The sequence below is a fragment of the Protomyctophum parallelum genome (genome assembly GCF_964188405.1).
Source record: "Protomyctophum parallelum genome assembly, chromosome: 4".
Lineage (NCBI taxonomy): Eukaryota > Metazoa > Chordata > Actinopteri > Myctophiformes > Myctophidae > Protomyctophum > Protomyctophum parallelum.
Window position 1 is genome coordinate 49,134,805 of NC_139700.1, and position 72,089 is coordinate 49,206,893.

General features: G+C 44.2%; 3 protein-coding genes across 4 annotated transcripts in view; 2 read left to right on the forward strand and 1 right to left on the reverse strand.

Moving 5' to 3' along the window:
• cecr2 (CECR2 histone acetyl-lysine reader) overlaps positions 1-9,501 on the forward strand; it is a 104,824-nt gene extending 95,323 nt beyond the window's left edge. The window contains exons 17-19 of the mRNA XM_083763388.1: positions 1,863-3,948; positions 6,725-6,794; positions 7,660-9,501. Coding sequence (XP_083619514.1) covers positions 1,863-3,948; positions 6,725-6,776 — 2,138 coding nt within the window. The 3' untranslated portion in view covers positions 6,777-6,794; positions 7,660-9,501. The remainder of the gene's footprint in view (positions 1-1,862; positions 3,949-6,724; positions 6,795-7,659) is intronic.
• Positions 9,502-17,986: 8,485 nt separating this feature from the next.
• ribc2 (RIB43A domain with coiled-coils 2) lies at positions 17,987-23,774 on the forward strand (the record flags this gene model as incomplete). Its single annotated transcript, XM_083762860.1, has 5 exons — positions 17,987-18,296; positions 19,086-19,204; positions 20,153-20,383; positions 21,207-21,373; positions 23,696-23,774. The coding sequence occupies 5 exons, from the start codon at positions 17,987-17,989 to the stop codon at positions 23,772-23,774; spliced, it is 906 nt and encodes a 301-aa protein (XP_083618986.1).
• A 257-nt stretch (positions 23,775-24,031) lies between these two features.
• Positions 24,032-36,614, reverse strand: ada2a (adenosine deaminase 2a). 2 transcript variants are annotated; one of them, XM_083762423.1, is made up of 11 exons: positions 36,511-36,614; positions 35,716-35,837; positions 34,635-34,849; positions 33,573-33,816; positions 30,538-30,751; positions 29,945-30,072; positions 28,464-28,554; positions 27,862-27,970; positions 27,124-27,281; positions 26,248-26,450; positions 24,032-25,557 (listed from the first exon to the last, which is right to left on the reverse strand). In XM_083762423.1, the coding sequence occupies exons 2-11, from the start codon at positions 35,820-35,822 to the stop codon at positions 25,467-25,469; spliced, it is 1,560 nt and encodes a 519-aa protein (XP_083618549.1). In that variant the 5' UTR covers positions 35,823-35,837; positions 36,511-36,614; the 3' UTR covers positions 24,032-25,466. The 2 variants fall into 2 exon arrangements, with proteins under 2 accessions (XP_083618549.1, XP_083618550.1); XM_083762424.1 differs by lacking the exon at positions 36,511-36,614 and having other exon boundaries at positions 35,716-35,842.
• Between the last annotated feature and the right edge of the window lie 35,475 nt (positions 36,615-72,089).

Here is a 72,089-nt window from a genome sequence, read left to right on the forward strand (position 1 = left end):
CTCTCCTTCAAGTCCTGCCTGTGATGTTACTCTGGTCTCTCATCTGCCTTAATGACTATCAGCTGTTTGACGGTCATCCTTTTGTTGGGGAGTTATTTTAGAGCAGAGGGTCATTCATTCTGACCTCAGTGTAGGAAAGGAAAGGTACTATGTTTACCCAGGGTAACTGGACTAAGGAAAGGAAAGGTACTATGTTTACCCAGGGTAACTGGACTAAGGAAAGGAAAGGTACTATGTTTACCCAGGGTAACTGGACTAAGGAAAGGAAAGGTACTATGTTTACCCAGGGTAACTGGACTAAGGAAAGGAAAGGTACCATGTTTACCCAGGGTAACTGGACTAAGGAAAGGAAAGGTACCATGTTTACCCAGGGTAACTGGACTAAGGAAAGGAAAGGTACCATGTTTACCCAGGGTAACTGGACTAAGGAAAGGAAAGGTACCATGTTTACCCAGGGTAACTGGACTAAGGAAAGGAAAGGTACTATGTTTACCCAGGGTAACTGGACTAAGGAAAGGAAAGGTACTATGTTTACCCAGGGTAACTGGACTAAGGAAAGGAAAGGTACTATGTTTACCCAGGGTAACTGGACTAAGGAAAGGAAATGTACTATGTTTACCCAGGGTAACTGGACTAAGCTCAAGAACTTGTTTACAGCCAGGCCCTGCTCATAGAACATTTCATGGTAGAGGTTCAATGCCTTGCTCAAGGGCACTTCAGCGGTGGTAATTTTAACGTGCCGGTCCGGGGATACGAACTATAGCGACCTTCCGATATCAAGACCGCTCATCAAACCGTTGGGCCACCGCTGCCTGAGTTGATTTCGTTGACAAAACTAAACTAAGACAAAAAATGTTCATCGACTGCCTTTTTTCACTGACAAAAACTAAATGAAAACTAAGCTATGATGACTAAGACTAAATATACTGACAATTTCGTCAACGAATAAACACTAGACTAAAATGTTAGTAAGGGACTAGTGGACAAGAGATCCAGTATAAGTCATTTTACACTTGGGTGCATGCTGAAAATAGCCGATCTACAAGCCCACAACTCGTCGTGGTGCGACGCGTTGTGAACTTGTAGATCGGCTATTTTCAGCAAGTGAAAAAACAGTCATTAAGGCCCCGCCAAAATACATGTTAGTCGACTAAATCAACTGTAGATTTAGTCGACTAAAATCGTATGACTCTCAGTCAAATCTGGTCACATATATTGTATATTGCTGTACATACAGAACACAAATATTATGTGTAGTGATGCAATTTTCATTCAGAACGAATAGCTTTGCTGCGAAATACTCTGCATGGGGGTATGGGTTTACTCACTGTCTGGTACCACTGTCTGGTACCACTGTCTGGTACCACTGTCTGGTACCACTGTCTGGTACCACTGGCTGGTACCACTGGCTGGTACCACTGGCTGGTACCACTGGCTGGTACCACTGGCTGGTACCATGGTGGGGGTATGGGTTTACTCACTGTCTGGTACCACTGTCTGGTACCACTGTCTGGTACCACTGTCTGGTACCACTGGCTGGTACCACTGTCTGGTACCGCTGGCTGGTACCACTGTCTGGTACCACTGGCTGGTACCACTGGCTGGTACCACTGTCTGGTACCACTGGCTGGTACCACTGGCTGGTACCACTGTCTGGTACCACGGTGGGGGTATGGGTTTACTCACTGTCTGCGCCCCCAGTATGTAAAGACCTTAACCACTTAAACGCCTCTAGTCTAGCCCATTTTGGGGCGGGAACCCCTTTTTAAACAGGCAAACACTGGTTAATCATTCTAATTGTGGCCAGTAAATACGTTCAATACTGACAAAGTAACAACTTTCTTCTGTGTGTTTTTTAACAGATTCGATGCCAGAGCCCAAAATGGCCGCCAAAAACAATGATCACTCCGCAGCGGCGTCACAAATAACCTCCATTCCGTCCAACCACGAGCGGCGGTCTGTCCTCCTCAACGCCGCGGCAGCGCCCCCTGGTGGTGGTGGTGGTCTCGCAGGTGGCATGCAGAGCCCCCCTGTAGGTCCCATGAACTGGGGCAGATCGCAGGAGGAGGCGGAGCCGCCGCCGTCGTCCGGCGGACTCCTCCCACTCGCACAACAGGGCCCGACAGCGGCGGAGAGCCGTGGGCGGGGCCCGCCGGGGCCTCACGCTGGCCCCGCCCCCACGCCCACGCCCACGGCCGCGGCCCCTCTACAGCCACAGAACAACAACAACAGCCCGTTGCACCAAAACCTTCATCAGAGCCCTCCGCACCACGGCGCCATGTCGACGCACGCGCCTCAGAACGCTCTTCAGCAGCAGGGGGGGGGAGTCCACGCTGAGCCCCGACAGAAGCTCCCCAAGCGACCGCCGCAGCATCACACCACCCCCCCACCACTGCAGAACCCCTCCTCCCAGCAACAGACCACGTCCCCCAATTCTTCTGCTGCTCCTCCTCCTCCTCCTCATCACTTCCTCCCTCACAACCTCCTGCAGGGAGCCGCGGCCGCCCAGCCCCCCCCCGGCGGTCCCTCCCAGCCGGCGCCTCTCACCTCCTCGCTGCAACCCCCCAGCCACCCCCCGCCTACTCCCCAGCCCCCCCCTCCTCAGCCGAGCCCGGCGGCGGACCGAGGAGATACCCAGAGACCCCCCAGTGAGCCGACGAACAGGCTGGACTCACTGGGAGGAGGAGGAGGAGGAGCCGACGGTCCCTTCTTCAACCCCAAGAGCCACCAGACGCCGCCACTAGGGGGCGCCAGCGGCCAAAGCAGGCAGGGCGCCAGGCCGCCGCCATCGGGCCAAAACCCGGAGAACGGAGCGGCGGCGAGTCAGTACGGGATGAGGAGTCCGCCGCCACATCCCTACTACAGCCAGCAGAACATGGGCCGGCCCTCTGTCGTGCTCCCCTCCGGCCACCACCACCCGTACCCCACCATGCAGGGCATGGGGAACCACCCCCACCCCCAGCACAACCCCGCGCACTTCCCCGCCTACCACCAGCAGGGCGGCGCCACCGCCTACCCCTTCCACCACATGGTGGCGCCGACGAGCGGCCAGCAGCAGCATCCCCAACACGCCCACCCCCACAACATGTACCCTCCTCCGCAGTTCCCTCAGCAGCAGCAGCACTACTACCCCCCGCATCCCCACCCCCCGCATCCCCAGGCCCAAGCCCAGGCCAGCGGCCGAGGCGGCGGGTACCCCTCCTCCTCGGAGGAGGAGTGGCACCACCGCTCTCAGTTCCACCCTCGCCACCCCATGCCGCCCGTCGCCTACCTGCCCGCGGCCAGCGCCAACGTGAACGGCCGAGGGCCGCCGAGGGAGAGCGACATGTCGCCGCTGGACTCCGAGGGTGGCGGCGGCGCCGGTCTGGTGTCTCCTCCTCCTCCTCCTATTGGCCCCGTGGTGGTGGTGGAGGCGGGGCCTCAGTCCGAGGCCGGCGCGAACGGCGGCGGCCCGGCCGTGGCGAAGCGGGCCCGGATGGAGGAGAGCTCCTCCTCCTCCTCCTCGGACCGACCCGAGAGCCCCAAAGAGATCCTGGACCTGGACAGCCACAACGCCGCGGCGCGGCGCCACCACATGGCGCCCTCCGGCGGCTTCCTGTACGACCCGCGGGCCGCCGTGCACCCCGGCATGCAGCAGGGCGGCGGCGGCGGCGGTGGCGTCCCCCCTCCGCCGCACCACATGATGTCTCGGGGGGGCGGGGGCGGGGGGTCCGCCCCCCCCTACCCGGGCCAGCCTTACCCCAGTCCGGGTCACTACGCCGCCGCCCAGAGGCCACACCCACACCTGATGGAGGCCCTGCAGAGACCCCAGCAGCTGCCTTACTCCCCGGGCCAGACGACGCGCATGGCCATGTACCGACACCCCCAGGCCACCGGGGGGCACTTTCAGGGCATGATGATCCCGCAGCAGAGGGGCCCTCTGGTCCCTGAGCACTTCCTGCACCCAGGGTAAACAAACATCCTTCACTCTGCACAGCTTTCTTTCACTGTTGTTTTTTTATTTTATTTTTTAGTCATTAGTCTCTTCAATAGTTTTCATTTAGTTTTAGTCACATTTTACTGATTTTAGTCACCTCGAATGTCTTAGTGTTAGTCTAGTTTCAGTCGACTAAATGTCATAGGATTTCAGTCGACTAAATCTACAGTTGATTTAGTCGACTGAAATGTATTTTGGCCGGCCTTGATGCCGTCGTAATTACTGTTTTTACACTTAAAACTGAAAAAATTATATTTTCAGGATGCAACCAAGTGTAAAATTAGTCGACTTATACTGGATCTCTTGTCCACTAGTCCCTTCCTAACATTTTAGTCTAGGTTTTATTTGTTGTCAAAATTGTCAGTATATTTAGTTTTAGTCGTCATAGCTTAGTTTTCATTTAGTTTCCATTTAGTATTCGTTAGTGAAAAAAGGTAGTCGACGAGCATTTTTCGTCTACAAAATCAACACTGCTTTCTTTCATTCATTGTATTAGTGTGGTTGGCCACAGGGCAACCACACTATTGTTATTGCCAGTTTGTTGTATGTTTCTCACTTTTTTGTTTTTCTTGAGCACTGAAGCTCTTTTGATCTAAAGCAGATCTGAAGCCTCCTCCCCACTTCCGTTTCGTCTTTACTAATAACTAACCTAATATAAATCTAAATAATCTAAGCATATATAGCTTGCTGCTTAACAGAAATAAAGAAACAAAAAACATCTAACGATATTTTAATATATATTTATTATTTTAGTGAACGGAAAATGACAAACTGATGACAGCTTCATGCCTCGGGTTTCGGGAGCTACAGTTAAGGCACGGCCATGCACATGTTTCAAACAGAAGTGCCCGCCTGGCCTACCGTTCACCTCCACTCTGTGGTGGTTTGCGTTTTGACAAGACGCTTCCAGCGAGTCTGAAGCGTGGAGCTGAACATTGGTGCACTTTGACCCGGCATCAAACCGTAGGGAAGAAACACTGTGGCGTCTAGTTTTCTTTGACCAGGCATCAAACCGTAGGGAAGAAACACTGTGGCGTCTAGTTTTCTCTCAGTGAGTAATGTCCCTAACCTGAGTCCGCCAAATTGCGGCAGTATTTAGTTGTTCCCTCCTCCTCCTGGCTGCATCTGGGCTCTCTCAAGCAGAAACGATAAACCGGAAGCAGCGGGACTAAAATGATTATATCGCCGTAATCAATTTGAGTTGTAGTCCTGTTAGGTTGTGTTTACATTAGAACTGTAGTCTTGTTAGGTTGTGTTTACATTAGAATTGTAGTCTTGTTAGGTTGTGTTTACATTAGAGTTGTAGTCTTGTTAGGTTGTGTTTACATTAGAGTTGTAGTCTTGTTAGGTTGTGTTTACATTAGAGTTGTAGTCCTGTTAGGTTGTGTTTACATTAGAGTTGTAGTCCTGTTAGGTTGTGTTTACATTAGAGTTGTAGTCCTGTTAGGTTGTGTTTACATTAGAGTTGTAGTCCTGTTAGGTTGTGTTTACATTAGAGTTGTAGTCCTGTTAGGTTGTGTTTACATTAGAGTTGTAGTCCTGTTAGGTTGTGTTTACATTAGAGTTGTAGTCCTGTTAGGTTGTGTTTACATTAGAGTTGTAGTCTTGTTAGGTTGTGTTTACATTAGAGTTGTAGTCCTGTTAGGTTGTGTTTACATTAGAGTTGTAGTCCTGTTAGGTTGTGTTTACATTAGAGTTGTAGTCCTGTTAGGTTGTGTTTACATTAGAGTTGTAGTCCTGTTAGGTTGTGTTTACATTAGAGTTGTAGTCTTGTTAGGTTGTGTTTACATTAGAGTTGTAGTCTTGTTAGGTTGTGTTTACATTAGAGTTGTAGTCTTGTTAGGTTGTGTTTACATTAGAGTTGTAGTCCTGTTAGGTTGTGTTTACATTAGAGTTGTAGTCCTGTTAGGTTGTGTTTACATTAGAGTTGTAGTCCTGTTAGGTTGTGTTTACATTAGAGTTGTAGTCCTGTTAGGTTGTGTTTACATTAGAGTTGTAGTCCTGTTAGGTTGTGTTTACATTAGAGTTGTAGTCCTGTTAGGTTGTGTTTACATTAGAGTTGTAGTCTTGTTAGGTTGTGTTTACAATTGCACTGTGGCAGCGCTTCAATATGTCATCAGTCTCGCGTTGATCCCGCCTCTAGTGGCCGCATACGGCCACATATCGCTCCGGTCAGCATTTGTAACTAAATCTGACTGAGGGACTGCCATTGGATTAGTTTGAATTTTTATTTTTTCATGTCATATGAAAGCAGGGAATCATAGCATCAAATTGACATTGGTTGTTCAGTTTGACCCACCAGTTTTGGAGATATGGCTTATAGAGTAATGTCTGGCAGAGAAACAGCGAGTTGAGAAAACAGGCTTGGAAGGTTCACTTCTGTGGACTCTTAACATTACACCTAGCTACATGTTTGGGCATTTATTTCATATTTACATGTCGATTTCAGCTCTGACACTTTCTCCTCTGGTGAAAAGCTGTAATTTGCGCGATGGCAGTCTCTCAGTCAAATATGTTCACATTTGTTCGGAGTGCATCGTCTGAGAGGGACCAGATGGGAGCAGCAGGAGGAGGAACTCACTGCTGCCGCCATCTGGCGGAGTCAGGTTATATACTGTCCCCAGCCTGTTGTCCCAAGACAACATGGGACACTGACATGTCTGATGCTTTGGGACGCGTTGTTGGCTGCAAAGCTTCTGATGATGTCTGCATTGGGAAGCAGTGGTTGACGTTGTGATTGTCCCCCAGGCAGCAGATGATGGCAGCTCCCAGTGGTCCCAGCAGCAAACAGGGAGTGTGACCAACCCATGTGAGCAAAGTAAGTCAACTTACTCTTTTGTTGTGGCATTCTGTTCCTGTTTTTTATCGGCCTATAAATGTAGGTTAGATGTCAGATAAAACAAGTTATGCCTTGGCCACAGAGAATATACTCTTTTTTTCTGATTAGTCTGATTTCAGTGCTAACAATAAAACATCAAAATAACAATGTATTGTATACCAAAACTTAACTAAATCATCTGTCAAGAAATGGGGACAAGAAGGGGCGGCGGTGGCTCAGCGGTAGAGTGGCCGGATGGTAACCACAAGGTTGCCAGTTCGAAACCCTGTGGTCTCCCCCAGAGTTAGTGTCGAAGTGTCCTTGAGCAAGACACTGAACCCCTAATTGCTCCTGATGTGCTGGTTGGTGCCTTGCATGGTTTCCGCCACCATTGGTGTATGAATGTGTGCATGAATGGGTGAATGTAATGCACAATCTATGTAAAGCGCCTTGGATAAAGGCGCTATATAAATGCACCATTTACCATTTTAATATTTACCATTTAAGAAGGAATACAGAGAAGTGCTGGGGGTTGAGGTGGAGTCTGAAGAGGTGAATCTTCAGACTGCTGCGGAACATTGTTAGTCTGTCTGTAGTTGTAACTGCTGTTGGGAGTTTATTCCACAGTTTGGGAACCAGGGGAAGGGGGGGAGAGCCGGGCAAATTCAGGGGAGAGGGAAATCATACTCGGGGAACGATTCTAATCATTCGGTCCCGGTGAGAATCCGCCCTCAGGCATGTGTTAGTGTTGTCCAACTTGATGATCAAGTTGTCAGTGGGGCCATTGGGTAGATCTCCGGTTGGAAGATTGATCATTTTCTTTTTGTGAACATAACCCTGAAGCAAATTGTTGTTCTGCTTTCAGGCTAAGGAGCAGCTAGATACATCTGGACAACGAAGAGCAACGTGGATCATTGGCAGCCTCTAAACAGGACTGTGCTCTTGGGGGTGTTGATCTGCACGGTGAGGTGGGAGAAAAATGGACCCCCTTCTCTTTGTCTGTTTGGGTCTTTCATGAAACGCCAGGAAGCAGCACTCCCAACTGGAACCTCTGCTGTCTCTGTGCTCGCTTGACAGAGACAATGGAGGCGGAGGCCATATTTATTCTAGAGTGTCTGTAAGGATGTATAGTCTTATTCAGTTCCATGTAAACCTCTTGTTGATTTGCTCAAACTAAATAAACTGTCCTTTATTTTCTGTACCACTGGAGTTGTTTCACCTCAGACGTATAGGCAGCTGGTCCTATATAGGTTCAGACACAACAACAACAAGAACACTGGACAGCCTTTCTGCTAAAGCAGCAGTCTCAATCTGAATGAACAGGACAACATGTTCTAGTCACTGAACATGGTGTTGTCGTGCGTGTTGACCGCAGTCCTTAACGGACCTGAAACTAGTTCTCACTACTGTCAATCTACTGAAGGGACTATTAGAGAATTTTCTTTTTCTTTTTACTCAGGTGCAAAAACAAAAGGAGGTACTAAGAGACTCCCCCCTTAACCCCGTCAACTCACAGGCCCTTTGCTGTTGCCTTGGAATTGTTGAATGTATGTGTAAATGTGTAGATAAATGAGAACGGCACATTTTGCTGAGTGTGCAAGACCTTGTCTGAAGAACAAAAACACAAATATGTCTTCATCAAAAAGGCCCCAGATACTATTTCTATATCCCGTCTATATCACAGAATCCTTCTTTAGTTCCAGGGTGAAATGTTTTTATGCATCGTTCAAAAGCTGCCTTTACTGTTTTAAGAATTGTCTTTGACTAGCAAAGACACTGACTGGCAGAGACGGCCTGTTTGTTTCCGACTTTCTGCTATGCACAAGGGATATTATTAGTTCCGTATCTACTGGAAGTTAGTGGCCTTCGTCTTAAGTTGGTTCTTGTTACCGTGTATATATGCATATAGAAATATTAAATACAGCTCTTCACTGTAATCGACAGGTCCTCCATCCCAAATTCGGAGGGAATTACAGTATATCCACAGCCACGTCTCATTGACGTGTACACGTAATGAATAATAAACTACAGATACCTATTTGTAGTTTATTATACGACCGTCCGTCCCACCACCTCGTTAACGTTGTCACAGTGGTCGACGATTAATCCCGCTGCTTATTTTCATGAATCTCATTTAAATTACACCTTTTTTGTTTTAAATATCTCATTATTTTTGCATTCCTGCATAAGGTTGTTCTACTGTAGTTTGTAAATATGTTCTTTGATAATATCTTTCACAACCACCACTTTGGACCATATTCACACCAACAGCCATTTTTGCTCTTCTGCGCTCACGCTCTCAAGTTGTCCCACAACTTCCTGAGTGTCAGGATCAGGGACGTTGCACACATTGACATCAAAGGGGGCTTCGGCCCCTGCCCTTTTACCCCGTCTGTAAAGCAACTGCCCTCTCCAGACCACGAATGCAGCGTTTACTACACGGTGAAAGAAATGCTAATACCCCTCCTCTCCTTTCCATGCCATACCGGCGGGCAGCACTCAGGAGAATCACTTTCTCCTGAACGTGAGCGCAGCATTTTTTGCGTTTTAATTTGTTTTCGAAATCCATGCCGTTACACCGCATCTCCAGTAGCTAAAGAGTGCTGGGTTGAGCCTCGAAAATAGCCGATCTACAAGCTCTCAACGCGTCGCAGCCCTGCGACGCGTTGAGAGCTTGTAGATCTTCTATTTTCGCTATTGTTTTGGTCTCTGCACGTCCCTGCTGAGTGTGTGAGCAAAATGGCCGCTCTGTATAATATGGTCCGTGGTCGTTTGGAGCGCTTCCTCATCCCACTATTCAATATTACTAAACATTATCCTCAGGGTGTACAGTTTCTATATATACGGGTATTTGATTAATTATTTGAAGGAGTGAACACGACGGAAATAGGACTGGAGGAGTCGAAGCATATCAACTCACCTCAAGTTTATTGTGAAGAAAACTTTTGTTTGACATTATTGTAAGATGATGTTGTATGTCCTCTTGACAACGTTTAGCCGAAACTCAGACTGCCAACCAACCCTTTTACCACAGCGGCTTTTTGTTTGTTTTTTAGCTGTAAACGAGCAAAGGCTTATCTCTGTGATTTGTGAATGCGTTTCCTTTTTTTGTCAGTTATTTCTATAGGGAATGGACGTCATTGTGTTAAATCTTCATTCCTGTTCCGTTGATATCGCGGGGCTTTGTCCTGGACATGTATAATTTTGGCTTTTGTTGTTGAACTGATGTATCTCCTCAAAACTGTATTTGCTATCGGAAGTTCTTCTCCGTCATAATATCAATGTTGCACCTAATGAGCCCCACAGTCAATGATGGCAGCAAACAAATCTACCTCATTTAGCCAGTCCAACCTGGCAACCACTAAGTCCTGCCGTTTTCCTCCATCTCTGGGTCCGCCTGGCAACCCGTCGTTCTCCTATAATCTGACGTTTTTTTAGCACCAGCTGATCCTCTTCCAACTTTAGGAGACATTTGGTATTCATAATTGAATGAATGGCTTTTGAATCCGTCTTTAAAAATAAATAAAACGAAAGTCAGTTCGCAGAACGATGCACTAAAAATCGGTGGTTCGCAAACTCTTCTGGGTCAGTCAGGAGAATATCAACCTCTTCTGGGTCAGGGCCCCAAATCTCAACCTCTTTTGGGTCAGTCAGGGCCCTACTTGAGAATCTCAACCTCTTCTGGGTCGGTCAGAATCTCAAAAGCTTCCATGGCCCACCCATTTGACCACTTAATGTGGCATGTGCATTTTCATAGCAAGATTATTTTAATGATCAATCAACCAATTACGTTCCGACTTTGATGAATGGAACCAACATAGCATACTTTAAGTTCCTATGTATCTGTATCACATAAAAAATATATTTTTGTCAAGGTTTTAAAGAAAACAAATCGCTACATTTGTTTTATACCATGTGTTTTATATTGTAATGCTATGCCATATAATGCTATTTTTTTCTTTTTGCCCATATTTGGGGGCCCACTTGCAATATCCTCGCGGCCCACCAGTGGGACCCGGCCCACAAGTTGAGAACCACTGACTAATGAAACCTCAAATGAATGTGCTTTCATGTGATGCTCTGACTGCTCCTCGGAGTTCCTCTGCTTTCATGTGATGCTCTGACTGCTCCTCTGAGTTCCTCTGCTTTCATGTGATGCTCTGACTGCTCCTCAGAGTTCCTCTGCTTTCATGTGATGCTCTGACTGCTCCTCGGAGTTCCTCTGCTTTCATGTGATGCTCTGACTGCTCCTCGGAGTTCCTCTGCTTTCATGTGATGCTCTGACTGCTCCTCGGAGTTCCTCGTGTTTGGTTTTTTTGAAGCAACAATAAGACCTTTAGAAGTGGAGCCAGTTTGTTTTGCGTTGAACTTTTGTGTCTAAAGGTTATTGTGAACGTCTTCATCGGTTGGATGGAGAGAATGGACATTATGTCGGATGTCACCAGAAAGGGACTCGTGTTTTATGTTTTTGTTTTTGTCTCTTCAAGCTGTGTACAGATTGCATTCCTTCCAGACCTCTGAGTTTGTTGAAACTAGACAAGCTGTAGGCAGTATTCCTGTGGTTGTACAGTTGCAGGCTGTGTATATTATATCAGGCAGCATAGAAATTGTCAACAATACAATGCCCTCCCTAATAGATACCTACGGGGGGGAATATAAGGGAACATTTGAACGAGGGACAGTGGAATAGGATCGTTCTAGATGCTGTGAGACAGACAATGTTATAGATTGTGTCACGATGCTTATAATACAAGGACAAAATGTGGAAATGTTTTTCATTTAGCGGGCCTGATAGACGCCCCCTCATGGAGGTTTAGTGTGATGCTGTCCAGTGTATGAAGGATGGCGTTGTTTAGAACGGTCTGTGAGCTGCCTCGTGACGCCGTTAGTTCGGAGGTTAACGGATGTTTATTTCTGGTGTGAAAAGCCCCCCCCCCCCCCCCCCCCGACACCGGACCGGAGGATCTGAAAGTCGGTATAGCATCTCTCACTTTCACTCTCACTCCCACTCTGCTGTCATCATCATCTCTGCACTAGTGAAACCATCTAGATGTGATTAAATGTGAATCATATTTATTTGCTCTTTTATGAATTTTTGTACATTTTTTTGGGGGGGGGGATTTTTTTTTTTTTTTGTAATATTAATTTGATGTCTGTTTATCTTTGTTTTGTTTTGTACTTTTTATTTTTGTTTACCTCAAGTAGCATGGCAACATTGCGCAGCATTGGAAAAAGACCCTGTATGTTTCATTTTGATGTGACGTTTACAAGTTCTTATCTGACTGACATAGATTATTTTGGAAATGGACCGAAGTATTTTCTATACTGTACATTTCTTAGAAATAAATAACTTTTCCTGAACGCGAGTCTGCAGCGGGCAGAAGGTTCATGTTTTCACTGAAGATGTTTGCAAAGACGGGGCAGTGTCCCGGTTTAAAAATAAATCACACCTGTGTGAACTGAGTGGTGCAACCACCTTTTGATGAAAAGCTAAAATTCTCAATTCATCAATTTAACTCGAACCCATGAATTGGTAATAGTACATGTGTACATTGTACTAAATGTACAAATGACAAGATTGAATGTTTTCACAATGTTTGCCTCGACTTTCTTACGTAAATGTTTGACAATTTGGTATTAAAATGGCTTAAGTCACTCAATTGTAACTTTAGAAATGTGCATAGGCTATATATATATATATATATATATACTGTATGTATGTAGGTTTGATTAGTACTGTTGAGTGAGAAAACAATGTTACACATTAAGCTAATCAACTTGGAACCCCAGGGCCTAGTCTATGGTTTAATACTAGAGCAGTGGTTTTCAACCAGTGGTCCTTAAGGGGGTTCCAGGTGGTCCCCATGCAGCTAAATGATGAGTTGGTAACCAAATGGACCCTTATGTTAGATCTTTAATTCCTGAGAGTTACATTATTGTTAAACACCAGCGTTAATTCATTTCCAAGAGGTCTCTAGAGTAGGCTATTGGAGAATGTAAAAGAATTGTTGTTTTGATCAACGTTTCCCTTCTATCTCTCCTAACATCAATAGCCCTTGGGCCAGCATGGAATTGTTGGACAAAATCTTATACGACCGACAACAAAATATTCTTTAGTTTTGGGTCTGAGGGGCTAAATGTCAGTAAATGGTGGTTCCGTGGCCTCAAATGCTGAATAAAAGATGGGCCTTGATGTGAAACGTGTTGAAAACCACTGGACTAGAGCTATAAGTGTGACGCCTATCTCTTTTTATTGATGAAGAGTTCAAATCTCAGTGCAGGGCGACACCTCCTGGTCAGTGTCGGTATAGGTTTTGGTGGTAGGTCAATGTCTGTATTTCCATTCCGTTTACACGCTGTGATCACATCAAGAGACAAGATATATCTGCTCATAATTATATCTGTTCTTCTGGGCAGAGGAGGGACACCATATGCTTTAGACTATTTCAAAATAATGTCCACGTTCAATCATGGAGTTTTTTTACGGAGAAAGGCGAAGCATCCGAGCGCATGCATGGGATCTGATATCCGTCTCCTAGCAACCACAGTGTGTTTGGACATTTTCCCCACAGTCAGAGGTGAAGAGAGACTCACGCCGTTTTGGATCAAAGAAAAGATCCACAGAGTTAAAAAAATAATGTTCAACGACGTTGAACTGCTCTCCGACCGCGTTGCTGCGAAATGTCTGGACAGGCGTCTCGACGCAGAGACGCAACGGCGACAGAGGATTTTTAACGACACCGTTAGAACGATAGGGGTAAGTTTTAAACCTTAACCCTCTAAGACCCAGCGTTGCTTTTTAGCAACAATTTTATTTAATTACTTCTTTTTTTTTCTGTTCTTTTTTCACCTAAACGTCATCAGTGATGTTCATTGCAATGCCATTTCAATGCCATTGGTCATGATATTTGCATATAAATACCCCCCACAGAGGCTGAAATTCACACAAATTAAAAATGTCTGGACTCTGTGCAATTTTGAACATTTTTTAACCTAAGACTTTTGACCTTTACCCTAATAAAAGTAGGTAAAATAATTGTAATATATGTTTTTTTTTTGTGATCATTAGAATGTCTAGAACATGTTTTATTCATTATTGTGAAAGATATCCCCAAAATGTAAATTATTAATTTATTATATTATTATATAATTATTATAAAACTTTCATCAAACTTTATTTTTTTTAACATATTTTTTAGTCTTAGTCCTAGTAGTACAAAGTAGTAGTAAGGTTGAAATCTATTTTTTTTGCAAGTAGAAATTAATGCGGGTGTTGGAGGGTTAATTTGTGTAGTATAGGCTGTACTGTCCAGTGTCCGTGCTGGCTTGATTCCTTTCGTGGTCACCGTCACCGTAGCCTCGGAAACCCAGACGTTTTATTCCGTCACCGAGACATATGTAATGTGTGTTGCAGATTGACACGGACGCGCTTGACATCCAAGTGAGAGAAAAGCAGACTAAAGAGGAGGCAGAAAAACAGTCACTGCAAGCACACGGTGAGAAGTTCATGTATAGTAGCGTTTGGTTTGGATCAAGACTGTCATAATATACGCCTATACTTTATCGAACACACACACACTCTGTCACACACCTTTAGCAGGATCTTATTTTGCATACTAGTCTATTCAAATACAGTGGAATGAATATAGGCAGGTTGCTATACTCACATGGTACCTTAAATTCATGTGTTTTAAATATCTGGATGTATTATAATTGACGCCACTTGGTGGCCAAATAAACTGATCACAAATCTCATAATGTTGAAACAGTTTTAGAAGCACACACACACACACACATACACATACACATACACCACGCACCTCCTGCATGACTCCTGCATTGTTATTTATTTCTCCTGCATTTACCCTGGATTTGGCATCAAAGACCCAAAATACACACATCTAATAAGGTTTCTTGGGGAGAAACCCCCTCTCTAAGCATTATGTTCTAGGCCTATATCAAAACTGCCAAAACTACATAGGCCTAGAGATAATGCCATTGAGTATTAGTATTATTTTTGATATTTTTGATCAACTTGAGTAGGCCTACACATGAAACATGATCCATCCTGGTGTCTTTGGGCTGTATTTTGCGTGTCTTAAGTACCAGGTCTTATTCCCTAACTTGAGTAAACTAAAGACCTGGAGGCGTGGTCAATGCCATTTGGCTATTCTGAGTGGCCAGAGAGCATTGACCACGCCTCCAGGTCTTTAGTTTACTCAAGTTAGGTAATAAGACCTGGTACTTAAGACACGCAAAATACAGCCCTCAGTGTTAATTGTATGTTTTAGGATTTTTGAGATACCGAAGTCACCCAAAAAGTCTAATAATGGCCGATATAATATATGGGTCTGGGTCTATAGCAGTGGTTCCAGGGGGTCCCGACTCCCCAGCTAAATGATAGTTTGGAACCAAATGGACCCTTATTGGTCTGTAACTCTGAGAGTGTACAAATGGAACCAAATGGACCCTTATTGGTCTGTAACTCTGAGAGTCTCAGAGTTACAATAACATTGATTTTACAATGTAAATCGGGGGTCCCAGAGATATAAATGCCATTAAATGGGGGCCGGGTCCGTAGCCTAATGCATGTCAAACTGGGGGTCCTTGAAATGAAACGGGTTGAGAATCACTGCTAGAGCCGTAAAAGTCTTCTCTTATGGGGGGTCCCTGGAATATCCTTTCAAATGGGGGTCCGCGGCGGGCTAATGAGTGTCAATTTGGGGGTCCTTGACATGACGAAGTTTGGGATCCCCTGCTCTATGTTGGTGTGTTCTGTTCCCATCATCACAGCTACAGACATGGTGATATCTGGGTCTGTCTCTATATCGTTGGTGTGTTCTGTTCCCATCATCACAGCTACAGACATGGTGATATCTGGGTCTGTCTCTATATCGTTGGTGTGTTCCCATCATCACAGCTACAGACATGGTGATATCTGGGTCTGTCTCTATATCGTTGGTGTGTTCCCATCATCACAGCTACAGACATGGTGATATCTGGGTCTGTCTCTATATCGTTGGTGTGTTCTGTTCTCATCATCACAGCTACAGACATGGTGATATCTGGGTCTGTCTCTATATCGTTGGTGTGTTCTGTTCTCATCATCACAGCTACAGACATGGTGATATCTGGGTCTGTCTCTATATCGTTGGTGTGTTCTGTTCCCATCATCACAGCTACAGACATGGTGATATCTGGGTCTGTCTCTATATCGTTGGTGTGTTCTGTTCCTATCATCACAGCTACAGACATGGTGATATCTGGGCCTGTCTCTATATCGTTGGTGTGTTCTGTTCCCATCATCACAGCTACAGACATGGTGATATCTGGGTCTGTCTCTATATCGTTGGTGTGTTCTGTTCTCATCATCACAGCTACAGACATGGTGATATCTGGGTCTGTCTCTATATCGTTGGTGTGTTCCTATCCTATCATCACAGCTACAGACATGGTGATATCTGGGTCTGTCTCTATATCGTTGGTGTGTTCTGTTCCCATCATCACAGCTACAGACATGGTGATATCTGGGTCTGTCTCTATATCGTTGGTGTGTTCTGTTCCCATCATCACAGCTACAGACATGGTGATATCTGGGTCTGTCTCTATATCGTTGGTGTGTTCTGTTCCTATCATCACAGCTACAGACATGGTGATATCTGGGTCTGTCTCTATATCGTTGGTGTGTTGCCATCATCACAGCTACAGACATGGTGATATCTGGGTCTGTCTCTATATCGTTGGTGTGTTCTCATCATCACAGCTACAGACATGGTGATATCTGGGTCTGTCTCTATATCGTTGGTGTGTTCCCATCATCACAGCTACAGACATGGTGATATCTGGGTCTGTCTCTATATCGTTGGTGTGTTCCCATCATCACAGCTACAGACATGGTGATATCTGGGTCTGTCTCTATATCGTTGGTGTGTTCTGTTCCCATCATCACAGCTACAGACATGGTGATATCTGGGTCTGTCTCTATATCGTTGGTGTGTTCCCATCATCACAGCTACAGACATGGTGATATCTGGGTCTGTCTCTATATCGTTGGTGTGTTCTGTTCTCATCATCACAGCTACAATTTTACAATTTACAATTTAGGCATTTAGCAGACGCTCTTAATCCAGAGCGACTTACATTTAAGCTACAGACATGGTGATATCTGGGCCTGTCTCTATATCGTTGGTGTGTTCTGTTCCCATCATCACAGCTACAGACATGGTGATATCTGGGTCTGTCTCTATATCGTTGGTGTGTTCTGTTCCCATCATCACAGCTACAGACATGGTGATATCTGGGTCTGTCTCTATATCGTTGGTGTGTTCTGTTCCTATCATCACAGCTACAGACATGGTGATATCTGGGTCTGTCTCTATATCGTTGGTGTGTTCTGTTCCCATCATCACAGCTACAGACATGGTGATATCTGGGTCTGTCTCTATATCGTTGGTGTGTTCTGTTCCCATCATCACAGCTACAGACATGGTGATATCTGGGTCTGTCTCTATATCGTTGGTGTGTTCTGTTCCTATCATCACAGCTACAGACATGGTGATATCTGGGTCTGTCTCTATATCGTTGGTGTGTTCTGTTCCTATCATCACAGCTGCAGACCAGTGTTGTTTTCGTCGACTAAAACTAAGACGAAAAATGTTCGTCGACTACCTTTTTCCACTGAAGAAAACTAAATGGAAACTAAATTAAAACTAAGCCATGATGACTAAAACTAAGACTAAATATACTGACAATTTCGTCAACAAATAAAAACTAGACTAAAATGTTAGGAAGGGACTAGTGGACAAGAGATCCAGTATAAGTCATTTTACACTTGGTTGCATGCTGAAATAGCCGATCTACAAGCTTGTAGATCGGCTATTTTCAGCATGTGTAAAAACAGTCCTTACGACGGCACCAATGCCCACCAAAATACATTTTAGTTGACTAAATCAACTGTAGATTTAGTCGACTAAAATCTCATGACATTTAGTCGACTAAAACTAGACTAACACTAACACATTCCAGGTGACAAAAATGTGACTAAAACTAAGTGAAAACTATTCAAGAGACTATGACTAAAACTAAAATAGAAATTTGCTGCCAAAAACAACACTGGTTCTGTTCCCTTCCATCATCACAGCTACAGACATGGTGATATCGTTGGTGTATTCTCATTAATCACAGCTACAGACATGGTGCGCAGCGACAAAGCGGCGCTCCTCCTGGACGGACGGCGGGTCAAGGCGCAGCGCGCGACGGACGAGGCCGAGGTCGCGTACCGCCGGGCCTTCCAGCAGCCCCGGAGCCGCCGGGAGCACCGCGACATGAACGACCCCGAGCTCTGGAAGACGGAGGACGCGTGGCGCATGACGCTGCCCGGCCTGGTGGGCGAGGACCCCGGCAGCGAGGCCCGGAGGTCGGGACAGAAGGAGCAGCTCCGGGCGTGGCTTCACCAGCAGCAGGGCGAGCGGCTGGCGGCGCGGCAGCGGCAGAGGCTGGAGGGTAGGTGGCACTGTCGTCCTCCTGGAGGGTAGGTTGGACTGTCGTTCTCCTTCAGAGGCTGGAGGGTAGGTGGCACTGTCGTCCTCCTGGAGGGTAGGTGGCACTGTCGTCCTCCTGGAGGGTAGGTTGGACTGTCGTTCTCCTTCAGAGGCTGGAGGGTAGGTGGCACTGTCGTCCTCCTGGAGGGTAGGTGGCACTGTCGTCCTCCTGGAGGGTAGGTGGCACTGTCGTCCTCCTGGAGGGTAGGTTGGACCGTCGTCCTCCTGTTCTCCTTCAGAGGCTGGAGGGTAGGTTGTATTATATACAATATATATCCACACTTTTCCTGGGCTGTGTCAAGGACTGTCTAAAGAGGACAAGAAGCGAAGACCGTACGGGCGCTCACATGGTGCTCCATGGAAGGAAAGAAACATGCGCAGTTGCAGACCAAGGAAGCTGAACGCGGAAGTGTTGGCTGCATAAAGCCCATTGCGCATGTTTCTTTCCTTCCATGGAGCACCATGTGAGCAACATGGCGGCGCCCTTACGGTCTTCGCTTCCTGTCCTCTTTATACAGTCCTTGGGCTGTGTGTGCTCCAGTTCCTGTCGATTTGATCCAATGAAAGCCAATGAAACTGGTCAGATGACCAATGATGTCCAATGAAATCAACAGGAACTGGAGCGCACACACAGCCCAGGAAAAGTGTGGACATATAGCCCAAGCTATTGCACTGGGTCACAGCTATGCTCTGTGATTGGCTGAGAGGCCTCCATAACACACCGTGTGCTTCCTGTTTCCTGTCTTGTCAGACCAGCAGTATGATTGGAGCAGAGTGGACCTGGACAACAGAGCTCTGGAGCTGCAGAGGCTCCAAGAGGAGAAGAAGAAAGCGGCAGTTCTGGCTACCAAAGACTACAACCGGGCCCAGGTAGGACCCATGTCCACACACACACACACACACGCACATCAAACTACACAATACCAAAGACTACAACCTGGCCCAGGTAGGACCCATGTCCACACACACACACACACACACACACACAGTAAATGGTGCATTTATATAGCGCCTTTATCCAAGGCGCTTTACAGAGATTGTGCATTACATTCACCCATTCACACACACATTCATACACCGATGGCAGCGGAAACCATGCAAGGCACCAACCAGCACATCGGGAGCAATTAGGGGTTCAGTGTCTTGCTCAAGGACACTTCGACAGTAACTCTGGGGGAGCCCGGGTTCGAACTGGCAACCTTACGGTTACCATCCAGGCACTCTACCCCTGAGCCACCGCCGCCGCCACATCTCAAACACCATCTCAAATTCAACTAGAATTTAGCCTTAGTGCCCCTCGGGCCCGAACATCCGGGGTTCGAACCTTCGCTCGTTAGGGTTGGCACTCGAATCTTAATTAATGGGCTTGAACCATTCAGGTTTTTTTTTTTTTTACTTTTTTGGCCACCCTCTGGTCTTCTCTGAAATGACCCCCCAGCGTCCTTCCTTCCTTCCCCCAGGCGGCAGAGTCTTTTTAAATGACCCCCCAGCGTCCTTCCTTCCTTCCCCAGGCGGCAGAGTCTTTTTAAATGACCCCCCAGCGTCCTTCCTTCCTTCCCCAGGCGGCAGAGTCTTTTTAAATGACCCCCCAGCGTCCTTCCTTCCTTCCCCAGGCGGCAGAGTCTTTTTAAATGACCCCCCAGCGTCCTTCCTTCCTTCCCCCAGGCGGCAGAGTCTTTTTAAATGACCCCCCAGCGTCCTTCCTTCCTTCCCCAGGCGGCAGAGTCTTTTTAAATGACCCCCCAGCGTCCTTCCTTCCTTCCCCAGGCGGCAGAGTCTTTTTAAATGACCCCCCAGCGTCCTTCCTTCCTTCCCCAGGCGGCAGAGTCTCAGGAGAGGCGACGCAGGGAGCGGGAGTGGAGCGACGCCATCGGCCGCGCCGACGCCCTGAACCAGCTGCAGGGCGAGCTGATCGGAGACGACATCCCCCAGCCCACCCTGGGGGTGCTGGGAGCCCCCCGCCTGCAGCCCAGCCAGCCCAAGAAGGCCTCTCCTCAGAGCCTGATGGACACGCTTCAGTTCCAGAAGTATCAAACTGAGGAGAGGAAGGTAAACAAAGTACACCAGTTGGTTCTCAAAGTGGGGCCCCGTTGCCTAGACCAGGGGTTCTCAACCCGTGGGGGGGGGGGGGGGGGGGGGGTCGCCAAATTATTTTGGGGGGTCCCCAAATTTTTAACCCATTTAGACTTTGAGAGACTATATTTGCGCCACATTTTTACGATTTTTCAAAAATAGCAGACCTACAAGCTCGTAGCGCGCCACTCGGTGGCGCGCTACGAGCTTGTAGATCTGCTATTTTTCAATAGCTAAATTATAACGTGAACACCAAAAAGGGGTTCCTGCCCAAAATGGGTTAAAAAATGAATTGTAACTGAATGGCTGGAAAATGGAAATGAAGAGTTTACATAATATTACAAATAGTACATGCATACACCTTCCCCAATGCTTATATCCGGTTTCAGTATTTATTTATGTATGTATTGTCTCTTATTATTATGGTTATTGTAGCAGTCAATTTATATTTGGGGGTTGGGAGGGTATAGGGGCGGGGCAGGGGTCCCGAGACATTGCCAAAGCATTTCCAGGGGGTCCCTCCCCTGGCCAAAAACGTTGAGAACCCCCATGGCCTAGACAAGACCAAACATTAAACCTGTATATAGGAGGGGCTATAGCGCCCCTCAAAGAATACATATAGATGTTTGAGAAGAATCACTGAATACACAAAACTTAACATGCTCAGCCGGAAAGAAGAAAACGGAAAGAATCCAGATGTTGATGCATGTCCTCAGTATAGTAATACCAACGTGTGCTTTCGTTTGTTTGTGTGTGTGCGTGTGCGTGTGCGTGCGTGCGTGTGTGTGCGTGCGCACAGAGGATGGAGATGGAGCAGCGGGCGCTGGAGAAGCAGCACGACGGTCTCCGTGTGTCTTCGGCCCGTTCAGCTCTACTGCTGGAGAGACAGGAGGCCAGACTGGACAAGCAGCGCAGACAGGAGCTGGACCACAGCAACGCCAGGCTGGCCCGGACCCAGAGACTACAGTAAGAGCTGGACCGCACCAACGCTGGCCCGGACCCAGAGACTACAGTCCGTTTTTCACTATACACTTCTGACCTGAGATCAGATTCTATAAACGTCTTCTACATCCTGACAGTTTTCTGATAAAGCTATGTTTCTATGTCAGTGGTTCTTCGATTTTTCAAAAATAGCAGACCTACAAGCTCGTAGCGCGCCACTCGGTGGCGCGCTATGAGCTTGTAGATCTGCTATTTTTAAATAGCTAAAGCATAACATGATGCTGACACCAAAATGGGTTCCCGTTCAGAATGGGTTAATTTGAGCTATAACTGTATGTCAGAGGCAACAGACCAACGTACATAAGTCAATATGTATAACGTTTGTCCCGACAGCCAGGAACCTTATGGTGTTGTCCTGGACAGTCAGCTCTCGTTCTGGGGCGACTGTGGCTCAGGAGGTAGAGCAGGTCGTCCAATGATCCATGGGTCGGCGGTTCGAATCCCGGCTCCTCCTCCTCCTGTCTACATGTCGAAGTGTCCTTGGGCAAGACACTGAACCCCAAATTGCTCCCGATGTGCTGGTTGGTGCCTTGCATGGCTTCCGCCGCAATCGGTGTATGAATGTGTGTGTGAATGGGTGAATGTAATGCACAATCTATGTAAAGCGCTTTGGATAAAGGCGCTATATAAATGCACCATTTACCAAAACACACATCACAGCTGTCACTCGATCGTGTAGATCTACACTGACTCTATAACATACGACGAATTAGACCGTTCCTCACCCAGGAGTCAGCCAATCAGAGCCTTCCTCGCCCAGGAGTCAGCCCAGCTCCTAATCCAGACAACAGTCTTGTCAAAACTTGACTATTGTAACTCCCTCCTTTACTGGCCTACCGGCATTTGTGCACTTAAGCCTCTCCAGCTGATCCAAAATGCCGCAGCTCGCTTGGTCTTCAACCAGCCAGAATTCTCACATGTCTCCCCCCTGCTCCGCTCCCTCCACTGGCTCCCGGTCGCTGCCCGCACAGAATACAAAACTCTGATGCTGGCATTCAAAGCAACCAAAGGCATGGCTCCCCCATATCTTACAAGTATGATCGTACCCTACAAACACTCCTGCACGCACCCTCAGATCAGCCAACGCAGGGAAGCTGGAAGTACCTTCACTAAAAATGCCGGGACAACGCTCCACACGTCCCAAACTCTTCTCCCTTCTGGCTCCAAAACTAAATGCACTTCCCATCACAATCAGAACTGCAGCCTCACTCCCAATCTTCCGCTGTAGTCTGAAAACCCACCTCTTCAGACTCCATCATGGCCCATAGCACTTACCCTAACCCCTTAGATAAGCACTTTATGTAGACTTAGATAGCATTTTAAACAGACTTATAGCATGTTACGTAGACAACACTAGAATTGCATTTTATGTAGTCATAGCACTTTATAGTACATAATTATGTATAGTATAAAATAGTATAGTATGCATAGTTTATATATAGTTTCATGATACTCCACTGTTACGTTCTTAGCTTACACATGTTTCATGATAACTACTTTTTATATATGTGATGTATTCCCATGCTTTTTGTTCTTGCTTAATGTAAATCGCTCTGGATTAAGAGCGTCTGCTAAATGCCTAAATTGTAATTGTAAATATAGGCAGGGGGTGTACAGTAGAGCGGCTTTTAGAAGTGGGAGCACATCTATACCGCTTGTTACGTACACAATCTATTTGAAAAGAGAAAATAGCTGATTTACAAGCTCACAATGAACGCAGTGCTGCGTGCTGTGAGCCTGTAGATCGGCTATGTTGGCTATGTTCCCTCCAGAATATGAATGCTGGGGTTTTGACCAAAACCAAAATCCTAATAGTATTAGGAAGTGGGGGGGGGGGGGGGGGAGCAAACTTTTCATTGATTGTAATTATTACCCAATATATACTTTTATACCTATACCTATTAAGACTTCCAAATGTGGTCATACTGACATGATGTTAAATCCCCTTTTCATTCAGAATAAAAGTTGTCATGTAAACACCATAAAAACTTAAATCATAATGAAAATGGCCAATCTGATTTAAACGTAACTCTGACCAGTTTATTCCATTTTTAAATTCTATTTAAACAATTTTGGACTCGTGTAAACACTCATTCGGAATGACCATTTCCCATGTAAGCACGCAGCAAAAAAACATTACTTCTGATCTGAATTAATTAATTCTGAAGTTTTCATTCTGAATGAAAAAGCCCTCGTGTAACCGCAGCCAGTGTCATACATACGCTTTGTGCTTCAAGCCCTCGAGATATGCCTTCTCATGATCTGTCTCCCACAATCTCTCTCTAGGAACAAGGCCCTCAATGAGATGAACATCAACATGTTTGAAGAAAGCTTCTTCTCAAAGTTCAACACTAGCAGTCGATGATGGAACGCTTGTGTAACGCCCAGGATTCGAACTCTGGCCTCCCAAACATCTTAACCGCTAGACCGAAGGGATATCCCTATGGACCGGGGGAAGATATTAGATTGAGGCCACTCTGCTACACTATAGCGCCACCATCAGGCAGAGGCTCTGAGCCACTCTGCTACACCAATTACTGCTTCATCATTTACGACTCACTTTATTAAATGGTAAAACACAATACATTAAACCATAGCTGTAAAATATTTTATTTGTATACAAACGTCGGTTGGTGTACTGTGCAACATGGTGTACAACCATTTCGTGAAATAAAACAAAAAAGACAAATGAATAGAATTCACATGCATTCCAGTTTGACATCCCAAAGCTTCAAGAATCTTGAATGTAACGCTGTGTTGCTTACATTACATCACAGAATACTAGAAGGTCAGTCTTATATGAAGCCTGCCATAAATTTAATCTGCTGTATTGATTTGTTTACCTGACCCAGAAAACAAACTTCAAAACCATCACATTATATTGGATTATCAGTTTCACAGAATTTATAAAAATGTACCACAACCTATGATCAATGGTTCACAAAAACAGTAGGACTAGTAGCAAAATAAAACGTATTTGAATTGCGATTGAACACATTTCAGAGCCTCAATTAAAATACATTGGGGAAAAGAAAAAAACTATTCTTGGACTGGGCAGCAGCAGGCACCTTGTCTGGTGATCCAGTCTGGCAGTGTGCCGCGGGTTCGACTCCCGATCCCGACAGCCCTCACTGCATGTCACCCCCACCTCCTGTCAGTCTACTTTCATCTATCTAAACTATTCTTAAGACACGTTTTAAACTCAATAAGCTATCCATAATAATCATGTCATTCACACAAATATGCTACAATTAATTCAGTGTATGATTTGTCTGCACTCTTAATGCTGTTTAGCACTATTGATTAATTAATTATACCAATGCTGTTTAGCACTATTGATTAATTAATTATACCAAAAGGCTCAATTAAAGTGCAAGATTTAAACAAAGGTAATCTACATTAATCAAATCCCGATAATTTCAAGTGGACCCAGGCTAGAAAGCAGTGCCTTATTACACAACACCGCCTTACAACTCCACCAGGGATAAATAAGACAAATTGAGCTTACCTAAATCTGGCTTCACTACAGTATGTGCTACGTGTGTGTGTGCTTGTCACAGGCTTGCTTTGGCTATCAGGCAACCCCCCCCTTCATATTGTAGAAACATTTATTTTAATCATTTACTGCATTACAAAAAGTCCTTTCTTTCTGGACAGAAAGAATAATAGTTTGGCAGGAGGACAATAAAACCAACCCCAATACTTACTCTAGAGCAGTGGTTCTCCACATGATGTCCGGGGACCCCCAGGGGTCCTTGAGGGTGCTCCAAGGGGACCCCCAGGGGTCCTTGAGGGGGCTCCGGGGACCCCCAGGGGTCGTTGAGGGGGCTCCGGGGACCCCCAGGGGTCGTTGAGGGGGCCCCAGGTGCTCCCTAGCTAAATGATTGATACGCTAGGAACCAAGTGGAACGTTATGCTCCCAAGAATTAAACTACCAAGAATTAAACTGACACAAACATTTGTGTCAACATGGAGGTTCCGAGGCTTAATGCAGGCTTAATGCACCATGCAGGGGGTTCTTGAAAATTAAAATAAAGGTTTGACATTTGCATCTCTACTAAAAGGAGTTCTCAGAGACAAACTTGTCCCATCTTCTTTTCCATAACGTCAAGGCGCTCTGCTGTTGTTCCTGGGATAAGGAACTGTATCTGAATGAAACACAAAAAGTACACACATGATATTACTATACTTAATAATAATAATAATATATTTGATTTATAAACCACTTTACATTTGACAAATCTTAATGTGCTTGGATGGCAATCATGAATGCAATTTATTACCATTTTCAAACGCCATATTTATCAGATGCGTGAGTCCGTGATTAAGGGAAAAACTGCAACTCTTTGGAATATTTATATGTAGTTGGCCACCAGTGTCTTGCACCGAAAATAGACAATCTACAAATTTGCAATGTGTTAAATAATAAATCTGCTATTTTCGGTGCACAACACAGGCAAAAATATTTTTTCCAACCATAAAACAGCCTGGGGCGGCGGTGGCTCAGGGGTAGAGTGCCTGTAGAGTTCGAACCCGGGCTCCCCCAGAGTTACTGTCGAAGTGTCGTTGAGCAAGACACTGAACCCCTAATTGCTCCCGATGTGCTAGTTGGTGCCTTGCATGGTTTCCGCTGCCATCGGTGTATGAATGGGTGAATGTAATGCACAATCTCTGTAAAGCGCCTTGGATAAAGGCGCTATATAAATGCACCATTTACCATCTCTGTTATGAGGACCAGGAAAATGGTGCTCACAATGTCCATTTCTCAAAAATGATACCATACTAGTTGGGACATTTTACCCTCAGGTATATTTTTTTTTACCCGCACACAGCCTCACCTGATGGAGTTCATGGCCAGTTCCTTGAGGGTGCCGATGTGAGACCTCAAGCCTCCGAAGCCCACGAACGCTTCATAGAAGTCGTCGGAGAGGGCGGAGGATCCCAACTGGGCCGGGTCGTCGGAGCTGATGACCAGCGGATGGCCCTCTGCCATCAACACAGCCGCGGGATGGTTCCTCAGATCGGCGACCAGCTTTAACACCTGGGAAATGACCACAAAAAAAAGGACATGTTGAGTTGCTACGGTATGGCGAAAACACTACCGACACTAGAAAGAGTTCCCCTCTGTGGAAACGGGTCTCCACCAGGATAACAGCGTCTGTGATGTTAGCTGTACACAGACGGACAGACGCGCACGGACGGACGGAGTGCAAAGCATACTCTCCCCATGCCTTTGAGTGCATGGTGGAGACAATAAACCAGTGTGTCATACCTAGGGCTGTATTTTGCGTGTCTTAAGTACCAGGTCTTATTCCCTAACTTGAGTAAACTAAAGACCTGGAGGCGTGATCAATGCTCTTTGGCCACTCAGAATAGCCAAATGTCATTGATAATACCTGGTACTTAAGACACGCAAAATACAGCCCCTAAAGTCTAAAGTCATACCATTTGTGGTTCATTATATTTCTCTATTAGACCATTTCTAGTGACATGACGTCTTTATGAACAAAAATGCATACAGTTTGACCATCATCTACTCTACTGGATATAGATAATATCCAATAGATAGTCTGTGAAGTTAATTCCCCGGTACAATTCAGACAACGGTGGCAACGTTCCGACCGATAAAAAGTTACCCATAAGTGATGACACGATGCTGAACTAAAGCATGCTTTTAATTTCTAACGAATGGCTGAAAGCGAAAACACACCGACCTGGTTGGAGATGGGGCACACCTCTACAGCCACGCCTCTCTTCCTGGACATCTGCCTGGCGAGCGGGTGGCGAGTCAGAGCGAAGCCGTGGCCGATGCGAGAGGTGTTGAACAGCAGGGCGTCCAGAAGGTTCTGGTCCACCTCGGTGCCCTCCTGATCTAGACGGGGAAGGAGGAGGAACTGGAATGAACCAAGGTTATAATAGTTAACTGAAACTAATAAAAACTAAAAATTAATTAAAAAAACGATAACTAAACTGAAACTGTATTGTGTGTCCTCAAAACGAACTAAAACTAACTGAAATTATAGACATATTACCCTTAGATTTCTCCAACAAGTTTTATGGCAGTTTTCAGCACCGTACGGCAGCATGTAGCCACGCTAACCCTAAACCAAAGTACAAAAAAAAAAACTAAAACTAAGCATTTTCACCAAAAAAAAAACTAGCAAACCCGCTCTAAAAACTAACTAAAACTAACTGAATTGGAAGAAAATATGTCAAAACTAACTAAAACTAAACTATAATGAAAAAAACTAAACTATTATAACCTTGGAATGAACGTCGTCTGATGCAGTGGTCCACAACACTTGACCCGGGGCCCAAACTGGTTAAAAATGGGTCCCGACTGCGTGAGCTTTTGTATGTCTGCTATTTTTGAATAATATGCAACGCAAAAAATCTGAAACGACACGGATGCTTTCCCGGTTATAATGGGGTTTTGAAATGACTTCACTCACTCGTCTCTCCAGCATGGAAGAAGTAGGGAAGAGTGAGTCCTCTTTCTCCTGGAAGAGACAAAGCCTCCCTGAAGTACCAGAGGGGTCTACCACTGTCCTCACGGCCCACCTGCACACACACGCACACACACACACACACACACACACACGCACACGCACACACACACACACACACACACACACACACACACACACACGCACACGCACACACAGATTGAGGCTGTGAAATGATACAGCCTGACAGGTGAACACTACTGCTGCATTTCTACTTTGTGGCTTTGTTTTTCTTTCCTGCTACTTCTGCATTTCTACTATTAACCCATTCTGACCGGGTGTTAGCAGATTCATGTTATGCTTTAGCTATTGAAAAATAGCAGACCTACAAGCTCATATCGCGCCACCGAGTGGCGCGATACGAGCTTGTAGGTCTGCTATTTTTAGAAAAATCGAAGAACGACTGACATTTTTAGAATCTGATCTCAGGTCAGAATGGGTTAATGATCAGACCAGTGTGTGTCCAGTGGAAACCTCGTATGAATCTGATCTCAGGTCAGAATGGGTTAATAATACCACTGCTACTGGTTAGCTATAACGTCTCTCACCAGGTCGAATCCGGCCATGGTTTCTGGGAAGTCCCTCTGCAGCTGCAGGGCCTCCTCTACAGCCGTGGTCACCATGGAGGCATTCATCCCCCTGAGAACACACACACACCCACACATTAACCACTTAAGAGCCTCGTCTAGGAGTCCAGATTAACCCATTCTGACCTGAGATCAGATTCATACGAGGTTTCCGCCGGACACACACTGGTCTGATGAACCCATTCTGACCTGAGATCAGATTAAAAAAATGTCAGTCGTTCTTCGATTTTTCAAAAAAATAGCAGACCTACAAGCTCGTATCGCGCCACTCGGTGGCGCGATATGAGCTTGTAGATCTGCTATTTTTCAATAGCTAAAGCATAACGTGATGCCGACACCAAAATGGGTGCCCGGTCAGAATGGGTTAACCACTTAGTCTTAGAGCCTCGTCTAGGAGTCCACTGTTCCCTAAAACGTTTCCTAAAACAGCGGCTCTGGACTTTTGTTGGAAAATCGTCCCCGAGCCGCCGGTTTCGGGAAGGCCATGAGGGTCCCAAGTGGCTAAAACCCATTCTGGACGGGAACGCCTTTTGGTGTCTTATTATAAGCATTATGTTATACTTTAGCTATTGAAGGAAAAAAGCAGATCTACAAGCTCATAGCGCGGCTACGAGCTTGTAGATCTGCTATTTTTAGGCAACAAAGTCTTATGCACAATTGCACACCTGTATGCTCTGAGGCGGGGTTGCGTAGGCAGGGCTCAATGTATGCAGAAAAAGACCCGCACACCGTCTGGTGGCTGCACTTGCAAAACTTTGACCGAAACGTCGCCAATAAAGTTAGTTTTGCAAGTGCAGACGTTGTGCGGGTCTCTGTGCACTTTACGTGCATTTTTCTGAATAGGTCTGCTATTTTTGAAAAATCTCGAATATGTGGCGCAAATCTTTGAATATGTTATATTCATACACAGTGAACGTTTTCACTGTTAACTCAAATCTTTGCTTCCGGGGAGGGGTCCCTGGAACAACATGTTTTCAGATGGGGGTTGGCGGCCAAATGCATAATAATTCTAGGGGTCCTTGACGTGAAATTGTTTGAGCGGGGTGCATACTTAGTTTAGACTAGTCATTGGTTAGACATGGGTTAAGGTTAGGTTTAGGTGTGCTGCCCCGTGGGAGGTTAGGGTGAGGGTTTGAGATAGGTTGTAGTTGTAGGACTAATGACTAGTCTAAACTAAGTACTGTCTAAGAAGCAGGTTTTTCAGGAAAACGGTCGAGATTCAGATGACATTTAGTAGAATCTGGTCTCGGGTCAAAATGGGTTAAAGCGAAACGTTTTGTCATATCAGGCCCAAGTCCCAAATCTGCGAGTTGTGAAACTTGAAGCGTTTGGACATGGTGGTAAAGGCAGGTCACCTGTGGACATGGTGGTAAAGGCAGGTCACCTGTGGACATGGTGGTAAAGGCAGGTCACCTGTGGACATGGTGGTAAAGGCAGGTCACCTGTGGACGGTGAAGATGACTCTCGCCCCGTAGAAGTCTGGATGTTGTGCTGTGAACTGTCTGGTGACGTCCCGGTAGGTCTTCATACCCCACGCCCTGTCGTGGGTGCTTCCATCCAGTTCATACGTCTGTGGAATCACAAATGGTGTGTCTTTAGAAGCATGTGTGAGTGTGACCCACCGGGACATAAAATAAGTCATTGGATTTTAGTTTTTAGTTTTTTTTAATTTCATGTCATATGAAAGCAGGGAATCATAGCAAAATAATTATGTATTGGTTAATTAGATTGAGTGAATAGTTTTGAAACTACAGCTAATAGAACTGAAGTCAAACAATGTGACAATTTAAGTACACGTGATTAGGGTGCATGCGTGCTGCTCACTTTATATTTGCGTGTATGTCATTCTGTGATGTTTGGGCAAAACTGTGTCTTACCAATCAAACAATATTGCACCCGTCTGACATTTTTAAGTAGCCTGTAAAACTATCCAAGTCACACATTATAATGTGAATACAGGCGACCGGGATGGTTCATCACAATTACCAGGCCCCTTTTTAAATTAAAGGCCTAAGAAGGATATCTCTTCATTTACCTGTGGGAGTAAAGCCCTCAACTCCAGATACATGACGTTGTCCTCGTAGAACCTCACGAGGCCTTGGTGGTAATAGTCCCTGAAGACCGGAGCATGTGTGACCAGACCCCAGGCCACCAGGAAGGTCTGCTCGAACCGCTTCCACACCACGTCCTGGTTGGGATACACCACGACTGGCTCCTTCTCCGTGAACAGAGTCAGGTTGGCTATGATGCTAGTAGACACACAGAGGAAAGAGACGTCAGGTTGGCTATGATGCTAGTAGGCACACAGAGGAAAGAGAGTCAGGTTGGCTATGATGCTAGTAGACACACAGAGGAAAGACAGTCAGGTTGGCTATGATGCTAGTAGACACACAGAGGAAAGAGACGTCAGGTTGGCTATGATGGGAGGCATACTATCATCCGACAGAGCATTGCTCCGAAGGAGCAATGCTCCGAGGTGCGCTGTGGGTCGGGAGAGGGTGGCGGTTAGGTTTAGGTGTCTGCCCCGGGGGAGGTTAGGGTTAGGGTGAGGGAGGAGGTAGGTTGTCGTTCGGACCAATGCTCCGTCGGATGAAAGGCATGCACTCGGCTATGATGCTAGTAGACACACAGAGGAAAGAGAGTCAGGTTGGCTATGATGCTAGTAGACACACAGAGGAAAGAGAGTCAGGTTGGCTATGATGCTAGTAGACACACAGAGGAAAGAGACGTCAGGTTGGCTATGATGCTAGTAGACACACAGAGGAAAGACAGTCAGGTTGGCTATGATGCTAGTAGACACACAGAGGAAAGAGACGTCAGGTTGGCTATGATGCTAGTAGACACACAGAGGAAAGAGAGTCAGGTTGGCTATGATGCTAGTAGACACACAGAGGAAAGAGAGTCAGGTTGGCTATGATGCTAGTAGACACACAGAGGAAAGAGACGTCAGGTTGGCTATGATGCTAGTAGACACACAGAGGAAAGACAGTCAGGTTGGCTATGATGCTAGTAGACACACAGAGGAAAGACAGTCAGGTTGGCTATGATGCTAGTAGACACACAGAGGAAAGAGAGTCAGGTTGGCTATGATGCTAGTAGACACACAGAGGAAAGAGACGTCAGGTTGGCTATGATGCTAGTAGACACACAGAGGAAAGACAGTCAGGTTGGCTATGATGCTAGTAGACACACAGAGGAAAGAGTCGTCAGGTTGGCTATGATGCTAGTAGACACACAGAGGAAAGACAGTCAGGTTGGCTATGATGCTAGTAGACACACAGAGGAAAGACAGTCAGGTTGGCTATGATGCTAGTAGACACACAGAGGAAAGAGAGTCAGGTTGGCTATGATGCTAGTAGACACACAGAGGAAAGAGACGTCAGGTTGGCTATGATGCTAGTAGACACACAGAGGAAAGACAGTCAGGTTGGCTATGATGCTAGTAGACACACAGAGGAAAGACAGTCAGGTTGGCTATGATGCTAGTAGACACACAGAGGAAAGAGAGTCAGGTTGGCTATGATGCTAGTAGACACACAGAGGAAAGAGACGTCAGGTTGGCTATGATGCTAGTAGACACACAGAGGAAAGAGAGTCAGGTTGGCTATGATGCTAGTAGACACACAGAGGAAAGAGAGTCAGGTTGGCTATGATGCTAGTAGACACACAGAGGAAAGAGAGTCAGGTTGGCTATGATGCTAGTAGACACACAGAGGAAAGACAGTCAGGTTGGCTATGATGCTAGTAGACACACAGAGGAAAGACAGTCAGGTTGGCTATGATGCTAGTAGACACACAGAGGAAAGACAGTCAGGTTGGCTATGATGCTAGTAGACACACAGAGGAAAGAGACGTCAGGTTGGCTATGATGCTAGTAGACACACAGAGGAAAGACAGTCAGGTTGGCTATGATGCTAGTAGACACACAGAGGAAAGAGAGTCAGGTTGGCTATGATGCTAGTAGACACACAGAGGAAAGACAGTCAGGTTGGCTATGATGCTAGTAGACACACAGAGGAAAGACAGTCAGGTTGGCTATGATGCTAGTAGACACACAGAGGAAAGACAGTCAGGTTGGCTATGATGCTAGTAGACACACAGAGGAAAGACAGTCAGGTTGGCTATGATGCTAGTAGACACACAGAGGAAAGAGACGTCAGGTTGGCTATGATGCTAGTAGACACACAGAGGAAAGACAGTCAGGTTGGCTATGATGCTAGTAGACACACAGAGGAAAGAGACGTCAGGTTGGCTATGATGCTAGTAGACACCATAGACTGTAAAAAATATGGACAAAGCGTTCTCCGGGTCTAACATGAACGTAAAATGAAGCCTGAAATCGCTTCATTGTAAATCGCCATCTTTCTAGATCCGTTTGGTACCAGCTGGCCATTGGCTGGCTCCGTTTTGGACCAGCTGGCCATTGGCTGCCCAGACAACGAGGCGGGACTTCCCCCCCTTCTTCTCCGTTGGTTTTTATTTTGACTCGAGTGGGAGGGGAATCCCGATCATAGACTGTAACGGTAGCCACGCCCCTCAGAACATACGCAATGTTTTTTTTTTCTTTATGGTCATTTTTTTAATTAATGGGACCATAATTTTCCAAAAAGAATATTATGACATTAGAAATGAGACTTTAAACTAGTGACTGGAAGAAGAAAGTATTCATGACCATGTTTATTAAGGTAATACAGTCTAGGTGAAGTTGGGCCAAAATACATGGGCCTCTATGGAGCTATGGGGCTTTTTGGGTCCAGTCCAGCGACACAACAGGCCATTATATGAACTACCGATTTCAAATGAGGCTTCACGAAATATCTGGCTGACTGCCCCCCTGGTACAGACACACTCCTCTCTCTCTCTTTTTTCGTTTCATGATAAATGCTTTTATGTGATGTATTCCCATGCTTTTGTTCTTGCTTAAATGTAAGTCGCTCTGGATTAAGAGCGTCTGCTAAATGCCTAAATTGTAAATTGTAAATTGTAAATTCTCTCTCTCTCTGTCGCTCTAATTAATTAGTCTCATGTCACGCAGCTGCGTCTAGATTCTAGAAATCAACACGTCGTTACCTGTCGTCCAGGTCGGTGGCGTTCCCCATCTTGGCCCTGAGCCTCTCCAGCAGGCTCCACGGGGAGCAGAGGGGCAGCGGTTTGGGCGGGCCGGAGGAGAAGACGAAGCGGGGGGACCGGTCGTCAGCGGTACCGGTACCGCCGGTGGACGTGAAGCACATGTAACAGTGAGGTCTGTAGGTCACGTTCTTCACCAGCCACTCCACCTCCACCATGGAGAAGTCGTGGACATGCAGCGCTCCCCCTGAAACCACCCAAGAGAAAGAAAGGCCTTCCTTATTATGGACCATATTATGCAGACAACGGCCATCTTACCATACAAGTTAATGGAAAGGCACTAACAAGGTGCAACTTCCCATCGGCAGCCCATTCATCCAAACGGAAAAGTCCTAATCTGATTGTATTACACAACGTCAAACTCACCAACATTGCAGCTGTACGGAAAGCTTGAATTATTCTCCTTTTATCATCAAAGTGTTTGACATTTCATTATTTGTTGACGATGTGTAATTATTTGTTTTAATACGTATACACTCTGTCGGGTGGAAACCTCACGTCCAAAAAAACAGTTTTCACTCAGATTTAATCCTGTCGTTTTCCGCATGTCGGACCAATGTAGCCATGTAGGGCATTCATTTATTCATTCACGACAAAAGAACAAAAAGTAAACATGGAGATAGGTTTCTGCCCGACACCAATGATATATAAAAATGTGCTTTTCAATTATTTCACTATAATAATCGCTGAGAAGATAATCGATAGTTGCAGCCCTACACCAGTGATTCTCAAAGTGGGGTCCAGGTTACCCCCAGCGGTCCTTGAGTATAGTTACACATGGAACCAAAATACACACATATATAAAGTAAGCTAATACCCTTTGGCATGTCGTGCAGTATAGACCGTAGATGGGACTGTTCCTTACCCTTTGGCATGTCGTGCAGTAGACCGTAGATGGGACTGTTCCTTACCCTTTGGCATGTCGTGCAGTATAGACCGTAGATGGGACTGTTCCTTACCCTTTGGCATGTCGTGCAGTAGACCGTAGATGGGACTGTTCCTTACCCTTTGGCATGTCGTGCAGCAGACCGTAGATGGGACTGTTCCTGATGAGATGTCTGGCCTTGAAGAAGTGCAGCGCGGGAGGGAAGTCCTCTCTGGACATCTCCTGTACCTTCAGCTTCTGGAGACGATCGCCCAGCGTCTGCTCCCCCGGAGACAGGACCTGCTGTCCGCCGGTCTGCATGGACTCCTCCAGGCGCCTGAGAGCTTCCCTGTGTCTGGTAGGTCAGGGCAAGGTTATTAACCCATTTTGACCTGAGATCAGATTCTAAAAATGTCTGTTTGAAAATGACAGTTTTCTGAAAAAGCTATGTTTCTATGTCAGTCGTTCTTCGATTTTTCAAAAATAGCAGACCTACAAGCTCGTAGCGCGCCACTCGGTGGCGCGCTATGAGCTTGTAGAGAAAAAAACTAAAAGCATCTTAGTTAACTGAAATGCAAATTAAAAGGAGGCTATACAAACAAAAGGGTAACTAACTCAAACTGTATTGTATGTTTTACAAAACTCATATCGTGAAGAAGGCTTTATTTTTGTCTAAACGTTGCTCATCTTAAAATTAAAGTAGCCCATTTGCATCGTGACTATACGAGTCGTGGGACCACTCTTCTTTTCTGTTCATGTTTACAAAAAATAATTTAAAAAAAGTCATTAGATGTAGTCTTTTTGGTCATTCATACAAAAGCCTATTTGTTTTAATTAAAGGTATATTCACTTAATTCAAATATCACTTATTTTTTTGTTTAGTTGTGATAATCCTCCCTACTATAGAGTGTGCTGGCCATATAAGGAGTTCCTCCCTGTCCCCAGTTAACCCCTGGGGGTCAAAAAACCGTAGGTTTCGTTTTTGGCTCTCTATCCTGATTGGACGAAAGGCTGGGTCCCACAGCCAAAAACGAAACCTAAGGTTTTTTGAGTGAAATCACTGAATATACCTTTAATCAAACGCAATGTTACATACACCACTACAAAACTAAGCCTTTTTACAAAATAAAACTAAATTGGAAAAGCCAGTTTAAAAACTAAAGATAAATTGAAGTCAAAACTAAAAGGAATGAAATAAATTTAAAAGTGAAAATAACCAACTTTGGGTCAGGAGGCATGGTGCTGCTCTGTGTGACACAGCACAGTAGAATGCACACCACGGCCACGGGGTGTCGCTGTAGCTGCAACATGACCACTGATATATCCATATGGTGAGTAGTACTCTGAAGAGAAAAAACAAAACAGTCATTTGAGGACAGATGTCAAAAACACAACAAGATCAGAACAAGAAAAAGAACACACACCATTTATGAATGACTAGCCTACTGACCGCAGAGTTTCAATGTCACACCTACAGGTGCACGTTACGTATAGATAGAAACCGTTTCTATAGCGAAACGCGAGTTCCCTGTTCCTCAGTCAGAAGTTGACGTTTCTCACATAAAATAAATGACCCAAATAAATACATTTGGTGTCAACTCAACATGCATATAATGAAGCATACAAACGTGTAGACGTATACACGTATAAAACAACTAACAATCGCATTATCGCGCAGGCAGCTATATAAACTCAACTGTCAACTGTCATCTCATCTGGGTCTTCCATTATAGTTAGAAATATACATCGGGGAAGGAAAGGAACTCTCGCGTATTTTGTCACAATAACAAAGTCAACAACGATCAAGTGGTTGTAGCTATTTTGCCAGCTGGCTGAAGGGATAAGAAAAACACAATAACTTTACAATGTAACAACGCCATAATAATAATAATGCACAATAATCTAAAAAACTGATCGCACGCTGCACATTGTTTTGTCCGTGTTCTTCTCGTCTCACTGTGTGTACTTTACTCTACTATACTAGACAAGTCTGGATTGTACAAAATATAAACATACCTTTCTTCCCTGTGAAATGGATGAAATGCACAACGGCACTGATTAAAGAGCAGCCAGCCAGAGACAAAGCGAGCAAGCTGTCTGTCTGCAGCCGACCAGTGTCGTGTGTTTTTCCTGTTTTGGTTCGGGCATTTGGGGGCAGGCTAACTTCGCGTCACCAGACACAGTGGTGTGCACAGATAGACACTAGGGGGTGCTAGAGCACCCCCAGCCCTTTTTGGCAATTAAAAAAAAAAAAAAAAAAACTTTTTTCTTAATTTGTAGTGTGTGGACCATGGTGACATTGATCAAATCTTGATAAAAATGCTTCTACTGTATTATTTAGGGCCCCACAATCTAAAGCTGTGTTTCTATGTTTCTATTCTTCGATAATAATAAAAAATAGCAGACCTACAAGCTCGTAGCGCGCCACTCGGTGGCGCGCTATGAGCTTGTAGATCTGCTATTTTTCAATAGCTAAAGAACCAAAATGGGTTCCCGCCCCAAAATGTGCTGCACAAGGTGCCCTTTTTTTCACTTGAGCACCTGCCCCTCTAAATGTCTGTGCACGCCACTGACCAGACTAATACCAAACTACTCGCCCCAGTTAATTTAGTATTTCCATATAGCTCCCTATACAAAATTAAGAATGAATAACTGACACAGTTACTAAGTGACTGCTTAATTAAGTTATTTTTTTAATAGGACCTTCTAGCAGTTAATTTCGTTAAAGAAACACATTTCTTCCATGTAAAGCCCATGTTTTGTAATGGCATCATCATGCTATTATGCCCGTGTGGATGATATACAGAGTGAACTTAACAATACATTAATATGATAATACCTTTTATAGGCTATAATCACCAACATGAATTATGTTTGTTATTTACAGCTACTGTAGGTAGAGTAGTGGGACGAGATGGAAAAGGGGCGTGGGTGCGTGGGTAACAGGTACGCATGCACCAGACTGTGTGTGTGTGTGTGTGTGTGTGTGTGTGTGTGTGTGTGTGTGTTTTTGTCACATGCCAGGTGAGAGAGCACGTGACATAATACCCCATACACCCAAGCCTCCATAAATGGTCACGTATTGTGATATTATATCTCCATATATGGTCACGTATGTCAGTCTGACTGGGCCCTCATCAAACCCTGTACACTTAAGACACTGCATATCCCCGCTGCCACACTAGAGTTGTCATCAGGCCCGGAAATAAAGGCCCGGCCTTACCTGGGCCCTCATCAAACCCTGTACACTCAAGACACTGCACCCTTAGATCTCCATATATGGAGCTGATCTGTTCTGACATTCCATATGTTGATCTGACCTCATCAAACCCTGTACACACTCAAGTCACGCTCCATATATGGCCAGTACAGAATTATTTCCATGTATATGTTGATCTGACCCCCAATGCCAAAATGCCAGCGCTCGCCCAGCAGTCTGCTGTCACCCAGACGGATGCATGCACATCCAGGTGTCTTACTCTGGTGTAAGATAGTAATAATAATAATAAAACTTTATTTGTATAGCACCTTTCATGACATGAAATGCAGCTCAAAGTGCTTTACAGAACAATGGAGAATAAAAGAAAAGCAAGGCAACGACATTAAAAAACAAGCAGTAATGCAATACAGTGAGGACATGAATAACAAAAAATAAAAGATCAATTAAAAGTTGTAGAAGTGGGTCTTGAGCTGAGCTTTAAAAATGTCTACAGAGGCTGCCTGACGAAGGTACAGTGGGAGCTTGTTCCATGCCGACGGCCCGTAGAAGCAAAAAGCTGCTTCCCCGTATTTTTTTGTTGACATTTTTTTAGGCAAAGCGAGCAGGCCAGCGGTTTGGGACATATTTAGGCAGGCAGTCATGTAGGTAGGAAGGTAGGTAGGACCATTGAGAGCTTTATAGTCAGACAAGTAAAATAATTTTAAAATCAATCCTAAAAACAACCGGAAGCCAGTGCAGTGATGCCAAAACTGGAGTAATATGTTCTCTCATCTTAGTTCTAGTTAAAACTCTGGCTGCTGCATTTTGGACAAGTTGTAATCTGTCAGTTGTTTTCTTAGGCAGTCCTGAAAAAAGTGCATTGCAGTAGTCAAGCCGAGAAAAAACAAAGGCGTGGATTAGCGTTTTTGCATCGTCCAAATACAAATAGGCTCTGATTCGTGCAATATTTCTAAGGTGAAAAAAGGCTTGGTAAGGCTTGGTAACATGATTAATGTGTGAATTAAAATTCAATTCAGAATCAATAATAACCCCCAGGTGCTTTACTGTACTGTTACTTTCTACAGTCACGTTGCCAAGTCTGCTTATTATTGATTATTTCTGCTCACTAGAACCGATTATGAGAACTTCTGTCTTATCCTCATTTAGCTTGAGAAAGTTCTCACTCATCCAAAAAATCAGCATTTTATGTAGACAATATGCGCTATAGTAATGCATAGTTTCATTATGGATATATAATCTATAGATATTCCACTGTTACGTTCTTAGGTTACGTATGATTCATGATAACTATTTCTTATGTATGTGAAAATGTGATGTATTGCCAAATTTGCCATGCTTTATGTTCTGGATTAGGCTAATGTTAAATCGCTCTGGATTAAGAGCGTCTGATAAATGCCTATATGTTTAATTGTGTGCTATTGCCATTGACAATGAAGTTAAATAACTCAAAACCTACAACATATTTCAAAGCAAAAGGTTCCAGCATGTGTGTCCACAGTAAGCTGAATTATAAAAAGTGTGAATGGAGTTTCTAGGAGAAAGTGATGTTTCCTTTTTTTTGTTATTTTTTGTTTGTTTGTGAAAACATCACAAAAATGGTAGTAGGCACCTTTACTATAATTATGTTGGTTCAATTTGAAACCAGCAAACATAAATGTATGCCTATAGGCTATATATCACTATAACATTTTAAAACAATTATAAACAATATCAAACGTTAAAAGTTGAATAGGCCTATATGAGTATATGTCAATGCAGCCAGATAACGTCAGTATATATATATATATATATATATATAGTTTAAATAGACTAGCTTAGTTTAGTGTGTGTGTGTGTGTGTGTGTGTGTGTGTGTGTGTGTGTGTGTGTGTGTGTGTGTGTGTGTGTGTGTGTGTGTGTGTGTGTGTGTGTGTGTGTGTGTGTGTGTGTGTGTGTGTGTGTGTGTGTGTGTGTGTGTGTGTGTGTGTGTGTGCGTCTTTGCAGTGGGCGTTCTGAGGGAGGGAGGGAGGGGGGGGGGGGGGCTTGAGTTTGAGCTGTGGTGAGACTGGGATCCATAATGACGCACGTGCATGTATTTAAGTCATCGGGTCGTGCGCGCCACCTCTTGGTCACACCCACACCACACACGCGCACAGACAGAGTCACTGACACACACGCCCAAACAAGCACAACACGCTGCTACAGTGTTTGTTACAGAAAGCCGTTTGTTTTACTTTTAATATTAAACACCTCGGAATGTAACTTTCATTGACATGGAGTTAATGAGAGTCCACGGTGTTTTTATACCAGGCTGGTGAAAAACTAGACAATTAAAAGAAACGTTTCTACAAGAAGCTGTGGAAACACTAAACAGATCATCAGCTGATCATCGAACTCAGGTGAGTCAGTGTTTGCAGGTGTACCACATGTTAGCTTAGCTCAGTGCTTTAGCCTACAACCTTTTACACATCAAGGCCCATTATTTAATAATTCTATCATAAGTACAACAGTAAAAAAGAAAAAAGTATTTTACTTGAGTATTTCAATTTCCAGGACTTTTACTTCACTTTAACCACTACATCTCAGAGGCAAATATTCTACTTTTACTACATTGATTTGAAAACTTTCGTTCCTGTATGTTAGTGTGTAGGCCTACATTTAGATCAGTGGTGGTTTTCAACCCTCTTCATTATTTATTGGGCATTTGAGCCACGGAACCACCATTTGATTTTAATTAAATCCCATCTCCTCTCCCTGGCTTTCAATGATGTTTGCTTTGATGTTTTATTATGCGGTTTGTGTTGATTGTAGGCCTATGCTTGTTTCATGATCGTGTACAGCACTTTGGTTGAGCTTCTGGTATTTGCAAATGTGCTCTAGAAATAAAGTTTGATTTGATGACATTTAGCCTCTCAGACCCAAAACTAAATAATATCGTTGGATAAGAGTTTGTCCACACTTCCATGCTGTGTTGATGTTGGTACCATTGGGACAGATAAAGGCAAACGTACTTGATCAAAATTATTTTCCATTTAATTGTGTAGACTTCTGGTAAATGAATTGCCCTGACGCAGGTATTTAACAATGTTGTTATACTCTTGACGGGTCCATTTGGTTTCATTCTATCTCGAGTTAAAGATCTAATAAGGGTCCATTTGGTTAAACTCTATAGCTGCATTAGGCTACATGGGGACCACCTGGAACCACTCAAGGACCACTGGTGGACTGGCTTAGCTAATTAGCTGCTTATATCATTAAAGGAGTTGATGGAATTGCGTGTAATTTCACTTTGATGTAGCAGCGAATAGTTGGTTAGACCACTCGTTCCCAAACCTTTTCATACCAAGGACCCCCAAATTGACACTAATTAGCCCGCGGACCCCCCAATTGAAAAGATATGCCAGGGACCCCCATGAGAATATTTTGATGGCTCTCTAGCAGTGATTCTCAACCAGTTTAATTTCAAGGAACCCCCCCCCCCCCCCCCCCCCAGTTTGACATGCATATTAGTCTATGGACCCCCCATTTAATGGCATTTCTATCTCTGAGACCCCCAATTTATATTGTAAGGTCTATTTCAGTCTGAGAGTGTATAAATGCATCCATTTGGTTCCATTTGGATACTCTCAAGAGTTAAATACCCATTAGGGTCCATTTGGTTCTAAACTATCATTTAGCTGGGGACCCCCTGGGACTCCCTCAAGGACCCCTGGGGGTCCCCGGACCCCACTTTAAGAACCACTGAGTTATAGAAGCATTGTTGTTTTGTGTGATGTGATATGAAGCTTTTACTGGAGTATTTCAGATTTTCAATGCATTGAAAATACACTTCTCAGAGGCTATTTTTGGTTACTTTACTGTGTGTGTGTGTGTGTGTGTGGGGACATGTGAGCTTGTAGATCTGCTATTTATATACAAATCGTCCCCACGGGTCTACAGTTGATGTAGCTTAATGTGCAACATTGTGATTTGGTTTGGGCATAATGGGATGAATCTAGAGTTGCAATACCCTCCATTGACTCCCCACTCATCCAATTTGCTTTTGCGATCTGCTTAAGTATTAAACGACTTTAAACTCATCAACATTGCAGCTGTAGGGCAAGATCCTCTTTCAATCTGCCAAGCGTTTGTTTAAATTGTTTCATAAAAATCCTCCGTAGACAGTTGTTATGAGCTACTTTCTGTCAAGAAATTGTTGGAGTTTGGAAGCACTCGTTGAAGACACTGAACGGCCCTGCGTACCACCTGTTGAGCATTGTTACATAATGCAGGAGGCAGCAGCACGACCCGTTAATAAAAACGAGTGCTTCCAAACTCCATCACTTAGAAAAAAAATCACCTGCTGATGATTTCTTGACAGAAAGCAGCTCATGACATGTCTACGGTGGATTTTTATGAAACAAAAGCTCGGCAGATTGAAAGAGGATAATTCAAACTTGCCCTACAGCTGCAATGTTGGTGAGTTTAACGTCGTTTAATACAAGCAGATCGCAAAAGCAAATTGGATGAGTGGGGAGTCAATGGAGGGTATTGCAACTCCAGATGGAATCAGTTTGTAAATTCCTTTATGGTTAAGAGTAATTTAGCCACAATTTGCAACACTTAATGCGATGAATGTAGAGTTGCAATGCCCTCCATTGACATCCCATGAGGTTAAACTCACCAACTGTAGTAGGGCAAGCTTGAATTATCCTCTTTCAATCTGCCAAGCTTTTGTTGCTACTTTCTGTCAAGAAAGTCCGTGCCGTGATATTTTTGAGTGGCGCAACCACTCCTATAGACAGCTATGTGTGTGGCTGTGTCCCTGGGTCTGTCTGCCCCTGGCTGTGTCCGAGCACGGAAATAGCGTTATAGCATTTGTTCACCACCAAGTGTCACTGTTGCACACCCTAACACACAGGTACAGTACAGTACAGTACAGTACAGTACAGTACAGTACAGTACAGTACAGTACAGTACAGTACAGTACAGTACAGTACAGTACAGTACAGTACAGTACAGTACAGTACAGTACAGTACAGATTGTTTCTTAAGTGTTGGAGTTTGGAAGCACTCGTTGTTAATAACGGGCTGTGCTGCTGCCTCCTGCATTATGTGCAAATTCAAAACGGGTGGTACGCAGGGGCCGTTCAGTGACTTCAACGAGCGCTTCCAACACTTTAGAAAAAATAATCTCCTGAACAGACTTTCTTGACAGAAAGTAGCTCATAATAAATATCATGTCTACGGTGTTTTAATAAAGTACATTTTGAAATCCGGACATATTTCGACATGGAAGTATTGATACTTAAGTGAGTGTGTGGGTGCCTGCCTGCCTAAAACTGGTTCTCAACCAGTGGTCTGGGGACCACTAGGGGTCCTTGAGGGGGTTCCAGGTGGTCCCCAGCTAAATGATGTAGAGTTTGTAACCAAATGGACCCTTATAGATCTTTAACTCTTGAGTGGAAAATGAAAATATTGTTAAACATCTGCATTACTTAATTTACAAGAAGTCTACACAATTAGAGAATGTAGAAGAATTGTCATTTTGATCAACATCTGCCTGTTATCTCTCCTAATGGTACCAACATCAATACAGCATGGAATGGTGGACAAAATATAATGCAACGATACCAGAATATTCTTTAGTTTTGGCCGTCTGAGAGGCTAGATGTCATCAAATGGTGGTTCCGTGGCTCAAATGCCCAATAAATTAATAATGGGCCTCGATATGAAGAGGGTTGAAAACCACCACTGATCTAAATGTACACACTAACATACAGTAACGAAAGTTTTCAAATCAATGTAGTGGAGTAAAAGTAGAATATTTGCCTCTGAGATGTAGTGGTAAAAGTCCTGGAATACTCAAGTAAAATACCTTTTTTCTTTTTTACTGTTGTACTTATGTTTTTTCCTATATGTAACAAACGTTTATGTAACTATCGTGCCAGAATGGTATACTGTATCCCTGCTTTAAAGGAGTAATGTCACGTTTTTCTGGACGGCTATGCCCAATTTTGGACCGAAATTCAAACACTTTTTTCAGTTCCCATTGACAATGAATGGAGAATTTACGTCATGTGTGTCTGAGCAAATCAACATAAGTTGCGTCATGATGATGTACGATGATAAGACCAGAGCACCGCTCAGTTGTGTGATTACAAAAAAAAAATACAGCTTTTGTCCTCGCAGGTCTCAATATTTGACAATGAAAGGAGAATTTAGGTCAAATTTCCGTCAAATATGACGTAAATTAAACATTAAAGGCCATGGACAATGAAGGGAAAATGTACATCAATGTAGACGAGCAAATCCGCTAACCAGTCAGATGTCGTTGGGAACACTAGGTACCATCATTCGTGATGATTATGTACGATGATGATGAGCGCCCCTCACTTCACACGGGTGTGATTTTTGAGTGGTGCACAGAGGGGTGCCCTGGGCGCGGCCATTACTGAGGTGTAATCCATGGAGCAGGTGCTCCGTAGGCCAGGTGTAGGTAATCAATGCTGCTGTGCTTAATGGTACACCTCAGTAATGGCCGCACCCAGGAAACCCTCTGTGAATTTGTCTATAGACAGCTATGTGTGTGGCTGTGTCCAAGCACAAATAGCGTTATAGTGTTTGTTCACCACCAAGTGTCACTGTTGCACAGACTAACACACAGACAAGGACACACACAGGCCAGGGAGGAGGGCTCACGTACAGTACAGTACAGTACAGTACAGTACAGTACAGTACAGTACAGTACAGTACAGTACAGTACAGTACAGTACAGTACAGTACAGTGTCTGAATATTTCCCCCTTTTTTAATATATAATTTTTTTGTTTATTTCTAAAGCAGAATGATGCCTGGTGCTCTTGTCTGGAACCCTCAGAACGGCGTGGGGGAAAGGTACAGATTTGGCTCCCTGCCTCTCCCCGGCCTGTGGACCCGGCAGACCGGTGAGTGTGTTGTTACAATGTTACAATCATGTTATTTCAGTGTTACAATTCATTACAATGTCATTGCAAGGTTACTACAATGTTGTTACAATGTTATTGCAATGTTACAGTTTTCGAGGGAATTTGAGTACTTTCGGTCATTCCTTTAAATTTTGAGGTATTTGTTTTTCCCCAATATTTTTAACTTCTACTACCACTACATCTCTGATCCAAATATTATACTTTTACCTCCGCTGCTTTTATTTGAAAACATTAGTTACTAGTTACTTTGCAGATTCTTTTTAATATTTATTACAAAAAGGACCCCCAAAAATATATCTAACCCGGCACTGAGTGCCGGGTTAGATATATTTTTGGGGGTCATATATATTAGATATATATGATATATTACACTATGATCTACAAGATCATAGTGTAATATATCATATAACATAATGCTTTAAACACCAAAAGAGGTTCCCGTCCTGAATGGGTTAACCACTTCAGCCCGATTTGACCCATTTTTGACATGGGGGGCGGAGGCATTCGAACATGGGGATAAATATCTCTCTCTCTCTATATATATATATATATATATATATATATATATATATATATATAATATATATTTTGTTTTTTTACAAAATGTTATAGCAATTTATTTATTTTATTTTTTATATTCCTACTAGACCCCATAAATGGTATCCGTATGGTATCCCCCCCAGTGTCCTTCAAATTCAGTTGATCCCGTGATCTTCTGTGGCCAGATGTAATTTCCTGGGGTCTAGTAGGACTATTGTAAATAATAAAGAAACCCATGTTCGAATGCCCCCGCCCCCCCCCCCGTCAAAAATAGCTAAAATCGAAAGAAAGCAGCAAATTCAAATAAACAAATTAACACTCACTTTTACTTTTTCTAATAACATAAAACATGAACCTTGGTTGGAAAAAACTAAAGTGGTCCTTCAAGTCAGAAATGAAAGTACTTAAAGGACCACTTTACAACCTATCTTCATAATGGGTTATAATAATCTTTAAAAAATGGCACAATTTCTTTCAACTCGGTCTGTGTCTCATAGGAGGGCTGTGGGCAGTTCAGAAACCGTCTTCCAGTGACATCATCGATGGGGAATACAAGCTAATAGAAACGGCAGTCTTTCTAGTCCTGAAAAGTTGCAATGCGAAAATGGAAGCCATCGTTCTCACGATAATGAAAATCTAAACATTTTTGTAAACAAATCTTGTTTAAAAAAAATCTGCCTAATGATGATGTCACTGGAAGACCTTGGTTGAAAAAAACAAAAGTTGTCCTTCAAGTCAGAAATGAGAGTACTTCATTCCAACGCAAATACTTGCAGTGGCCGGCCTTAAGTCGGTGGCATACACAGTTGTCCAGAAACACCACAAAAGGCTCTGGTCAGGCTCTGCCAGTGGACCTAATGAGCCCAAATCCCTCACCTGTGCAATTTCCAGTCTCTGCCTCAGCCAATTGATTGTCACGGCAACCCCACACACCTGTTAATTGTTTACTTAAAGGTGTAGTGAAATGAAAAATAAGTTTTTCACACTTTTAGACCATATCCGTGGTCATCATATGGGCATACCTAACAATGGATGCCAAAAAAATGTGAAAATTCTAATTTCTGTGTGTTTTTATATCAAAGGTCCATAAAAACGATTGTATTTATTTATTAAAACGAAAACGTGCTGCGTGATGACGTGTAGAGATACACATCGATAAAAGCCAATAAAAATGAAGCTCACCCGTTTAATTCCCCATATTTGCGCATCCGTCCAACACAGCTGCTACTGATTACAGAATACTCCGTTTTTATTTCCATTCAAGATAACATCCAGACAGTGTATTACTCGGTTTCAACTTAATCATCACGCTAAAATATGTATCTGAAAACATTATAGGGTAGAAATAAGCTACATAACAGTAAACTGGTTGTGCTGGCCAACCATCTGATTTATAAACAAACACATACCACGCTGTTGCGCATAGCATAGCTACCGTCCCTAGCTACCGTCCCATCGCCTGAAGGGATGCGACGCTCTGATTGGTTCAGAAACTTCAGACCGGTTGAAACTTCAAAATAAATTGATAACCATTTCCGTTTCCCTACACCTTTAAACAGTCCACTTGTCAGTCAGTTTGCACTCTTCAGGCACAGACGGACAGATACAGAGACCTCCATATACAGTATGGGCACAAAAGGGACCCGTTAAAACGGGTGCTATGACAAGTTGACAACGGGTATTATTAGGTTCCCTAGTTGCATCGTTCTCAAGTAGGCCGGTGGCCGATGGGCACGTACAGGTCATTTCTAACACTTGTTTTTAACACCTTTTTATTTATTTATTTATAGGCATTATTTATTAAGGAAAATTATGCCGGCTGCCCTTGATGTCTGGAATGCTCCTTGGGAACGCCAGGGGAGTGACCTCCGAACGCCGGGGATAGGGTCGAGATGCCTGGGGGGTCTCCCCGCCCGGGCAATGATAGTGGGCGCGCTATGTTGTCTGGAATCCCCATGCAAATGTACCGCTCAAGCTGGTACATTGAGGTACATTAGGCCCGTCACAAGTATTCATAAATTATTTAAATTACAATAAGAAAATACATGAATAGTGAAAGTATCAGATCTAGGGGATCAGCTCCTAGATCTGCCACTTCCACTACTTTCTAACATGGGAACGATTATGACTATTATCCCAAAAGTATTGCGATTATCACAAATACCTATGTAGTAATTGTGATGGGCCTAAAGGTGTGAGCTGTGTGAGTTTTCCCTAACTTGTTGTTTCCTTCCCGACAGGTTGTCCAAATGTTGTATTTTCTGTTTGATTAACCTCTTTTCGTAGTACTTTTCAGGTGACATAAATGAACAGATATTAATTAGTGCAGCTCCGTACCGTATAACCCTAAATAGCTATAAGGACGTTGTGGTGGTGTGCATGTTAATGCATGTGTGTATGCGTGTGTGTGTGTGCATGCGTTTCATTCAATGAAACGATTGACAAATTTAATTTCTTCAAGAGAATCTGCAAATTTTATTTAATTTCCCATCATTCCTTGGAGGTCCCATCATGGCAAGGTAACTATATTACCTATACTATTTGGAATAAGGGCATCTGCTAAATGCCTAAATTGTACATTGTTGATTAAATAATATTAAATATATACACACACAGCAACGTGTCTGTATATATTTTTATCATTTTTTATCAACAATGTACAATTTACAATTTAGTCATTTAACAGATGCCCTTAAGCCAGAACAATTTACAGTAAGCAAGAACAACAACTAGCTAATAATGAGCATCTTTCTCTCTTTGTTTCTCTCAAGGTTACAGAATATACCAGCATCCCTCCAGAACCTGCACATCAACTAGGCAGTGAGCTTGTCCAGGACGGAATCATAACGACATGCGACACATAATGTACAGTACAGTACAGTACAGTACGGCTCACCTATAACGGTCGTCATGCAACACATAATGTACAGTACAGTACAGTACGGCTCACCTATAACGGTCGACATGCGACACATAATGTACAGTACGGCTCACCTATAACGGTCGACATGCAACACATAATGTACAGTACAGTACGGCTCACCTATAACGGTCGACATGCAACACATAATGTACAGTACAGTACAGTACAGTACAGTACAGTACAGTACAGTACAGTACAGTACAGTACGGCTCACCTATAACGGTCGACATGCGACACATAATGTACAGTACAGTACAGTACAGTACAGTACAGTACAGTACGGCTCACCTATAACGGTCGACATGCGACACATAATGTACAGTACGGCTCACCTATAACGGTCGACATGCAACACATAATGTACAGTACAGTACGGCTCACCTATAACCGACGACATGCAACACATAATGTACAGTACAGTACAGTACGGCTCACCTATAACGGTCGACATGCAACACATAATGTACAGTACGGCTCACCTATAACGGTCGACATGCAACACATAATGTACAGTACAGTACGGCTCACCTATAACGGTCGACATGCAACACATAATGTACAGTACAGTGCGGCTCACCTATAACGGTCGACATGCAAAACATAATGTACAGTACAGTACAGTGCGGCTCACCTATAACGGTCGACATGCAACACATAATGTACAGTACAGTACAGTGTGGCTCAGCTATAACGGTCGACATGCAACACATAATGTACAGTACAGTACAGTGCGGCTCACCTATAACGGTCGACATGCAACACATAATGTACAGTACAGTACAGTACGGCTCACCTCTAACGGTCGACATGCAACACATAATGTACAGTACAGTACAGTACAGTGCGGCTCACCTATAACGGTCGACATGCAACACATAATGTACAGTACAGTACAGTGCGGCTCACCTATAACGGTCGACATGCAACACATAATGTACAGTACAGTACAGTGCGGCTCACCTATAACGGTCGACATGCAACACATAATGTACAGTACAGTACAGTACAGTACGGCTCACCTCTAACAGTCGACATGCAACACATAATGTACAGTACAGTACAGTACAGTACGGCTCACCTATAACGGTCGACATGCAACACATAATGTACAGTACAGTACAGTACAGTACGGCTCACCTATAACAGTCGACATGCAACACATAATGTACAGTACAGTACAGTGCGGCTCACCTATAACGGTCGACATGCAACACATAATGTACAGTACAGTACGGCTCACCTATAACGGTCGACATGCAACACATGATGTACAGTACAGTACAGTACGGCTCACCTCTAACGGTCGACATGCAACACATAATGTACAGTACAGTACAGTACGGCTCACCTATAACAGTCGACATGCAACACATAATGTACAGTACAGTACAGTGCGGCTCACCTATAACGGTCGAGATGCAACACATAATGTACAGTACAGTACATTGCGGCTCACCTATAACGGTCGACATGCAACACATAATGTACAGTACAGTACGGCTCACCTCTAACGGTCGACATGCAACACATAATGTACAGTACAGTACAGTACGGCTCACCTATAACAGTCGACATGCAACACATAATGTACAGTACAGTACAGTGCGGCTCACCTATAACGGTCGACATGCAACACATAATGTACAGTACAGTACAGTGCGGCTCACCTATAACGGTCGAGATGCAACACATAATGTACAGTACAGTGCGGCTCACCTATAACGGTCGACATGCAACACATAATGTACAGTACAGTACAGTGCGGCTCACCTATAACGGTCGACATGCAACACATAATGTACAGTACAGTACAGTGCGGCTCACCTATAACGGTCGACATGCAACACATAATGTACAGTACAGTACAGTACGGCTCACCTATAACGGTCGTCATGCAACACATAATGTACAGTACAGTACAGTACAGTACAGTACAGTACAGTACAGTACGGCTCACCTATAACGGTCGACATGCGACACATAATGTACAGTACGGCTCACCTATAACGGTCGACATGCAACACATAATGTACAGTACAGTACGGCTCACCTATAACCGACGACATGCAACACATAATGTACAGTACAGTACAGTACGGCTCACCTATAACGGTCGACATGCAACACATAATGTACAGTACAGTACAGTGCGGCTCACCTATAACGGTCGACATGCAACACATAATGTACAGTACAGTACGGCTCACCTATAACGGTCGACATGCGACACATAATGTACAGTACGGCTCACCTATAACGGTCGACATGCAACACATAATGTACAGTACAGTACAGTACAGTACGGCTCACCTATAACGGTCGACATGCGACACATAATGTACAGTACGGCTCACCTATAACGGTCGACATGCAACACATAATGTACAGTACAGTACAGTACAGTACGGCTCACCTATAACGGTCGACATGCGACACATAATGTACAGTACGGCTCACCTATAACGGTCGACATGCAACACATAATGTACAGTACAGTACGGCTCACCTATAACCGACGACATGCAACACATAATGTACAGTACAGTACAGTGCGGCTCACCTATAGCGGTCGACATGCAACACATAATGTACAGTACAGTACGGCTCACCTATAACGGTCGACATGCAACACATAATGTACAGTACAGTACAGTGCGGCTCACCTATAACGGTCGACATGCAACACATAATGTACAGTACAGTACAGTGCGGCTCACCTATAATGGTCGACATGCAACACATAATGTACAGTACAGTACGGCTCACCTATAACGGTCGACATGCAACACATAATGTACAGTACAGTACAGTACGGCTCACCTATAACGGTCGACATGCAACACATAATGTACAGTACAGTGCGGCTCACCTATAACGGTCGACATGCAACACATAATGTACAGTACAGTACAGTGCGGCTCACCTCTAACGGTCGACATGCAACACATAATGTACAGTACAGTGCGGCTCACCTATAACGGTCGACATGCAACACATAATGTACAGTACAGTACAGTGCGGCTCACCTATAACGGTCGACATGCAACACATAATGTACAGTACAGTGCGGCTCACCTATAACGGTCGACATGCAACACATAATGTACAGTACAGTACAGTGCGGCTCACCTATAACGGTCGACATGCAACACATAATGTACAGTACAGTACAGTACAGTGCGGCTCACCTATAACGGTCGACATGCAACACATAATGTACAGTACAGTACAGTGCGGCTCACCTATAACGGTCGACATGCAACACATAATGTACAGTACAGTACAGTGCGGCTCACCTATAACGGTCGACATGCAACACATAATGTACAGTACAGTGCGGCTCACCTATAACGGTCGACATGCAACACATAATGTACAGTACAGTACAGTACGGCTCACCTATAACGGTCGACATGCAACACATAATGTACAGTACAGTACAGTACGGCTCACCTATAACGGTCGACATGCAACACATAATGTACAGTACAGTACAGTACGGCTCACCTATAACGGTCGACATGCAACACATAATGTACAGTACAGTACAGTACGGCTCACCTATAACGGTCGACATGCAACACATAATGTACAGTACAGTGCGGCTCACCTATAACGGTCGACATGCAACACATAATGTACAGTACAGTACAGTGCGGCTCACCTATAACGGTCGACATGCAACACATAATGTACAGTACAGTACAGTGCGGCTCACCTATAACGGTCGACATGCAACACATAATGTACAGTACAGTGCGGCTCACCTATAACGGTCGACATGCAACACATAATGTACAGTACAGTACAGTGCGGCTCACCTATAACGGTCGACATGCAACACATAATGTACAGTACAGTACAGTGCGGCTCACCTATAGCGGTCGACATGCAACACATAATGTACAGTACAGTACAGTGCGGCTCACCTATAACGGTCGACATGCAACACATAATGTACAGTACAGTACAGTGCGGCTCACCTATAACGGTCGACATGCAACACATAATGTACAGTACAGTAGTGCGGCTCACCTATAACGGTCGACATGCAACACATAATGTACAGTACAGTACGGTTCACCTATAACGGTCGACATGCAACACATAATGTACAGTACAGTACAGTGCGGCTCACCTATAACTGTCGACATGCAACACATAATGTACAGTACAGTACAGTGCGGCTCACCTATAACGGTCGACATGCAACACATAATGTACAGTACAGTACGGTCGACATGCAACACATAATGTACAGTACAGTACAGTACAGTGCGGCTCACCTATAACGGTCGACATGCAACACATAATGTACAGTACAGTACAGTGCGGCTCACCTATAACGGTCGACATGCAACACATAATGTACAGTACAGTACAGTGCGGCTCACCTATAACGGTCGACATGCAACACATAATGTACAGTACAGTACAGTGCGGCTCACCTATAACGGTCGACATGCAACACATAATGTACAGTACAGTACATTGCGGCTCACCTATAACGGTCGACATGCAACACATAATGTACAGTACAGTACAGTGCGGCTCACCTATAACGGTCGACATGCAACACATAATGTACAGTACAGTACGTCTCACCTATAACGGTCGACATGCAACACAATGTACAGTACAGTACAGTACGGCTCACCTATAACGGTCGACATGCAACACATAATGTACAGTACAGTACAGTGCGGCTCACCTATAACGGTCGACATGCAACACATAATGTACAGTACAGTACATTGCGGCTCACCTATAACGGTCGACATGCAACACATAATGTACAGTACAGTACAGTGCGGCTCACCTATAACGGTCGACATGCAACACATAATGTACAGTACAGTACGTCTCACCTATAACGGTCGACATGCAACACAATGTACAGTACAGTACAGTGCGGCTCACTTTTAACGGTCGACATGCAACACAATGTACAGTACAGTACAGTGCGGCTCACCTATAACGGTCGACATGGAACACATAATGTACAGTACAGTACAGTGCGGCTCACCTATAACGGTCGACATGCAACACATAATGTACAGTACAGTGCGGCTCACCTATAACGGTCGACATGCAACACATAATGTACAGTACAGTACAGTACAGTACGGCTCACCTATAACGGTCGACATGCAACACATAATGTACAGTACAGTACAGTGCGGCTCACCTATAACGGTCGACATGCTACACATAATGTACAGTACAGTGCGGCTCACCTATAACGGTCGACATGCAACACATAATGTACAGTACAGTACAGTGCGGCTCACCTATAACGGTCGACATGCAACACATAATGTACAGTACAGTACGGCTCACCTATAACGGTCGACATGCAACACATAATGTACAGTACAGTACAGTGCGGCTCACCTATAACGGTCGACATGCAACACATAATGTACAGTACAGTGCGGCTCACCTATAACGGTCGACATGCAACACATAATGTACAGTACAGTACAGTCCGGCTCACCTATAACGGTCGACATGCAACACATAATGTACAGTACAGTACAGTACAGTGCGGCTCACCTCTAACGGTCGACATGCAACACATAATGTACAGTACAGTGCGGCTCACCTATAACGGTCGACATGCAACACATAATGTACAGTACAGTACAGTACGGCTCACCTATAACGGTCGACATGCAACACATAATGTACAGTACAGTACAGTGCGGCTCACCTATAACGGTCGACATGCAACACATAATGTACAGTACAGTGCGGCTCACCTATAACGGTCGACATGCAACACATAATGTACAGTACAGTACAGTACGGCTCACCTATAACGGTCGACATGCAACACATAATGTACAGTACAGTACAGTACAGTGCGGCTCACCTATAACGGACGACATGCAACACATAATGTACAGTACAGTACAGTACGGCTCACCTATAACGGTCGACATGCAACACAATGTACAGTACAGTACGGCTCACCTATAACGGTCGACATGCAACACATAATGTACAGTACAGTACAGTGCGGCTCACCTATAACGGTCGACATGCAACACATAATGTACAGTACAGTACAGTGCGGCTCACCTATAACGGTCGACATGCAACACATAATGTACAGTACAGTACGGCTCACCTATAACGGTCGACATGCAACACATAATGTACAGTACAGTCCGGCTCACCTATAACGGTCGACATGCAACACATAATGTACAGTACAGTACAGTACAGTGCGGCTCACCTCTAACGGTCGACATGCAACACATAATGTACAGTACAGTACGGCTCACCTATAACGGTCGACATGCAACACATAATGTACAGTACAGTACAGTGCGGCTCACCTATAACGGTCGACATGCAACACATAATGTACAGTACAGTGCGGCTCACCTATAACGGTCGACATGCAACACATAATGTACAGTACAGTACAGTGCGGCTCACCTATAACGGTCGACATGCAACACATAATGTACAGTACAGTACGGCTCACCTATAACGGTCGACATGCAACACATAATGTACAGTACAGTCCGGCTCACCTATAACGGTCGACATGCAACACATAATGTACAGTACAGTACAGTACAGTACAGTGCGGCTCACCTCTAACGGTCGACATGCAACACATAATGTACAGTACAGTACGGCTCACCTATAACGGTCGACATGCAACACATAATGTACAGTACAGTACAGTGCGGCTCACCTATAACGGTCGACATGCAACACATAATGTACAGTACAGTACAGTGCGGCTCACCTATAACGGTCGACATGCAACACATAATGTACAGTACAGTGCGGCTCACCTATAACGGTCGACATGCAACACATAATGTACAGTACAGTACAGTGCGGCTCACCTATAACGGTCGACATGCAACACATAATGTACAGTACAGTACGGCTCACCTATAACGGTCGACATGCAACACATAATGTACAGTACAGTACAGTGCGGCTCACCTATAACGGTCGACATGCAACACATAATGTACAGTACAGTACAGTGCGGCTCACCTATAACGGTCGGCATGCAACACATAATGTACAGTACAGTACAGTGCGGCTCACCTATAACGGTCGACATGCAACACATAATGTACAGTACAGTACAGTACGTCTCACCTATAACGGTCGACATGCAACACAATGTACAGTACAGTACAGTGCGGCTCACCTATAACGGTCGACATGCAACACAATGTACAGTACAGTACAGTGCGGCTCACCTATAACGGTCGACATGGAACACATAATGTACAGTACAGTACAGTGCGGCTCACCTATAACGGTCGACATGCAACACATAATGTACAGTACAGTACAGTACGGCTCACCTATAACGGTCGACATGCAACACATAATGTACAGTACAGTACAGTACAGTACGGCTCACCTATAACGGTCGACATGCAACACATAATGTACAGTACAGTACGGCTCACCTATAACGGTCGACATGCAACACATAATGTACAGTACAGTGCGGCTCACCTATAACGGTCGACATGCTACACATAATGTACAGTACAGTGCGGCTCACCTATAACGGTCAACATGCAACACATAATGTACAGTACAGTACAGTGCAGCTCACCTATAACGGTCGACATGCAACACAATGTACAGTACAGTACAGTGCGGCTCACCTATAACGGTCGACATGCAACACATAATGTACAGTACAGTACGGCTCACCTATAACGGTCGACATGCAACACATAATGTACAGTACAGTACAGTGCGGCTCACCTATAACGGTCGACATGCAACACATAATGTACAGTACAGTACAGTGCGGCTCACTTCTAACGGTCGACATGCAACACATAATGTACAGTACAGTACAGTGCGGCTCACCTATAACGGTCGACATGCAACACATAATGTACAGTACAGTACAGTCCGGCTCACCTATAACGGTCGACATGCAACACATAATGTACAGTACAGTACAGTACAGTGCGGCTCACCTCTAACGGTCGACATGCAACACATAATGTACAGTACAGTGCGGCTCACCTATAACGGTCGACATGCAACACATAATGTACAGTACAGTACAGTACGGCTCACCTATAACGGTCGACATGCAACACATAATGTACAGTACAGTACAGTGCGGCTCACCTATAACGGTCGACATGCAACACATAATGTACAGTACGGTGCGGCTCACCTATAACGGTCGACATGCAACACATAATGTACAGTACAGTACAGTACGGCTCACCTATAACGGTCGACATGCAACACATAATGTACAGTACAGTACAGTACGGCTCACCTATAACGGTCGACATGCAACACATAATGTACAGTACAGTACAGTGCGGCTCACCTATAACGGTCGACATGCAACACATAATGTACAGTACAGTACAGTACGGCTCACCTATAACGGTCGACATGCAACACATAATGTACAGTACAGTACAGTACAGTGCGGCTCACCTATAACGGTCGACATGCAACACATAATGTACAGTACAGTACAGTGCGGCTCACCTATAACGGTCGACATGCAACACATAATGTACAGTACAGTACAGTGCGGCTCACCTATAACGGTCGACATGCAACACATAATGTACAGTACAGTACAGTGCGGCTCACCTATAACGGTCGACATGCAACACATAATGTACAGTACAGTACAGTACGGCTCACCTATAACGGTCGACATGCAACACATAATGTACAGTACAGTACGGCTCACCTATAACGGTCGACATGCAACACATAATGTACAGTACAGTACAGTACAGTGCGGCTCACCTATAACGGTCGACATGCAACACATAATGTACAGTACAGTACAGTACGTCTCACCTATAACGGTCGACATGCAACACAATGTACAGTACAGTACAGTGCGGCTCACCTATAACGGTCGACATGCAACACAATGTACAGTACAGTACAGTGCGGCTCACCTATAACGGTCGACATGGAACACATAATGTACAGTACAGTGCGGCTCACCTATAACGGTCGACATGGAACACATAATGTACAGTACAGTACAGTGCGGCTCACCTATAACGGTCGACATGCAACACATAATGTACAGTACAGTACAGTGCGGCTCACCTATAACGGTCGACATGCAACACATAATGTACAGTACAGTACGGCTCACCTATAACGGTCGACATGCAACACATAATGTACAGTACAGTACGGCTCACCTATAACGGTCGACATGCAACACATAATGTACAGTACAGTACAGTGCGGCTCACCTATAACGGTCGACATGCAACACATAATGTACAGTACAGTACAGTGCGGCTCACCTCTAACGGTCGACATGCAACACATAATGTACAGTACAGTACAGTGCGGCTCACCTATAACGGTCGACATGCAACACATAATGTACAGTACAGTACAGTGCGGCTCACCTATAACGGTCGACATGCAACACATAATGTACAGTACAGTACAGTCCGGCTCACCTATAACGGTCGACATGCAACACATAATGTACAGTACAGTACAGTGCGGCTCACCTCTAACGGTCGACATGCAACACATAATGTACAGTACAGTGCGGCTCACCTATAACGGTCGACATGCAACACATAATGTACAGTACAGTACAGTACGGCTCACCTATAACGGTCGACATGCAACACATAATGTACAGTACAGTACAGTGCGGCTCACCTATAACGGTCGACATGCAACACATAATGTACAGTACAGTACAGTGCGGCTCACCTATAACGGTCGACATGCAACACATAATGTACAGTACATTACAGTACGGCTCACCTATAACGGTCGACATGCAACACATAATGTACAGTACAGTACAGTACGGCTCACCTATAACGGACGACATGCAACACATAATGTACAGTACAGTACAGTACGGCTCACCTATAACGGTCGACATGCAACACATAATGTACAGTACAGTACAGTACGGCTCACCTATAACGGTCGACATGCAACACATAATGTACAGTACAGTACAGTGCGGCTCACCTATAACGGTCGACATGCAACACATAATGTACAGTACAGTACAGTGCGGCTCACCTATAACGGTCGACATGCAACACATAATGTACAGTACAGTACAGTACGGCTCACCTATAACGGTCGACATGCAACACATAATGTACAGTACAGTACGGCTCACCTATAACGGTCGACATGCAACACATAATGTACAGTACAGTACAGTACAGTGCGGCTCACCTATAACGGTCGACATGCAACACATAATGTACAGTACAGTACAGTACGTCTCACCTATAACGGTCGACATGCAACACAATGTACAGTACAGTACAGTGCGGCTCACCTATAACGGTCGACATGCAACACAATGTACAGTACAGTACAGTGCGGCTCACCTATAACGGTCGACATGGAACACATAATGTACAGTACAGTGCGGCTCACCTATAACGGTCGACATGGAACACATAATGTACAGTACAGTACAGTGCGGCTCACCTATAACGGTCGACATGCAACACATAATGTACAGTACAGTACAGTGCGGCTCACCTATAACGGTCGACATGCAACACATAATGTACAGTACAGTACGGCTCACCTATAACGGTCGACATGCAACACATAATGTACAGTACAGTACGGCTCACCTATAACGGTCGACATGCAACACATAATGTACAGTACAGTACAGTGCGGCTCACCTATAACGGTCGACATGCTACACATAATGTACAGTACAGTGCGGCTCACCTATAACGGTCGATATGCAACACATAATGTACAGTACAGTACAGTGCGGCTCACCTATAACGGTCGACATGCAACACATAATGTACAGTACAGTACGGTGCGGCTCACCTATAACGGTCGACATGCAACACATAATGTACAGTACAGTACAGTGCGGCTCACCTATAACGGTCGACATGCAACACATAATGTACAGTACAGTACGGTGCGGCTCACCTATAACGGTCGACATGCAACACATAATGTACAGTACAGTACAGTACGGCTCACCTATAACGGTCGACATGCAACACATAATGTACAGTACAGTACAGTACAGTGCGGCTCACCTATAACGGTCGACATGCAACACATAATGTACAGTACAGTACGGCTCACCTATAACGGTCGACTTGCAACACATAATGTACAGTACAGTACAGTACAGTGCGGCTCACCTATAACGGTCGACATGCAACACATAATGTACAGTACAGTACAGTCCGGCTCACCTATAACGGTCGACATGCAACACATAATGTACAGTACAGTACAGTACAGTGCGGCTCACCTCTAACGGTCGACATGCAACACATAATGTACAGTACAGTACAGTGCGGCTCACCTATAACGGTCGACATGCAACACATAATGTACAGTACAGTACGGCTCACCTATAACGGTCGACATGCAACACATAATGTACAGTACAGTACAGTGCGGCTCACCTATAACGGTCGACATGCAACACATAATGTACAGTACAGTACAGTGCAGCTCACCTATAACGGTCGACATGCAACACATAATGTACAGTACAGTACAGTACGGCTCACCTATAACGGTCGACATGCAACACATAATGTACAGTACAGTACAGTGCGGCTCACCTATAACGGTCGACATGCAACACATAATGTACAGTACAGTACGGCTCACCTATAACGGTCGACATGCAACACATAATGTACAGTACAGTACAGTGCGGCTCACCTATAACGGTCGACATGCAACACATAATGTACAGTACAGTACAGTGCGGCTCACCTATAACGGTCGACATGCAACACATAATGTACAGTACAGTACAGTGCGGCTCACCTATAACGGTCGACATGCAACACATAATGTACAGTACAGTACGGCTCACCTATAACGGTCGACATGCAACACATAATGTACAGTACAGTGCGGCTCACCTATAACGGTCGACATGCAACACATAATGTACATTACAGTACAGTGCGGCTCACCTATAACGGTCGACATGCAACACATAATGTACAGTACAGTACAGTACAGTACAGCTCACCTATAACGGTCGACATGCAACACATAATGTACAGTACAGTACGGCTCACCTATAACGGTCGACATGCAACACATAATGTACAGTACAGTACAGTACAGTACGGCTCACCTATAACGGTCGACATGCAACACATAATGTACAGTACAGTACAGTACGGCTCACCTCTAACAGTCGACATGCAACACATAATGTACAGTACAGTACGGCTCACCTATAACGGTCGACATGCAACACATAATGTACAGTACAGTACGGCTCACCTCTAATGGTCGACATGCAACACATAATGTACAGTACAGTACAGTACGGCTCACCTATAACGGTCGACATGCAACACATAATGTACAGTACAGTACAGTACGGCTCACCTATAACGGTCGACATGCAACACATAATGTACAGTACAGTACGGCTCACCTATAACGGTCGACATGCAACACATAATGTACAGTACAGTACAGTACAGTGCGGCTCACCTATAACGGTCGACATGCAACACATAATGTACAGTACAGTACAGTACGTCTCACCTATAACGGTCGACATGCAACACAATGTACAGTACAGTACAGTGCGGCTCACCTATAACGGTCGACATGCAACACAATGTACAGTACAGTACAGTGCGGCTCACCTATAACGGTCGACATGGAACACATAATGTACAGTACAGTGCGGCTCACCTATAACGGTCGACATGGAACACATAATGTACAGTACAGTACAGTGCGGCTCACCTATAACGGTCGACATGCAACACATAATGTACAGTACAGTACAGTGCGGCTCACCTATAACGGTCGACATGCAACACATAATGTACAGTACAGTACGGCTCACCTATAACGGTCGACATGCAACACATAATGTACAGTACAGTACGGCTCACCTATAACGGTCGACATGCAACACATAATGTACAGTACAGTACAGTGCGGCTCACCTATAACGGTCGACATGCTACACATAATGTACAGTACAGTGCGGCTCACCTATAACGGTCGATATGCAACACATAATGTACAGTACAGTACAGTGCGGCTCACCTATAACGGTCGACATGCAACACATAATGTACAGTACAGTACGGTGCGGCTCACCTATAACGGTCGACATGCAACACATAATGTACAGTACAGTACAGTGCGGCTCACCTATAACGGTCGACATGCAACACATAATGTACAGTACAGTACGGTGCGGCTCACCTATAACGGTCGACATGCAACACATAATGTACAGTACAGTACAGTACGGCTCACCTATAACGGTCGACATGCAACACATAATGTACAGTACAGTACAGTACAGTGCGGCTCACCTATAACGGTCGACATGCAACACATAATGTACAGTACAGTACGGCTCACCTATAACGGTCGACTTGCAACACATAATGTACAGTACAGTACAGTACAGTGCGGCTCACCTATAACGGTCGACATGCAACACATAATGTACAGTACAGTACAGTCCGGCTCACCTATAACGGTCGACATGCAACACATAATGTACAGTACAGTACAGTACAGTGCGGCTCACCTCTAACGGTCGACATGCAACACATAATGTACAGTACAGTACAGTGCGGCTCACCTATAACGGTCGACATGCAACACATAATGTACAGTACAGTACGGCTCACCTATAACGGTCGACATGCAACACATAATGTACAGTACAGTACAGTGCGGCTCACCTATAACGGTCGACATGCAACACATAATGTACAGTACAGTACAGTGCAGCTCACCTATAACGGTCGACATGCAACACATAATGTACAGTACAGTACAGTACGGCTCACCTATAACGGTCGACATGCAACACATAATGTACAGTACAGTACAGTGCGGCTCACCTATAACGGTCGACATGCAACACATAATGTACAGTACAGTACGGCTCACCTATAACGGTCGACATGCAACACATAATGTACAGTACAGTACAGTGCGGCTCACCTATAACGGTCGACATGCAACACATAATGTACAGTACAGTACAGTGCGGCTCACCTATAACGGTCGACATGCAACACATAATGTACAGTACAGTACAGTGCGGCTCACCTATAACGGTCGACATGCAACACATAATGTACAGTACAGTACGGCTCACCTATAACGGTCGACATGCAACACATAATGTACAGTACAGTGCGGCTCACCTATAACGGTCGACATGCAACACATAATGTACATTACAGTACAGTGCGGCTCACCTATAACGGTCGACATGCAACACATAATGTACAGTACAGTACAGTACAGTACAGCTCACCTATAACGGTCGACATGCAACACATAATGTACAGTACAGTACGGCTCACCTATAACGGTCGACATGCAACACATAATGTACAGTACAGTACAGTACAGTACGGCTCACCTATAACGGTCGACATGCAACACATAATGTACAGTACAGTACAGTACGGCTCACCTCTAACAGTCGACATGCAACACATAATGTACAGTACAGTACGGCTCACCTATAACGGTCGACATGCAACACATAATGTACAGTACAGTACGGCTCACCTCTAATGGTCGACATGCAACACATAATGTACAGTACAGTACAGTACGGCTCACCTATAACGGTCGACATGCAACACATAATGTACAGTACAGTACGGCTCACCTATAACGGTCGACATGCAACACATAATGTACAGTACAGTACGGCTCACATATAACGGTCGACATGCAACACATAATGTACAGTACAGTACAGTACGACTCACCTCTAACGGTCGACATGCAACACATAATGTACAGTACAGTACAGTACGGCTCACCTATAACGGTCGACATGCAACCATAATCACCACCTGTCTCCTTTTACTGTCGATCACACGATCACCACCTGTCTCCTTTTACTGTCCATCACATAATCACCACCTGTCTCCTTTTACTGTCGATCACATAATCACCACCTGTCTCCTTTTACTGTCCATCACATGATCACCACCTGTCTCCTATGACATGCAACATATAATGTACAGTACAGTACGGTTCACCTATAACGACATGCGACACATAATGTACAGTACAGTACAGTACGGTTCACCTATAACGACATGCGACACATAATGTACAGTACGGTACGGCTCACCTATAACGACATGCGACACATAATGTACAGTACAGTACGGCTCACCTATAACGACATGCGACACATAATGTACAGTACAGTACGGCTCACCTATAACGACATGTGACACATAATGTACAGTACAGTACGGCTCACCTATAATGACATGCGACACATAATGTACAGTACAGTACAGCAGCAACAACTCCACCACCTGAGAGCCCTCTGTCCTGGAGCCTCAGGCCTTTGTTATGCGTCATTGAAGTGAGTTCAGTTTGTTCATGTTCATTTGTATATTGCATTTTATCTTTATCTGTTTTCCTGAAACTCTAGAGAGTGTGTGTAATGCGCAGTGCACACACTCTCTAGAGTTTCAGGAAAACAGATAAAGATTAAATGCATATATATATATATATATATATATAATGCATTTTATCTTCATCTGTTTTCCTGAAACTCTAGAGAGTGTGTGTAATGCGCAGTGCGCACACTCTCTAGAGTTTCAGGAAAACAGATAAAGATAAAATGCAATATACAAATGAACATGAACAAACTGAACTCACTTCAATGACGCATAACAAAGGCCTGAGGCTCCAGGACAGAGGGCTCTCAGGTGGTGGAGTTGTTGCTGCTGTACTGTACTGTACATTATGTGTCGCATGTCGTTATAGGTGAGCCGTACTGTACTGTACTGTACATTATGTGTCGTATGTATCACATAATCACCTGTCTCCTTTTACTGTCGATCACATAATCACCAGCTGTCTCCTTTTACCGTTACTGTCGATCACATAATCACCACCTGTCTCCTTTTACTGTCCATCACATAATCACCACCTGTCTCCTTTTACTGTCCATCACATAATCACCACCTGGCTGTCTCCTTTTACTGTCCATCACATAATCACCACCTGGCTGTCTCCTTTTACTGTCCATCACATAATCACCACCTGTCTCCTTTTACTGTCCATCACATAATCACCACCTGTTGCCTTTTACTGTCCATCACATAATCACCACCTGTCTCCTTTTACTGTCTATCACATAATCACCACCTGTCTCCTTTTACTGTTACTGTCGATCACATGATCACCACCTGTCTCCTTTTACTGTCCATCACATGATCACCACCTGTCTCCTTTAACTGTTTCTGTCGATCAGTGCTGTTCTGTGCTGTTTTCTGGGTGTCTGTCCCCACTCTCGGCCTGCACCTTGTCGTGGTGAGTGGGCTTTAAACCAAGACAGGCCATTTTTACCCATTAACTCATTTACTGAATCAATAAATATGGCCAAATTTGACTGAGGGATTGGATTTTTATGAATTTTGTGTGGCGCAAATCTTTGAATACCGTATATTTCCAGATAACAGCCCAGGTTCTGACACCATTTTGCATAATAACCGCCTCGTCCAAATAACTGCCCTTGTCCATATAACCGCCCATGGGCCCTTATTTGCAAACTTAGTCAGCCTCTCATTTATATATATATATATATATATATATATATATATATATATATATATATATGTAAATGTATACAGCGTGCTGAGTTTGCAGATCTCCTCGTGGCCTCACAATAGCGCAACAACAAAGTCCTCCTCCTCCACATCCCCAAAATAGGCTATAGATTCATAAGTGCCATATATACTCAGCCTATGCACAACCATTTGTTTTAATTTAAAGTGGTAATTTTGGTATTTTGGTAATATACGGGTATATATTCTTTCAGAACGTTTTTAACTCAAATCTTTGCTTCTGGTGGGGTGTCCCTGGAACAACATATTTTCAGATGGGGGTCGGCGGCCAAATACATATAATTCTGGGGGTCTTTGACATAAAATAGTTTGAGAACCACTGACATAGAAACAGTTTTTTCAGAAAACTGACTATTTAGAAGACTTTTTTGTTTTTTAGCATCGGTCGGGTCTAATTAGGCTAGTTGGGGTCCGTTGAAAAGAGCATGCTGGCCAAAAATAGAGGAACATAACTGAAGGCAAGCATTTATAGAAAAGCTTCTCTCTTCACCACTGGGAGTATTAAACATAAAATAGTTTTTTAACTCATTTAGACCTGAGGACGATTCTATAAATGTCTTCTAAATCCTGACAGTTTGTCTGAAAAACCCTATGTTTCTATGTCAGTCATTCTCAAACATTTTCATGTCAAGGACCCCCAAAAATATATGTAATTGCCCGCCGACCCCCATCTAAAAAGATGTTGTTTCAGGGAAGATTTGAGTTAAAAACGTTCATCCTGGAATATTATATTCAAAGATTTGCGCCACATTTTCACGATTTTTCAAAAATAGCAGACCCACAAGCTCGTAGCACGGCACTTGGTGCCGCGCTATGAGCTTGTAGATCTGCTATTTTTCATAACAATGCTTAAATCACCAAAAGGGTTCCCGCCCAAAATGGGTTCATGGACAATAGACTATTGTAGGCAAGACACACTGTGATTTGGACCTGTAAATTATAAAACAAAAACTATGGCACTGGTTGTGGTACTTCTGGTTTACCAGAACGGGGTTCAACTCTCTGCGGTGCCCTGCTCAATGTGTTGTTACATGGTTCATTTTCTGCTCATTGTGTTGCCTTTTCATAGATGATATTTTTCAGGATTCCAAAAAAAAAAACATTGCCAAATTTTTTCAGGATTTTAATTCAAATATAGCAAAAATAGCTGATCTACAAGATCGGCTTTTTTTTTGCTATGACAGTAATACATGCAATATGGCCCTCTGGAGTGAGTGTGGAAATATAATATAGTGGCCCTCTGGAGTGAGTGTGGAAATATAATATAGTGGCCCTCTGGAGTGAGTGTGGAAATATAATATAGTGGCCCTCTGGAGTGAGTGTGGAAATATAATATAGTGGTCCTCTGGAGTGAGTGTGGAAATATAATATAGTGGTCCTCTGGAGTGAGTGTGGAAATATAATATAGTGGCCCTCTGGAGTGAGTGTGGAAATATAATATAGTGGTCCTCTGGAGTGAGTGTGGAAATATAATATAGTGGTCCTCTGGAGTGAGTGTGGAAATATAATATAGTGGTCCTCTGGAGTGAGTGTGGAAATATAATATAGTGGCCCTCTGGAGTGAGTGTGGAAATATAATATAGTGGTCCTCTGGAGTGAGTGTGGAAATATAATATAGTGGTCCTCTGGAGTGAGTGTGGAAATATAATATAGTGGTCCTCTGGAGTGAGTGTGGAAATATAATATAGTGGTCCTCTGGAGTGAGTGTGGAAATATAATATAGTGGCCCTCTGGAGTGAGTGTGGAAATATAAGGCCTAAAAAAAAAAAACTTTGGTTTCCGATTGGCTGTCATTTTTGGGCTGAGTAGGTAGGGAATTTATTTTATTTTATTTATTTATTTTATTTTTCGTGGGAAAGTTGGGTAGCAAGGAATTTTTTTTATTTATTTTTTTTTTTCGTGGGAAGGATGGGTAGAGAGGATTTTTTTTAAACTTTTTTTTTTCCTACGGCAATGATGGATAGGCTTCTTTTTTAATAACTTCAATATTTGCCTGAAATACCATATTTTAAATAATGAATGGTTCAAGTACACATAACACTACGTCTACATGCCTACAGCTAAACATTTGAAAACTTTGAATAGAATGTCCACACACTGGTTGAATACTTAATACGCATGTTTCATGATAAATTATTTTTATGTGATGTATTCCCATGCTTTTTGTTCTTGCTTAATGTAAATCGCTCTGGATTAAGAGCGTCTGATAAATGCCTAAATTGTAAATTGTACTGTCTTACAGTAACTAGAAGGCTCTGACAGTAATGAAATGCACAGTCACGTCAAACTGCTGCCCCTCCTCCTGCCTGCAACTCAGTTCATTTGAACTGTGGAATCATGGCAGGTCTAAGACTACATTTGCAAGCCCCCTATTTTATTTAGTTGCGCCTGTGTTTTGGGGTGGCATGAATCTTTCATGCTTGTAAACATTGTGAAATCACGTGTACTTCATTTATTGGCCATCCAGTTTTAGGTAACGGTGGTGTCAGCAACAACCCACCTAACGTAAAACAACCTCTGCTTTCCAGCTCATGTTTTGACATAAAAAGTTAGAACGTGTTGCTGGCATCAACATAGCTATAGTGCTAGTTATTAAAAGACAAAAACATAGCTAACGTTAGCCCCATATATGATATGTGCCCTCTCCTCTCCCTACGCCCATTCATGTTTTGACATAAAAAGTTAGAACGTGTTGCTGGCATCAACATAGCTATAGTGCTAGTTATTAAAAGACAAAAACATAGCTAACGTTAGCCCCATATGTGCCCTCTCCTCTCCCTACGCTCATTCTGTAGCTCCGAGCACATATATGGGGCTAAGCTAACGTTAGCTAACGTTCTGACGGGGTAGAAGCATGAGCCGAATGGGTTTCCTCCTCCTCGCATCTCAGGGCTATAGATACCGAAAGTCAAACATGCCCAGCACGCACCCAGCCTGGGCGCCTAGAGGCTCCAGGGTGGGGGGGGAGAGTATGTCGGCTGAGATGATAGTCCATTTATCCGCTCGGTCGTGTCTCCCTTCTGCGGACTTAAACCGACACCGGCACGGTTTCACCTCCTTAATTATGTCTTCAAATGTTTTTGTACTCAATCGTATGATCTGTGGCGGTGCTTTGCACGGGCAGTGGACAGTCACAGACACCGTGCACAGGTCCATGCTGTATGTTGTCACTGTTGTGTTGTGCGTCTCCTCGCGATGACGCATTCCAAAACATTTGCGCACGTGATATTTTAGACGAAAGAAAACTTTATTTTGACTTCGCGCGTCCCAATGGTCTCATCAAAGATAATTTTAATTTTAATAAAGACCTTTTGGGTCTTACTCGGTCGCATTCTGAGCTTATTTTTTATTTATTTTTTTTTCCCACCAAATGCCAATAAAATAATATGAGTCGCGCATATTTAATAGAGTCGGTCGGCAACCGGAAACCAAAGTTTTTTTTTATTAGGCCTAATATAGTGGTCCTCTGGAGTGAGTGTGGAAATATAATATAGTGGTCCTCTGGAGTGAGTGTGGAAATATAATATAGTGGCCCTCTGGAGTGAGTGTGGAAATATAATATAGTGGTCCTCTGGAGTGAGTGTGGAAATATAATATAGTGGTCCTCTGGAGTGAGTGTGGAAATATAATATAGTGGTCCTCTGGAGTGAGTGTGGAAATATAATATAGTGGTCCTCTGGAGTGAGTGTGGAAATATAATATAGTGGCCCTCTGGAGTGAGTGTGGAAATATAAGGCCTAAAAAAAAAAAACTTTGGTTTCCGATTGGCTGTCATTTTTGGGCTGAGTAGGTAGGGAATTTATTTTATTTTATTTATTTATTTTATTTTTCGTGGGAAAGTTGGGTAGCAAGGAATTTTTTTTATTTTTATTTTTTTTTCGTGGGAAGGATGGGTAGAGAGGATTTTTTTTAAACTTTTTTTTTTCCTACGGCAATGATGGATAGGCTTCTTTTTTAATAACTTCAATATTTGCCTGAAATACCATATTTTAAATAATGAATGGTTCAAGTACACATAACACTACGTCTACATGCCTACAGCTAAACATTTGAAAACTTTGAATAGAATGTCCACACACTGGTTGAATACTTAATACGCATGTTTCATGATAAATTATTTTTATGTGATGTATTCCCATGCTTTTTGTTCTTGCTTAATGTAAATCGCTCTGGATTAAGAGCGTCTGATAAATGCCTAAATTGTAAATTGTACTGTCTTACAGTAACTAGAAGGCTCTGACAGTAATGAAATGCACAGTCACGTCAAACTGCTGCCCCTCCTCCTGCCTGCAACTCAGTTCATTTGAACTGTGGAATCATGGCAGGTATAAGACTACATTTGCAAGCCCCCTATTTTATTTAGTTGCGCCTGTGTTTTGGGGTGGCATGAATCTTTCATGCTTGTAAACATTGTGAAATCACGTGTACTTCATTTATTGGCCATCCAGTTTTAGGTAACGGTGGTGTCAGCAACAACCCACCTAACGTAAAACAACCTCTGCTTTCCAGCTCATGTTTTGACATAAAAAGTTAGAACGTGTTGCTGGCATCAACATAGCTATAGTGCTAGTTATTAAAAGACAAAAACATAGCTAACGTTAGCCCCATATATGATATGTGCCCTCTCCTCTCCCTACGCCCATTCATGTTTTGACATAAAAAGTTAGAACGTGTTGCTGGCATCAACATAGCTATAGTGCTAGTTATTAAAAGACAAAAACATAGCTAACGTTAGCCCCATATGTGCCCTCTCCTCTCCCTACGCTCATTCTGTAGCTCCGAGCACATATATGGGGCTAAGCTAACGTTAGCTAACGTTCTGACGGGGTAGAAGCATGAGCCGAATGGGTTTCCTCCTCCTCGCATCTCAGGGCTATAGATACCGAAAGTCAAACATGCCCAGCACGCACCCAGCCTGGGCGCCTAGAGGCTCCAGGGTGGGGGGGGAGAGTATGTCGGCTGAGATGATAGTCCATTTATCCGCTCGGTCGTGTCTCCCTTCTGCGGACTTAAACCGACACCGGCACGGTTTCACCTCCTTAATTATGTCTTCAAATGTTTTTGTACTCAATCGTATGATCTGTGGCGGTGCTTTGCACGGGCAGTGGACAGTCACAGACACCGTGCACAGGTCCATGCTGTATGTTGTCACTGTTGTGTTGTGCGTCTCCTCGCGATGACGCATTCCAAAACATTTGCGCACGTGATATTTTAGACGAAAGAAAACTTTATTTTGACTTCGCGCGTCCCAATGGTCTCATCAAAGATAATTTTAATTTTAATAAAGACCTTTTGGGTCTTACTCGGTCGCATTCTGAGCTTATTTTTTATTTATTTTTTTTTCCCACCAAATGCCAATAAAATAATATGAGTCGCGCATATTTAATAGAGTCGGTCGGCAACCGGAAACCAAAGTTTTTTTTTATTAGGCCTAATATAGTGGCCCTCTGGAGTGAGTGTGGAAATATAATATAGTGGTCCTCTGGAGTGAGTGTGGAAATATAATATAGTGTTGAGTTAACGTGTTGCGGAGGCGACACGTTGTGAGCTTGCAGATCAGCTATTAATTAACATACGACACGTCGTACGGTGAAGCATACGTCAGGCTTCCCTTTTAGCCGAGGTGATGTACACAGTCAACACAGTCAGACAGTCAGACACACATGGCTCCTCGGTGCAAAATAAATAATGTACACTACCCGACTTTACGATAAAAGCTGGGTGACTGAAATTCTTTGTCCCTGTATAAAAGGTGTAGTTTTTATCGGCCAGATTGGGATGCTCATGACATATTTTGCACCACATCCCGGATGATCTCGCTACGCTCAGCATTAGTTTGGAGCCAGCCGACATCATCCAACCACTTTTCCGCAAACACGTTTTCTGTGCGATTCAGGTGGTGGTTCCGTTTGGCGTCTCTTCGGAGGTGGTGGTGCTGGAACACCAAAATAGTTACTTAATGGCGCTTGCTTCTTGGACATTTTGACGAGAGTTTGGCTGTAATACTGTAAGAATAATGTGTCTGGTAACTTTTTCTCCGAGTCCGTAGTAAACTCCTGTCCTCCTCACAGTAGCAAGCACAGCATGCATGGATTTGGACCCCTCCCTCGTTTGAGCTTGGTTGACAGCGCATTTTGAATTTTGACGACGCATGCGCACTGGCGCACTGCTTATGTGCAGCCCTGAATATAGTGGACCTCTGGTGTGAGTGTGGAAATATAGTGGCCCTCTGGAGTGAGTGTGGAACTATAGTGGCCCTCTGGAGTGAGTGTGGAACTATAGTGGCCCTCTGGAGTGAGTGTGTAACTATAGTGGCCCTCTGGAGTGAGTGTGGAACTATAGTGGCCCTCTGGAGTGAGTGTGGAACTATAGCGGCCCTCTGGAGTGAGTGTGGAACTATAGTGGCCCTCTGGAGTGAGTGTGGAACTATAGTGGCCCTCTGGAGTGAGTGTGGAAATATAGTGGCCCTCTGGAGTGAGTGTGGAACTATAGTGGCCCTCTGGAGTGAGTGTGGAAATATAGTGGCCCTCTGGAGTGAGTGTGGAAATATAGTGGCCCTCTGGAGTGAGTGTGGAAATATAATATAGTCAGGGCTGCACACAACGTTTTTGGTCTAGTACTCAGAGGAGCACCTGGAGGAGTTACTTGGTGCTCCTAAAATGAGGCGACCCGTCTCGCCGGATGGATAAAAGAGGGATGCATGAATAACTTATAGCAAAACAATATTTATTGGATAAGTGGGGACTGGGGAGTCAATGGAGAGTATTGCAACTCTAGATTCATCCCATTATAAAAAAAATCTAGAGTTGCAAATTAAAGCTATAGGTCCATGTGTATTCCAGCCCTATATGCATATTCTAAGGTCACAGACATTGACAGGCAGATATAAAAATGAACACAAAGATATCCTATACATATAGGATATATATATATATATATAAATATCCTATATGTATAGGATATTTTTGTGTTCATTTTTATACACCGAAAGAAAGGAACATCTCCCACAACTGTATCGCTTCCCAGTTCACTTGCACTTTGCAGCACTTTATGAGCACGAAAAAAATAAAAGCAATTTTCTTAGTTTATGTCCGAGGAGTTTTCCTTAAGGTATTTGTCGAGTGAATCTTCCGGTTTTCAATTGTATAAAGACATAATCATGGCTATCATTTATAGTCATGATTCAAATTGAGGACTTTTTTTTTTTTTTTTTTTATCATCAAATGATATTGCCGTGAGACGTCGGCAAGACACACAGGCAACTGTGATTTGGACCTGTAAATTATAAAACAAAAACGGAGGCACTATTGTAACTGTACAAGTGTCC

Bases quoted from the DNA above. Each gene is read 5' to 3' on its own strand.
- ada2a (XM_083762423.1), bottom strand. From the start codon at position 35,822: ATGGATATATCAGTGGTCATGTTGCAGCTACAGCGACACCCCGTGGCC. The intron at 30,073-30,537 runs GTAAATGAAGAG...GTGATTCCACAG, and splicing joins TGAGGGCTTTACTCCCACAG to ACGTATGAACTGGATGGAAG. The intron at 26,451-27,123 runs GTCGGTGTGTTT...GTCATTTCCCAG, and splicing joins TGTGCCCCATCTCCAACCAG to GTGTTAAAGCTGGTCGCCGA.